The 60948-nt window shown below is 44.8% G+C and overlaps 2 long non-coding RNA genes across 2 annotated transcripts; both read left to right on the forward strand.

Moving 5' to 3' along the window:
- The first annotated feature begins 3913 nt into the window (after positions 1–3913).
- On the forward strand, positions 3914–16400 carry LOC142574034 (uncharacterized). The gene is made up of 3 exons (XR_012826399.1): positions 3914–4132; positions 6772–6823; positions 16120–16400. It is a non-coding gene; the product is annotated as an uncharacterized LOC142574034 (long non-coding RNA).
- A 17720-nt stretch (positions 16401–34120) lies between these two features.
- On the forward strand, positions 34121–60619 carry LOC142574035 (uncharacterized). Its single transcript, XR_012826400.1, has 3 exons — positions 34121–34200; positions 36758–36944; positions 60352–60619. It is a non-coding gene; the product is annotated as an uncharacterized LOC142574035 (long non-coding RNA).
- The last annotated feature ends 329 nt before the right edge of the window (positions 60620–60948 follow it).

The following is a 60948-nucleotide window of genomic DNA, read 5'->3' on the forward strand; positions in this document are numbered from 1 at the left end:
TGCGAGCATTTCAGCACGTTTACTACCTCGTTCTGCCAACTCTTCTTTGCTGAGGATTCGGTTTTGCAACATTCTTAATCTTCTGTTGCACGCCATAGCAATTTTCAACCAGCCACCACAAGCTAAGAGAAAGCGGACCAATCACAGACACCGGCTCCACCCTCTTCATCGGGTTATCGATTCTCAGTGCACCGGCTCGGCCCCATCGAATGCACCTCCACTTCAGCGTGCGCCTCGCCTCTGGCCCGCCAACTAGATAAGATAAGCCGCTCAGTGTAGGCAATCTTATTCGCTTTTAAATGAAAGAAAAGTGAGCTCCTATAAACGAGGAAAGCGTTCGATTGGTCTGTTCACACAACCCTGCGGCTTATCATCCCATGCTTGCGTAAGCGATTACACAAATTTCACGTCAGGGGATTGGAATAAACAGATATCGAAATAGCTTTACGATATAGGGCCCCAAATATGTGTCATCAGAAGACTAAGAGATAGATGTTTCTTTAGCAATGATTCCGGTAGTGCGAATTTAGCGTATCAGCTGATAGCCTGCATGCATATATGTTCTATTGGAAAGAACCAAAGAAAGATAGGTGAACAATTGTTCTGGAATAAGCTTCTGTACTTTACGTTTGCGCGGAACGCACGCGGCACAGGCTCATGAACAATGTTCTCTTCGCCGAAGCACAAGTGTTTACCGAACCAGCTTGCCTGCACTGACAATAGACGGCGTTGAGACAGTCCTACGAGGTCTTCAATGAGAAAGAAGTGCTTGCGGCAGCTATATTGTTCTGGTTTTAAAGTAAGCAAATGTACTGTACTCTCAGCTGATTTAATCGTCATCGCTTGAAGGACTGCTTGAACATGACACGCATGTCACCGTGAAGGCACATTGTTGTTGCTGAGAGAGTCCAGGCGAACAGCATAGCCGAGCTTTGTTAGGAGCGATCCCGTTAGTGTACGCAAGGACGAGTCGTGCCAGCAAAAAGGTTATCAAACCAGCAGTTCAAACCGAAGGTAACCACAGGGAACGTGCTTACAAGGGCATTCAGAATCCAGCCACAAGTAGAAATAAAGCACTAACTGCTCGTAGTAGGGCGCAGATGGCAGTGCTGGAAACTGAGAGCAGAAACAATCGGCGATTAGCACTCACCTCGCCTATATTGTTGTCTCGCTTTTAAATTTTTTTCAAACTACACTGTCGACAGTAGATAGATACATTTAAATAACAAGTCGTATTAGTGGTTCACAAAGTCCATTCGCTTGACTGTGGCACGGCCATCCCCAATTCTTCACTTTGAAATAGAGCCATCTTTATATTAACATAAATACTCTTACTTAAGGCACATGTGTGACGCTACGTGAGGCGAAGTTTTAGTGAAGCGGCAATAAAGTTTCAAACAACTAAATGCGGTCCGTGGAATTATGTTCATGTTCATCCGGTGCAGCGTGTAACTGCTTGCAATGCTTCTGTTTACACCCTACACAAGTCAAAAGGAAGGGTAAAAATTAAAAAAAAAGAATACATGAAGATCCAGCGCACATATTGCAATTTATTTGAAGCTTTCGTGAGGCAGTTAACATCACACAAACCCTACGCGGGGTTGGCTATAATTTTAAGCATTTTGCAGGTCTAGCCGGGCACCCGGTGTCGTCAGGCGTTCTTCTAGGCATTATCAGGTGTGCCAAAGTGCGAGCAATGCCAACACTGGTGTGTTCTGTGACGCAAGCATGTTTGTACAACTGCAGCAAGATGGCGCCGGCGTACGATGACTACATTTTGCCCTAAAAAAAAACCTTACAAGCTGTTCTGTGGCGGCCTCAAACAATTCCGAGTGCAGTACACCGATCACTAAGGCGTGTGGAGTGGTAGCTGCTATGAAGGAAGGGCTGGGTAACGTGGGTCAACCTTGAACACGCCCCCCCCCCCACGTCCTTACAATGCAGGGTACAACCCTTATCCTACGGGCTAATTTATTGTCACTTTGAGCTAGTATACTTCCTTGGTAAAGTCACTCGCAGGCTGCCACACGGAAACGCTTAGGGGCTCTCGATGTGTGGAACCCAGAATCCTCGATACAGCGCCTCGAAAATGATTTAGTCAGTGCAGCTTGGCACTCACTTTTAAAACACCCTTTTGTCACTTCCAGTGTTGCACCCTACCATGTTTGTGGAGCGTGACGATATTCATCCGGCTACAAGAACCAACTTGTTTTATAGGCGCTGATGTTTCGACATGATATTCACTTTCAAATGAGCACTGCGTCGCGCGTGCGCTTGTCTTTGCCAGTACTCAATAATCATGCAATATATAATAAAATGACAAATATTGGCTAAAACGACAAACAATTCGCTGGCTCATCTGGTGATGACGCTTCCACAAATTCTAAATAGCACTTTACTGTGCTATCTAGTTACGCCACAAAAGTGACACTCGATGTGCCAAAGCAAACTAGTTCAAAGTGTTGTTGATTTCATCCCAACATTCGGGTACACCATGACGCCTCAAAGCCTGTACTGCAAGGTAAGAAGCCCACAGGTTCACACGCCCTCATTTCCTACATTCCAACATTGCGGCATTACAAGGGTCACCTAAATTGTTGCTATGTGACGTGACGCATGTGAAATACGGAAGTAACTTTGTCTGCCATTCGCGCATTTTATTGATGCATTTGTAGCCTTTTAATGCTTTGGGTGCATACACGTGCTTTCAGTCGTGCTTTGCGACCTCGCGAAAATGCGAATCGTTTGGCGTCGGAAAGAGAAAAGTAGGCCAGCGATTGTGGCAATCGAGCCGAATGGTTTGAGCATTGGGCAGTTCAGCAGATATATGAAGGTTACGAGCATTGACTGTATAATTACTTCCACAACTGTTCTCACGCCCCGATGTGGTCAGTATAAACAATCAATCAATGAAGTGTCCAAAACGCAGCCTGAACCGGAGCACCTATGCGGCCATAAAGCTGGGGCATCTCTGAGAACGCGCACACCGAATAGAAGGTAAAACAGAAGCGAACAGAAACTCACACATTAGTAATAGTGAAGCTGTATGATCGAGTTCCGACTGCCTTTGGTTGTACTATGGATCTGTTTTACCACAGCCCAATATCTTCCCAATATTTTGCAATGGCCTTTCCTTTATTCGCTGCAGTTCATTCGCCAAACCAGACTCTTTGCAAATACTACGCTCTATATGAGCGTACTACACTCTCTGTATAATATTCAATACAATTTCCTGCATTCTGCGCTGGCTCTACCGACGCCGTCTTCGGGCAGCGTACTTGGACGCCGTCGAAAGACTGCCTTACTGGCTTTTCCTTGTAATGATTCATCACCTACGCCGGCTGCGTGGTCTCACTGATGCCGTCACTTCAGGCTTCCCGCGCAGGCTTCATTGCTGGCTTCTCTTTGTTTGACATTCCTGCTTTTAGAAATGTAACGGCCTCTAAGCAGTAAGTTCATTTTGTAAATAAATAATCACAGGCAGGTACAAGTGCATCTATGACTTGTTTAGAAGCAATGCGTATACTACAACTTTTGGATGCCAGCTTGTCTGTTGTGAGGTCTCAGTGGGAAATATTCATATAAGAACACCTGGAAGTGACAAAGAAGCACAATATCAACTTGGACGCTTGCCCATATCGCCTACATATAAAGCCCCAAAGCTCAACGACGCGACTTGCTCATTGTTCACGTGTTTCCACATTAGCAGAAATTCTCTTGTAAACTCCTGCTTCTTTTTTGGAGTCTGTTGCAGCGAATATATAATAACAGACTAGCAGGTACTATCTATGTGCCTTCGCATTGCTGTCCCTGTAATTTTCCGCCCAAATACATCGGGCCCATTGTGTTAGGCTAGCGAAGGCTACTTTCGACGAGCGTCAACTGGATGGGAACTTATTGTAGGACAGAACAATGTGTATTTCATGTATCTCTGCTAAAGCGGCTCCTAGTTTTAAAATAAGCGCCGTTGAATGCCGTGTAAGGCTAGCGTCAGGAATGCCTCAATAGAACATCAAGATTCTAGAGGAACCCAGTGTGCACATCAGAAGAAACGACAACTGGCAGGTCGATCCTATCTTGCGATGTCTGAACTGAATTCTTCCGTCTTACTGGCACTCTTTATATTTTCGGTGTAAGTATCGCACAGTACACATATGTTTGATTTGTTCGTTGACATTATTGAGCTTCATATTCCTATCCTTGTCATTTCTTTTTACTGCTTCAGCGGCATATCCGCAAATTTCGTCGATGCTTGGAAATATTGCCCGTAGTATCTGTTTTGTTTCGATATCTGTTAACGGTGTGCTTTGTGAAACTTGGATCGTTGTCTTTTGCTTACGTAGCTTTCGGGTAAGGAAATAATTCGATTGCGATGGGGCGTGCGAAGCCCTTATTCTCCTTATCCCTTAATATTCACCTCATTAATCCCTGTGCTGCTGCTCATAACTTGAGGGTGATTAGACATAAGCGCTTCAACCTACCCTTGTTTTAGAGTGCATCTATTAGGTGCCCGTTCCTTCGGCGAGCGTCGGTATCGTCGTTCTCTCGGCGTCCTTGTAACCGAGCGTACGAAAAGCGTAGTGCCGCGCACGATTGGCTTTGTGGCGACGGTAGCTAACGAGATGGCGCCAGTGTAGCGCACGTCCTCTCTATGGAAACAAAGCGCTGCATGAGCGTAGTTCCCTCATCGGCAGCTGCGCTAATGGCACCCACGCGTCACGATTTACGAGGCAGTCACATCACTCTTCGCTCCATTTGCAATGGGCCGCACCCCACAGATTGTCCGCATGTTCATCGCGAAGTGAAAACACGTATACAGCTGCGCTCAAATTTCGCATTAGGAAATATTGTACTCGTCGGGAAAATTGTTATATCCTAAACATTCGGCTGTTAAAAAAGTCATTCCTCGTCAATGCCACCAAAGATTTCACCCGTGCCATTGTGTACAGGAGTAGCTAAAAGACAGGCGCGCTAAGTGACGCGTGCTGAAAAGCCTACAGCCAGCCACGAAGCGTGCTTGAAATAATCTTTCAAGTTGCTCACTCGAAATACTCGCAGGAAACCAGCAATGCAGGCCTGTTCTGTTATTATATACAGAAGGTATGACATATAAGGAAAAAAAAAGCATCAAACTGTATGCATTTGCTACTAGGCCTACCTGGGCGCCACTGTGGCAAACGTTGGACTGTTGCTAGGGCACTCGAGCACGTGCTCAATATCATGAGCTATGTTAGAAAACCGGCGTGCTGCGCCTTTTCAACAGCGTACAACGCAAGTTTTGTGTTCAGAACATACAACAGTACTGTCTAAAACGCGACTCAAACAGGGGGACAATCGGAGCCTTCAGAAATGCATACTGCACTAAACAATCTTATTTTTGAATGCATTATGGGTTAACTCTGTTGGTCAACTATTCATCGAGCCTTTCGTAGCTAATTTTGCTAAGTTAAACGTTTCAATTCTCTACGGCCTGTAGTACACCGCATTTTCATCTGTTATTCACACCGATGATCTTCAACCCGTCTTAGCGGAGCAAGCACTCTTCTTTACTGAGCCTTAGTATAGGTCTAAAAAAGTTTTTTTTTCCTTTCTTCCTTCCTTCCTCCCTTTCGTATGTCTTGTCGCGCTCTTCCGAAAACTCCTGCCCACATTTGAATAACCCAGCCAGAATGTGGCAGGTGGCAGTCAGGAAAGCTATCGCTGACGTTTCAGGCTCTAATATAATGCATATAGATCAAAATTTAACTGTTCCAATAACACGCTGTGCAATGTAATACCTAGAGATGAAATTGATGCAGTGAAGGATGTGGTAACGTATATCAGCGTCGGTTATCATATGACGTTAAAGACCAACTCTAATGAAATTTTCGACCGCATAAAAAAGCCCAGTTTCAGATAATTCGGGCATGCAGTAGCCTCTGGGCAAATTTTTAGGCTTGAAATAGCGGTAAATTCATGACAAAGGACCCGCAAAAATCGACGTTTTTCAAGCCAAAACTGGGTTGCCGTCAAATTCGATATATTGCCCATAAATTCAGTGTCAATATTAGTCCTTTCCCTTCGGGACATACCTGCGCATTTTCGCAATACTATTGATGCTTTCATTAGAGAATGCTTGAAATTTCAAATTCTTTTCCAGCAGATGATTGCAGCACCATTATGATGTGCACCTTGGCTTGCTCAAATAATTCCAGTGCGTGTTTCCGGTTCACTACCAATGTGTTTTTTGTTTGTTTTGTTTTGCTACAATATAAAAATATCAGGTTATGGCATATAATGTGCTTTTGTTCCCAACTCGTGGTTGTTGGGAAGCTAGTTGCTGTTTCCCGTTCCTTCTAGTTTGTTAAAATATGCATGATCGCGCTCTCCCTCCAGTCTTGTAAACAAAAGCAAGAGTTCCACAGCATCTTTGACGCACCGCTCATTAGCTCTCTTTGATAGCTTACTTGTTATTTTAGCCTTCTTTTTCTTCCATTCATTTTGCATACCCTCCACTGAGGCCAGCTATCAGGGGCCATATGGAAAACTCCGTTAACTGTACCAGCGCCTCGCAAAAACTAATGCTGCATAAAATCATGTGTTGATCAAGAGAGGCAAATAAAGTATGTTGCAGAATCAGTGAAATGTGCTTTTGTACGTTGAGCTCCAGGTCAGAGAAGAGGCGCCTTTCTGTTACGTACACACAGATTGTGATGAATTGTTATGTGCTTGGGGTTTTGCTGGTGTGGATGTCTTATATGATTATATAACCAGCGCACTGTACCCTTTCAGAACACAGATTTCCTATTCCCACAGTTATTGCGCTTTGGAGTACATTGGAATGGTAAGAGGTTTCCTACTTCGAATATAAGTAGCTAAACCATATTTTTCGTTTCGTTCAAACTCCACAACGCAGTATTCTTCCATTTATTCCTTTTTAGCGCTCAATATTCTTGAAAGCAGGACAGAATTGCTTCCGACTTAGCAGCGTGACATGCGAAGAATTTCGCGGTAGAAATGTCCGGTCAGATTTTTGTAGAAAGGTCGACACCCCGGCTAGGTGATTATGACTCATACTCGTTAGTGCACATACCGAAGAAAACGAAAACATAGGGTAATGAATTGAAAAACGCTGACTAAGAAGGAAAGCTCTAAGGAAAAAGAGGAAATGCTAAAAGGTCAAAAAGGTGAGACAGAATCACATTTGAAAAAAGAAATGCTAGCCAACACCCGATAGTTGCAATTCAAAATGTAATCACATTGTCTTTCCGAATACCTTCGTCGTTTATAGGATGCGTCCCTTTTTGTGAAAGAGCTTATATTAGGCATACTGACTGTTGCATGGGTGAACAGTTGCGGCAGCCTATGAGTAAAATAAAAGGTCCGCCTTGCTCATATCTGCCCATTCTATCTCATGTCGCTTTCCACTAACGTGTGTTAAACCCTGAAAAGTATGTTAATGAAGTATTGGGATACGAAAACGCCTGTACGTGTCACAGCATTGTATTTTCAAAAAGTACTGCGTAATATTAATTTTCTTACAAATGCCGTGTTGTGGTTGGGCGCTCAAAGTTGGCTCTAGTTTTTATTTATTCTAACATCAACAACACTTACTGTTAGTATTCATAAGCTGTCCTGGGGCTCTATAATGTAAAACTATTCCAATATGTTTTTATTCCGTTCTCGCGACGTCAACTTTGCGTAACAGCCGACGCAAGCATCGGGCAGTCACCCGCAGGGTTGTTTGAACAGACCAATCAAACGCTCTCCTCGTTCATAGGAGGTCACTTTTGTTCGCTTGAAAAACGAATAAAATTGTCTACACTGAGTGCCTTGTCTTATCTAATTGGTTGACAAGAGGCGAGGAGCAAGCTGAAGTGGAGAGGGATTCGACGGGGCCGAGCCAGTGCACAGAAAATCGATAAGTAGATGAAGAGGGTGGTGCCGGCGTCTGCGATTGGTCCGCTTTCCCTTACTTAGCTGGCCGTGGCTGGTGGAAAATCGCGGCGGCATGCAACGGAAGCTTAGGAATGACGCTAAAACAGATTATCAGCAAAGGAGAGTTGGCAGAACGAGGTCGTAAACGTGTCGAAAGTGCTGAAAAACGTTACGCGGCCCCGCCAAGAGTTTTATTATCTCAAAATATATCCATGCTCTCTCGCAGGTGCAAGTAGCCAGTGCCTGAATGATCGAGGGCAGCTACCTCTTATTCCTTTCAGAACAGGGTAGCCTGCGGCTATTCAGAAAAACATTCAATTCTGTTCGGCATATCAATGCATCTTTAACGCGCACACGTCGCTTTGACGGGGTGTGTTTTTGCGGTTTGGTGACGTCGCGTGATAGGCTGGTGAAGTGGGTGTAGCCCGAAAACTTTTGACCAATAGCCGAGAGCTAATGGCAAAAAGACGTCGAATCAGAAAAAACAGTTTTAACGCGATAGCGTTAAGGAGATCGTGTCGCAGAAATGCCAGCGTCGTCGGCGTCGGCGTCGGCCGTGAGCGAAAAATCCCGGAAGGCAATTCATAAATAAAAACAACTTGCAAGATGGGCTGGGTGGGAATCGAATCAGGGACCCTGGAGTGTGAGACGGAGACGCTACCACTCAGCCATGAGTTCGATTCGTCAAAGCGGGACAAAAGCGCCTCTAGTGAATGCAGTGTTGCCTTAGAAACTTGCGTAGAAAGTTATACTGCGGTGTATATCGCTAATTATGAGCATGTAAATTACAGAAGTCGCAATTAAACCGCGGAGCGAAGTACATTTCCGCTACATTTCTTCTGCGCTTCCTGCACACGCACAGCCATCTTGCGGCAAACACAGAAGACCCCCTCCTCGCAATATGCGGCGCTGCCTCGACAGGTGGTGCGCCACTCGCCCGCTAATCGCCTTCGTCTCGTTTGAGCGCATTGGGGCCGTGCGGGGACCGGTTCAAGGCCCGTCGCGGCCTGGCTGTCCGTGCCGATCACGATGTTTGGCTCGCGTAGATCGTTTCCCCCTCCGAGATACGGAGTTCTTTGGTTCGTTCCGCTTGCTCAGGCGCACGTTTCAATGCCGCGCCGAACGCTGCGTTGCTCGGCGCTCACCGCGTGATTGACGGGTGCAAAGTCTAATGCGGGGCGCCTCGTAAGTGATCGCTGCGGCGTAGCGCATTGTCTTACACCCCTTGGCGCGTCGACGGGAACGCTCTCGCGTTCCACTCCTGAAGGCGAAGCTTAAGCGTCCTCAAATTTTTTTCTTTTGTTCAGTCCAATCATGCATAATCAGTGTCTACATGTCATATCAGATGAGCAGCTGTCGCAGTTTTTGTGACGTCGTGTGACAGACAGGTGAAGTGGGAGTTGTCTAAAAAAGATTTTGACCAATCGCGAAAGGTTTAATGCAGAATTGGAATAGAAAAGTTTGGAATAGTTTTACGTTATAGCGCCCCTGATCTGTTCTCTACGTGTATTTCTGTTGCAGTTTCATGTTCATGTTAATAAACATTACGGTTCAACTGTCGACCTCAGATCATTGTTACCAGCAACGAGATAAATAAAAGGGCCCTATACCAGCTATTTTGATCCTTCGAAAAATCCTTAGAACTAGTATGGTGCCTCGTAGGAATTTAACATAAGAAGCAATGTTTCAAACCGCTTGCATGAGCGTAGATACCCCTGACGTTCAATATATACATTTCTCGTTACCCCTCAACGTCCTCCGTTCCGAGAAAGTGGAGCAGCGCTGCTTGGCGGTGCCCCACCTACGGCGCCTGGCTGCTTTTCTTCAAATTTGCATTTCCTATTTTTGCGAAAATTGACGAGTGTGGTTACTAACATATACTTCCAGTCGTTGACACTATAGGTATGTTGGTCTCATCACTTTGTAATACTACAGCGTATTAGATAACAGCCCGAGGGTGTTTTTTGCCGCGCCGAGTGGCATGAGTGCCACTATTTTCTTGTTGTGCTTATCTCTATCGCAATTGCAGAATTTCAGCGGCCCGCAAGATACGCCGTTTACACAGGGTGCCCGAACTATCATGCATCAAGATTGAAAAATATGCAAATGACGCGTATCTGGGCGCAACCAAGTTAATGTTGTTTGCCGTCGCTTGGAGATAAATTACTTTTACTGCACTCCGCTTAATTCCATAATTGATCCTAGTTAATTATTCAACTTCTCAGGTATTGTAATTAGATTTGAAATGTCAATTAGAAAATTGTAGAGCAACATGAAAAACTCCCGATACAGCTTTCTGTTGCTCTATACGCGCTAGATAATTCTGTTTGTCCAAGTGTGAAAGCAGCCCGCGAATACACGGAAAATTGCCGTGCGACTGGCCGGTCGAGACACTGAATACAAGGAGATGTCTGCCAAGGCGTCTAGCAAGCAGCAGCTAGGAGTAAGAGCGCGCTAGAGCACGCCCCTTGCACATTCTACCCGCCGTTTCTCGCGACGCACTGCGTGTATAGCGTACGCGTGACACCGTCTTAAGTTTCGCGTTGTTTGACGACTCCTCAATGTTCAATATTTTCGAAATTAGTGAGACCTGGCATCTACGGCATTAATAAAGAGGGTGGCAAAACTTTCATTCTGATGAAGGCGGGCGCGCCAGAGCGCAAGAAGACGATCGTCTACATCGTCTGAAAGCGAATATTTCTTACCGCAATTAAAAACGCAGAATTTCGCTTACTTGAGCCTGTTTAGTTATCTGAGACAATAATACACCGTTAATAGTAGGAAGAGTTGCACTGATCAAAACATCCTGTAGCTGCAGCGTGCATCGTATGCGGAAGTTTTGGGGCGAGCCTTTGGCCACACTCCGACGCCTTTCGTTTCCGCAACCGCAGCCACGTCATACGTCTAGCTCCCATCACTGCAACTGATCCAACTTGTGGTCGGTTTAAGATCGGCGTCCGTTCCAGAGGAAATCTGACGTCTGACGTATCCCGAACAGATGTTCAGCTCTGCTATTACTAATGTGGCGAAGCCGGTCATGCATGCCGCGAGTCCGCTGACCACCGCCTTGGCCTGCAAGGTTTGCCACAGATTCATGAAGCCCGTGATATGACTAAATTTAAGGCCTAGAGCGATTCAGAAATACTTCAACCAACAGAGTATGTCAACAATGTCGCAGTTCCCGTTGCGACAGTCGCGCTCACCGTCTCCCAGGCTATCTTTCCCTGCTCCTCGAAGCGCTCCAAGCGCAGCGCAGGGACGATCGCGAAGTCCTCTCCGGTAAATTTGGGAACAGCGACCTTTGGGGGCGAGGGCGCTGAAAATCGCCCTTCCGAAGAACTCCCACGGACGTGAGTACGTTCTGTTCTGCGCGATTCAGTGACGACAGCAGCTGAACACAGTGACAGACTCTCGTTAGACATACCTGTTCTGCTAGATGGTCGCCCCGTTAGTGCGTTATTATACACAGCTGCCGAATACTCATTCTTCTGCGGGAAACCAGCGGCCTAACTTATAAAAGTTCTCACGTCTTGGTCTAGAACGCAGAAAGTTGAATAACGTCAGGAAAGAGACGTCTACCCCTTCAGCGGATCGATGACTCATTAGATCGACCCTGGCGAGCCAGGTATTTTTCATCCATGCATCTGAAGAGTGGATAGTGGAAAATCGAATTTGAGGAATGAAATCATGAAAAAACAGCCATTGTCACCCCGCGTCGAGTGTACGAGTTTATTCTGTGCTCCCATTCGCTCGGTGTTCTGCACCGTCCACGTTCCACAGAATGATGCACACTGTCTTGACCAGTGTAAAGTGGCATAATTGTTTAAGTGTACCTAGATCATGTCGCCGTGACCACAGTGACCTTCGAAGAACATGTGAAGCGTTCAGAGGCGGCAATTGAGGCACTCCGCTCCGCTAATCTCACGCTAAAGCCAGTAAAGTGTCACTTCGGTTACGAAGAGCTAAAGTTTCTCGGGTATGTCGTGAGCACCGATGGCTTTGACGCCGACAAAATATCCGCTGTTACTGCTTTTCCTTTCTGTCGTACAAAGAAAGCGGCATGCTGCTTTCTCAATGTGTGTGCGTGCTATCGACGCTTCATCGCCAATTTCACCCTGATCGCTGAAGCGCTCATTCGCCTCGCGCGAGATGACACACCCTTGGTTTGGACTGATGACCAAGAGGCAGCTTTGACCGAGTTGCGGCAGTGCCTACAGAAACCACCCGTCCTTGGTCAATATTAAGAGGACGCTGACATCGAGGTGCATACCGACGCAAGTAACATCGGTCTTGGCGCTCTACTCGTTCAACCCCAGGAAAGCGTTGCGCGAGTGATCCCTTACGCCATCCGCACTCTTTCACGCGTCGAAATAAGCGACCCAGCACCACCACCAGTTTTGTTAAATTATGGAGTTTTTACGTGCCAAAACCACTTTCTGATTAAGACGCACGCCGTAGTGGAGGACTCCAGAAATTTCGACCAACTGGGGTTCTTTAACGAGCACCTAAATCTAAGTACACGGGTGTTTTCGCATTCCGCCCCCGGCGCGGCGCCGTCTTCCCATCAACTTTCCGGGGTATTTATATGTTACTACTAAAACTAACCCTGGAAGGAATAGACGCCGCGGTAAAGACGGTGTCCCGTAAGGTGCCACAGCAGCTCAATTGGTATATAGAGCATCGCACGCGCAATGCGAACACGTAGGATCGTTCCCCACTTGCGGCAAGTTGTTCATCATCCAGTTTCATTTTCGTTATCGTTATCATTTCTTTATTTCATTTAGTAAGTACAAGTTATTTCCCCTGTGTTTTCCCTGGTGTTTTTGTTTATTCGCTTGTTATGCTATAAATAGGACCACTTTAACTTGAATCACTTTAGCGTGGTCAGGCCGTGACCTATTTACTGATGCAGTTTCTGCACGAGCGCTATTTTGTAGCTGTGCCTTTCGTCTTCCTAACCAAAGTGAAGCGAGGAACCTTCTGCGACATGTTTGTTACTTCTTAACGCCATGAAAATATGTAGCTACTGACTCGTTGATGCTCAACACCTTACTAAACACCATCAATAAATGAAAAAACCTGGATTGCTTTAGAGAACATAAAATATAAAAATTCCGGTGTCTGGAAAAAATCTATCGCCATTTGGAAAGAGACTAGAGGTGTTGCTTCTGATCAACACTAGGCACTTGCGGTCGTGCTACGTGGAACATCCTGGAGCATTTCTGGCTTGGCGAAATACAAAAATGCACCTTGTAATAGGCGCATTGAACAAAGGCGTGTTCAGTTGTGCAGTATCTTAGATCACGGTGAATTCAGGCCAATCGTTTACACCATCTTATCTCATGTATACGGTCTCGGGGCTAAAGGATGAACGATTTTCTGCAGCGGAAAAACTAGAAAGTTCATGAAGATTTCAATCGAAGGCGTCTTGTCGCCCATAGTTTCTTTCAAGCGTGCGGGCAAGGCTGTGTGCATCAAAAAGGAACACGGAAAACCATCCTCCCAATATTCACGCACATGGCATATCAATTAAAGAGTAGCACTTAACGCATACCGTTGGACGATAGCACTACCTGGCATGCATACAAGTCTTCCCAGAGTGCACACAGTGGAGCCACACAGCAAGCACTACAACGTTAGCAGAATTTATATCCTATTACGCTACCGCAAACACCGAGTGAGCGAGCCACCCACTGAGTACACAAAAACGCACACAATGCCACCTATGCCATCATGTTCCAGCCCAACAGGCTCCCTATGTCAACGAGGCGGTCACACTCAGCAGACCGTTGAGTTAGGCCCACGGTAGTCGTAATTCATGTCACAGCAACACCAACGGCTGCAATGGGCATGTCCAATCTGAGAACGGCGGCCTCCGCGGTACCATGGAGTATTACGTATACTTAATATCTGAGGGTTGACTATTCTGGGATACTTCTCAGCAGTGTTAATGATCTGCGCCAGTGTGTTAGAGTGCGTCGGCGGTGCCAGTGCAGGTCAGCCAAAGTGCCTGCTTACAACGTCAGCACCTGTCATGCAACCCACGGAAAAAAGAGACTGACTGAACTTTGTGAGCGTGGCAATCACATACTTTTGGTCTTGTTTATGAACATATGGAGAACTTTCTACCTTGATTCAACTTCAACATTTACGTCGGGCGGCACCTGGGGACGCCCCATTATTATTATAAAACATCAGTTTAGATGCATCGTTCCAGCAGAAAGGCCATACCTAAAGTTAAGCAATATAAATGCATCGGAGTATATATAAACAAAGACGTAATGATGCATCAATCACAAAAGTATAAGAATGAAAGGCAAGTTGAATGTGGCAAACTGGTAGCATAGAGAATTTTTGGTCTACAATAAATACGAGGTGCGAGGAATTGGTAAAGGAGTAACGGCGCTGGCATTAGCGTTGGCAAATGACAATCTGTGCTTACAGTCAGGCATGTTGTCGGGGTTAGAAGAAAGCCAACGATCGGAAGGCTGTTTTGTTCAGAGGGTCCACGGTAAAGACGAAAATGATACATTGCACCGTGACATGTGTGGGGCATCATTTGGAGACAGAGAAGTGGACAACAAAATTAGTTATGAAGAAAGACTCCGAAACACGGGTGTGTCTAATATACACAAATATTTGGACCTCAAAAGCGTGGACACGGCACGCAGGAATAAGTCGATAAAGTTAGATACCAAGTACAGTTTAATCGGCAGCAGCTTAAACGAAACAAAACTTGAGTAAACTTAAATCCACGTTTTAAATGTATTTGCTGCGGCAGTGATTTCCTAACTATTAGAATAATAAAATAAATCTTTAATTTCCTGAAATAAGCGAAAGTGCTTGCCCTATCCTTCAGTTCAGTTTGAAAGCCTATCGATTTCGTCTGAGACGGCTGACACTGGCTCAGCCTAGCTGCCTTGGCCGCTACTGCTTGTTGTGGGTATTGTAGAAAATAGAGCACATTGTCCTCGCCCTATGCGACAATTTCCGCTTTTACTGAATGAAAGGCCATGAGCAACTTCGGAACCATCGGAGTTTGCGAGGTGTCAAGGAACGACAGAGGCAGACAGGCTCAGATCTGAAGACGAGTGCATAAGTGCGCTTTCTCTGTAGTTGTTTATTTGCGCAGTTAAAAATGTTTGCGAATATGCACCAACTCACTCAACAGTGAGGTGTTCGAAACTACATAAGGAGAAAATCTTCATGGAAAGTTAGAGCGCATAACAGATGGGGAAAAGGATGGAGGAAGGCAAACGGAAGTGCATTGACGTCATCACCACATTTGTTCTGCTTGTGACACACTTTTACGCCGTCCACCGCCCAGGGGCTGTTTGTGGGCAGGATGTAATTGTGACGTGATTTTACCGAGTAAATCGGAGCCATACGGAGCTTCAATTCTCTGACGGGAGCTTTACCCCGACAGCGGCGGCCAGATTTGCATGGGGGCGAAATGCAAGAAACGCCCACGTACGCTAATTATTGCGGGAATTAACGAACCCCAGCTAGTCAAAATGAATCGTGCTTGCCCCCTAGGATGTGTCCCACAGATATCATGAATATTTCACTCCAAGATGTGCAATAAGAATGTGAATATTGGAAAGTTTCATTTAAATTCTTGACGACACACAGGGGCAAGAGGAACATTTGTTTCAGTTGTTCCTATACAAATGTATACGAACTCAATAACCAATTCCATCGAATGATACAGTACCAACCTTGATGAAGATAATTCGTTTTAAAAGAAGCAGTGAAAACCTGCCAGGAGTTTCGACACCATCTGTAACTTAGGCCATCATCCATTTATTTTGGCTGACCACAACGGACCTTGAAAAAGACTGAAATAAGGACATAAAATATCGTGGATTAGATTAAACAGTGCCACATCTTGCAAGGTTCGTAAAATTGTAACTCTGTGTGTCCAACTGAGCACGGCTAGTCTCCATATTCTGCCGCATAATTATTTGTTAGCGTTGGTGAGAGATCCTTGCACAATACATTTGAAATATTTTGAATATATTGCAGAATAGCGGCTAGAACATTAACAATGGGATTTATCAAGAAATGAATATACAGAATGCTATATTTGTGTGTGTAAAATAATAAATAAAACCTGAGTAATGATTGGGTCGCACACAGTTTTGGTGCGTTGTTCTATTCTTCTGCCGTACCTGAAATTTTTATTTTCATGCATCTTTCTAGGATTGCAGTCCTCGCAATCACACCTGCCCACCAGGTTGCGAATGTGGCCTTCACACACCCGTCGTAGGGAATGGCGCAAAATGGATGTGTGGTCCACATAAGGTTAACAGGTTGATATAGACTGCCATGTATGCTTCATAGCACATGACGAAAACGACATGCAGGCGTCATCGTTCAACTACGATTAATTATAAACAACAACGTTGCTGATACTGCGTATGTGTTGGAGTCCACAGAAAGAGAACTTTGAGGAAAGAGGAGAAATAAATACTTTACCAATCACGGCGATGCGTAAAATTATGTTTACTGCCATCGCGCGCAACGTATAATCTTCTGCAGCACTTCGGTTTATGCACAGTGAAGGTCGCTGCTAATATCTACCCTGTGTCCCATTGGCATATACATGTTGATATATTTATGGCTTCTATACCTATTGTGTAACAGTTGGACGTACCTATTCCGGAGCGGTAGATGCTTATTCTGTAGGATTAACACGGAATGAGCACACACCTATTGCTGCACACCGAATTGTTAATTCATAAATGGCAGAGTAAAGAACAGAAGTCAACGATGGTAATGAACTATCGGATGATAAGGTCGACGCGCATTATAGAAGCCGATGAGCCGATGGTATCGGTTCATAAATATAGTAAAAATTTGATTTTAATGCGAAGAATTCCCCGGATAGGGCCACTTTCTTGCGAACGAGCCTATATCGCTAGTTTCGTGCGCCGATCCCAATTATAGCGGAGGCTATCTCGCCGGTTTCGTCGGCCGGTCACCGTAGTAGTGAGGTCTAAAATTACTTGGCACAGGGCCAACCATGTATGTGCCATTGAGTGACATGGTAAGTGCACTGGGTTCCAAATCAAGAAATTTGCCATTAGTGGGTAAGCTGGGTTGGCATTACGTGACTGAGCCTTTAAAAGTGAGCTACATGCTCGGGCTTGACTATTTCGAACGCTTCCTCCCACTCCTATTTTTTGACGAAATACAGAGGGACTCATCCGTAAGAAAGCCTCGTCGAAAGCGGATCCTAGTCGCTGAAAGCGGAAGAATAGGCGCCATCACATCAGAAGATACGAAGAACTAGCAACTTCTTAGCACCCTTAGCACATTGTTATCGTGCCTATTTTATTATTATAGGAATAATTTCTGAGGTTTAGCGTGCGAAAACCATGATCTCATTATAAGGCACACCGCACTGTGGGACTCCGGAATCATTTTGACTAACTGGTGGTCTTTAATGTGCACCAAATGCACGTTACACGGGCGTTTCCGCTCTCCTTCGAAAAGCGACTGCCGCAGCCGGGATTTCATCCCGCGACCTCGTCCTTAGCAGCGCAACGCCAAAGCCATTCAGACACCACGGCGGGCGTGTCTATTTTGATGCGGCTTTCTTGTGCAATGCTGTCTAACACATTAGGCCATGAAAACATTTTACTAGAGAAAAGGAATGAGATAAAGCAGCTTTTTGTGCGCACATTTCCAGTCCTCTCCGCTATTCATTCGTGTCCCCATAAGTTTACTCATGGCTGTAAAAAAAGTTGCTGTTTTTGTTGTTAGAAAGAAGAAATAGAGCGGACCGCTGGGAGTTAGTTCGGAACCTGTCCAGCAGTGAAAATGGGCACAAAGTGGACGGCATATCAGAAAGTAGAGTGGCCGAAAGAATATCGGAAAGACGGAAAGCGGCGCTATTTGCAATATCAACACTATCGACAGCAACTACTATTATTATGCCTTCTGCGCATGAGAAATCAGTTAACCCGAGCTAACGGACACAAGGTGGCTGAGCACACAACCAGCGATGCTATTTCAGCAGACACAAGCTTATTGGCCACCGTGGATGTAGTAGTTACGACTCCAAGAAGTTTCGGGTACGACGGCTTTGTTCACAGGCCCGTGTCGAGGGGTTATCGAAATGCACGCTCAAATTGCCCATCAGAAGGGCGTACACCGATGCCTAGCATGTACAGATATGCACGAATTCCCCGTGTATCACCCCGCGAGACTAGTATGACCAGCGCGGGGCGGTTGCAAGAAGAGAGAGATCGAAACACTTTATTGAATGAAGCGGTTCGTTTCTTGGAGGCTGTTAGTTCAGAGCATTGAATTCTGACAGGCACCAAGGCGATCTCTATGGGCGAAAATCTAGCCCGTCTCTGTGCTGGAAAACATACCGTAGTGGGTGGCCATGCCTCTTGGATGCAGCACTAAAAATGCTTTCCTTATTTGTAGGTTATGTCAAGCTGCAGCACAGCTTTCCCAAACGCGAATGATGAGGAGAAAAGAGCGTTTGCAGCTCTGCGAACAGAATCGTTTTATGCATTGGACATCTGTTTTAGGAATTTCAAATATCTTGTCACACTACCATTGTTAAAAAAGAGCTTTCCTGTTCTCTTGTTTTTTTTTTCTCAAGATATATGCACGCGACATGTTTTGGAACGGCCAGGGTTGAAACTGTCGTCACAACGAAAATGAACCCTATATATTTATACAGGGTGTCCCAACTATCATGTACCGAAATTTAGAAATATAAAAAATGTCACCTAGCTCGACAGAACCAAGGTAATGTAGTGTGTCGTTGCTCGGGGATGCTCAGATTATTTTTCGCATAGCACCTAATTACATAACTAGTGCTAATTATTTATTCAACTTCTCAAATATCATAGTTGAGAAGTGTCAATAACAAAATTGTAGAGCACGGTGACAAACTCCCAGTACAACTTTTTGTTTCTCAATAGGTGCGACATACATTTTGTTGTAAAACTGGTTTACCGCTCGTGAAACAAACACACGATAAATTTCCGCGTGACGGGCCGCTCATGGCGCTTTGCGTGTAATCGCGGGCTCCGTTCACGCTCGGAAAGCTTATTGAGCAACAGACAGCTGTACCGGGAGTTTTTGATCTTGCTGTACAATTTTCTCATTGACACATTTCAACTAATTGTAATACTTTAGGATTTCATTAAGTGATTAAGAATTGATATGAAATTAGGCGAAATGCGCAAAATAGTCTTAGTATCTCCAAGCGACGACCAACAACATTCCCTTGGATCTGTCGAGTTACGTGACATTTACATATGTTTCAATCTTTGTGCATGGTAGCCGGGGCACCCATATAAAGAAAACGACGTAGCTGGAAACACTTTCTTTACTGTCCAAACGTTTCGCCTGGTGGGTCTGCCTTAGCCAGAGTGACTAGTAACAGGCCGTATACAGCCGCTTTAAGCTCTTTCTTAAATGTTGCTGCAAACGCGCAAAATACTTTGGCAGTAATATTAAATCCTTATGGATGCCGAAGATAACACAAACTGCAAGTTTTCACTATCTGCGAAATAATGACAAGCACAACGTGCCACATGAATCAGCATAAAAGCCTCCACCTGTATCAAGTAGATGTGCAGTAGAATCGACACAACAAAAAATACTAAACGCTTACTGCAAGGTAGACACAGGTGAATAAAGCTATAGCAAGGGCACCAAATACGAATGCCGGTACAATACGTTGCGTGAAAAGGGTGCCACTGTCAATGAATGTGGGTGTGTGTGAGCGTGTGTGCGTGCGTGCGTGCGTGCGTGTGTGTGTGTGTGTGTGTGTGTGTGTGTGTGTGTGTGTGTGTGTGTGTGTGTGTGTGTGTGTGTGTGTGTGTGTGTGTGTGTGTGTGTGTGTGTGTGTGTGTGTGTGTGTGTGTGTGTGTGTGTGTGTGTGTGTGTTGTGTGTGTGTGTGTGTGTGTGTGTGTGTGTGTGTGTGTGTGTGTGTGTGTGTGAGTGTCACGACCATACAAAGCCATCAGGCACTGTCACCAAAGTAAGCATAGGTGCAATTATCTGAGGTTGACATTGAAATGTACAAACTAATTAAGGGGGAATGGAGAACAAATTAAAGTGGATCAAAATATAACCTGTTGCCAGTGGAGACGGAACCATTATGCGCGCGTTGCCCAACCAATTTTGCTACAGCAATGCCATCAGTGCGTCGACTAGCTTAGGTATTTATGTGTACGAGACCTAGCCCTACAAATGTTATCGAGCGCCACTTGGAGCCAGGCGGCTGGATATGAAACACCTTTCTCTTGCCCGATGGAGTCACGTAACGCGTGAACTTAGGAGCGCAGGCACACGGCTAATAAACACTGGTGCCCTGCCCAACGCAAACATAGGCTACTTGAACAAAAATTGAGCCCATCTGTTTCCCTCGACTCTCCTTCAAGTACACACACTCACAAACACACACATACACACACACGCATATATATATATATATATATATATACGTATATATTGTAATGAGAAAGAAGAGCACTAGAACAAGGCCAGCCAGATCGTCTACTCTATGCCTTCAGCGCAACCAGTGGGCCAGCCGGATCGCCAGTGCTTAGCACGAGTGTGAGCCGTTCGGGCAACCAGCTGTTCCTGCTTTGCGTCACCTGCCTTCCCGGTTGCGAACAGACGTTACCATGAGAACTGTTCAGTAAACCCATTACAATTAATGGAACGTGCGGGGTATTCAAGAACATCTACAACCTGGAACTCCGGTCTCGGACTCTGCCTCCCGTCATGCCTGACTCTCCCCAGCCGACGTCGGAGCCACCCCCCGTTGCCGGCTCTGGCGCTGTCCCGCAACGCCATCCAGCGCTTTTCAGCGGTATGGATGAACAGGACGTCAATGACTGGTTGTCTACTACGGTACGCGTTAGCTTGCACAATCGATGGGATGATACCGCCAAGTTAAATGCCGTCATATTCTACCTTGCGGGAGTAGCTCACCTGTGGTTTAAAAATCACGAAGCCGACTTTCAGTCCTGGTCCTCGTTCAAGACTAGTTTCCCTGCAGTTTTCGGCCGCTCTGCCATCCACAAGTTGCGCGCCGAGCAGCGGTGACGAGAGCGAGCGCAACAACCCGGCGAAACATTCACCTGTTATATCGAAGAGGTTCTCGATCTATGCAAACGTGCGGGTGCTTCTATGCCCGAAAATAAGAAATTGAAGCACATTTTGAAGGGCATCGCTGATGACATTTTCCAAATGTTGATCGCCAAGAGACCGCGCACCGTAGCAGAGTTCATAAACTTGTGCCAAAGCTACGACGAGTTGAGGAAGCAGCGCGAGTTGACAAGGCGCCCCTCAGTGGCTGACGAGGCCCTCTCTTCCATCACAGCCTTCTCTGATCTCCCCCCGCCCCCCTTGCTCACACAAATCCAAGCTTTCCTGCGGGAGGAAGTTGCATGTCAGCTTTCTCTGCTACCCTTCGCTGAGCTACCGCAACAGCAGCCACTGCCGCAACAGCCTCCTACACAGCTCGCTCCTACGCTTCGGCGGGTTATTCAAGATCAAGTTGCTGAGGCTCTACCAATGCAGCATCAGCGGTACCCTGTCGCCGCGTCACTTACTTGCGCATCCGTCGCCGCGCCGCCTCCTCGTCAACCACTCGTTGCGCTACATCCTCGGCCGCTACCACCCGTTCATCATCCCGTTCATCGACCTGCACCTGCCCTTACTAATCCTTGGAGCACTCAAGACTGTCTGCGGTATTCGCGGCCATGTTGCACGACTCTGCTGCCGCCGCATGCTGCACGCTGAGGAGTTTGTGCAGTCGCCTCCCTACGCCGACGTGCAGCCGTTCCACGACACTTATTTTAGTCGGCAGTCGAACAGGCCACCAACCAAGCGCCCGGTCCTTACACGTCGTTCACCTTCGCCGCGTCGCCACTCCTGGTCCCCCATGCGCTGGCGCCCTTCACCCACGCAAGAGGAAAACTAAACGCCGCAGTTCAGGAGGCAGGAACTGCATCGCCATCGATCTGTACAGTCGCGATGAATTTGAAGGTGATCGCTCGAGCTGCGACCGGCGGACCTTCCAAGAAGCATAGCGGCCGATTTCGGAACAGCGAAGATAAAAATTGCGCTGCCTTCTTCCCCTTTTACGCTCGTCCAGGCTGCAACCGTCACCCCCAAGACTAACTCGCCACATTTTTGTGCTTGTTACCCTTTCATGACAATGACGTGTGTGCGTCCCTGCCTCATTTCACACATTGGCTAAAAATGGCGCTTCTGTGCAATAGCTGATAAGGCAGTCGAAATGAATTCGCAGGTTATCTCGTGGAGGGTGACGAAAAGCTGCGAGTTGCCAGACGGGAGTGACAGCTGCTCAGCGAACAGCAAAACAGAGAGAGGGAAGCTGTCTGATGTCTTCCTCTTGACTGACGGTGATTACGTGACGTGGCGCTGCTCCTAGTTTTGGTCACCGCTCGAGCGATCACCTTCAAATTGATCGCGACTGTACAAATCCTCCATTGTCGCCTTTGCACGTTCTCTACCTTACTGTTGACGGCGTCCCTACCGTTGCGCTAATTGATACTGGAGCAGCCGTGTCTGTCCTAAACGAACGCCTCTCGCGCTTTACGAAAAGTTACGACGCCACTTTCTGGGTTTTCTCTTCGCACAGCAAGCGCCCAGCCAGTTCAGCCTTCAGCAGCATGCACAGCTAGAGTTGTTATTCGGGGCGTTCTCTATATTGTGGAGTTTGGGGTTCTGCAGTCCTGTTCTCACGACGTGATACTTGGGTGGCACTTTCTTTCGCGAAATAACGCCGTCACCAATTGTGCACGTGCTGAAGTCGAAATATCGCTTCTGTGTGACGTGCCCCTTGTCGGCGCCACTTCTCCTCCCGCTAAGCTAGTTCTTCGAGAAGACATCGTCCTACCGCCGCACTCGTCTGCGGTTGTTCCCGTCTTCTGTGGCGCTGTCTCTGAAGGCGCTGTCCTCTTCACTCCTTCGGAACTCTTCATGGCCCGCAAAGACGTTCCCCTCCATTTCGCCACGCTTGACATTTCAGCTGGTTTCAGCGCCATCGTTGTCTGCAATCCGCTTCCTACAGGCCTGATGGCTCTTTGCGGCGAAGCACTTGGCCATGTTCAGCCTCTTGATGACATGTTTATAACCGACGTGCCGGATTCTTCGCATGCAGAGCTCACTGACTTCTGTGCACTTTCCCCTTCTGCTTCGCCTTCACCTGACTTATTCACACCTTTCATTGCCGATGACCTTACTTCCGAACAGCGCTCCCAGCTTCTTCACCTGACTGCCCAGTTCCCCTCTTCTTTTAATGTCGCTCAGCCTACTCTGGGTCACACGTCAACCGTCTGCCACCACATCGGCACTGGCTCCAACGCGCCATTGCGCCAGCGCCCGTGCCACGTATCCGCCAAGGAGCGTCTGGTGACCGGTGAGCACGTGGACGACATGCTTCAGCACTGCGTCATTCGACCTTCTAATAGCCAGTGGGCATCACCGGTGGTTCTCGGCACAAAAAAAGATGGTTCCATTCGGTTCTGCGTCGATTATTGCTGTCTCAATAAGATAACGCGAAAAGACGTCTACGCTCTACCGCGCATTGACGACGCTCTGGACAGCTTGCAAGGTGCTAAATTCTTCTCTTCGTTGGATTCACGCTCGGGCTATTGGCAGGTCTCGACGTCAGCAGTTGATCGCCCTAAAACTGCATTCATTACTCCAGATGGTTTATACGAATTGAATGTGATGTCATTCGGCCTATGCAATGGGCCTGCAACGTTTGAACGAATGATGGACAATATCTTGCGCGGCCTAAAATGGAGCACGGGGTTGTGCTACCTCGACGACATCGTTGTGCTCGCCCCTGATTTCAGCACGCATCTTCTTCGCCTTAGGCAAGTGTTGCCGTCCTTGACCAACGCAGGCCTGCAACTGAATCTGAAGAAGTGCCAGTTCGCCGTGCGCAAGCTCATGATTCTAGGTCACGTCGTATCACAAGACGGCATTTGCCCCAACCCATCAAAACTTCGCGCCGTGGCACAATTTCCGAAACCTAAGACACTCAAAGAACTCCGCGCCTTCATCGGCTTCTGTTCTTACTTCAGACGCTTTGTTTGTAATTTTTCCTCGATAATAGCACCTCTGACACAACTCTTTTGTGACGCCCACGACCTATCCTCCTGGTCTCGTGCATGCGACACCGCGCTCGTGACCTTACGCCGTCTCCTGACGTCTCCGCCTATACTGCTACACTAGGACCCCACCGCCCCAACTGAAGTGCATACCGATGCCAGTGATATTGGCCTAGGCTCTGTCCTTGCGCATCGCAAGTCTGGCTACTCCGAGTACGTCGTTGCTTAAGCCAGTCGTGCGCTGACCAAGGCGGAATGCAATTGCAGCGTCACAGAAAAACAATGCCTGGCCATCGTTTGGGCATGCGGGACGTTTCGCCCTTATTTATACGGCAGGCCTTTCAATGTGGTTACTTACGATCACGACCTTTGTTGGTTATCCTCTTTAAAAGACCCGCCTGGTTTCCTTGCCCACTAGGCTCTGCGCATTCAAGAATACGACATACACGACATATACCGCTCAGGTAGCAAGCACACTGACGCTGACGCTCTGTCCCGTTCTCCGCTGCCAGCCGACACGGCCTCCCTCTCCACCATTAAGGCGGTAACCTCGGTTCACATCGACACCTTCGCTTCAGAACAGCGCAAGGTTCCATTGGTGGCCTCTGTTCTTGATCTCCTTTCTGGCTCGCCTGCATGTCCATCTCTCGCTCCCTGCGTCGCCAGGCTGTCCATTTTGCTGTCCGGGAAAACGTCCTGTATCGACGCAACTGCCAGCCCGATGGTCGCAAGTGGCTCCTGGTTATCCCTAGGACTTTGCGTTCCGACATGTGCGCGTCTTTCCATACTGACCCACAATGTGCACACGCAGGCGTTTTGAAGACGTATGAGCGCCTGCGGCAACGCTACTAACGGCGAGGAATGTTTACTTTAGTCCAAAAGTTTGTCCGCTCGTGCCTGCAATGCCAACGCCGCAAATCTCCGCCTCATCCGACCCACGGTTTACTACAGCAGCTTCCGTCCCCTGTTTGTGCCTTCGACCGTGTGGGAATTGACCTGTACGGGCCGCTACCACTAACACCCGCTGGAGAACGATGAATTATTGTCACAGTTGATCGCCTTACACGCTATGCTGAAACCGCTGCTCTACCTTCAGCGACCGCCAGTGACGTTGCATTCTTTCTGCTCCATCGTTTCATTCTTCGTCAGGGCCCACCTCGGGAGCTGCTGAGGGATAGAGGCCCTGTGTTTCTGTCGCAGGTGGTTGAAGCTCTGCTTGCTCAATGCCGCATAGTTCACCGGGCCACCACGGCGTACCATGCTCCAACTAACGGGCTCACTGAGCGTTTCAATAGCACCCTTGGTGATATGCTCGCCATCTACGTCTCATCGGAGCATACAAACTGGGACATATCCTCCCGTTTGTCACGTATGCATATATTACAGCTACACAAAGTACTACAGGATTCTCTCCATACTTTCTTCTCTACGGTCGCGATCCTTCCCATACTATCGATACGGCTTTGCCTTATACACCTGACTAGTCAGAGTGTGCTCCCGTTTCAGCCGTCGCCCGATACGCCGAGGAATGCTGCCAATTAGCCCGAAAGTTCACCTCCGCCGTCCAACAACGACAAAAAGCCAATCGTGATGGTGACGCAACGAATCCAAACTTCGCTCCCGGCACACTTGTCTTGTTGTCCGTGCCTTCTACCACGCCTTGACTTTCGACAAAACTTCTCTCGCAGTATGATGGCCCATACCGCATCGTCAAACGCACCTCTCCGGTCAACTATGTGATAGAGCCGCTTACATCGACATCCGACAAGCGCCTTCGTGGACGCGATGTTGTTCACGTTCGCCGCCTGAAACTATTCTATTACCTGCTCGTCTCCACGTCGTTAGTCGCCAGGATGGCTCGGCTTTTGCACCGGGGGCAATTGTAATGAAGAAGAAGAGCACAAGAACAAGGCCAGCCAGATCGTCTCTTCCATGACTGCTGTGCAACCAGTGGGCCAGCCGGATCGCCAGTGCTTATCACGAGTGTGAGCCGCTCGGGCAACCAGCTGTTCCTGCTCTGCGTCACCTGCCTCCTCGATTACGAAGAGACGTTACCCTCGGAACTGTAAGTACACCCATTTCAACATGGTCATGTTGTCCCTACAAACTTCTTAATGTCATCTGCCTACCTAACTTTCTGCCGCCCCCTGCTACGCTTCCCTTCCCTTCAAATCCAGTCCGTAACCCTTAATGACCATCCGTTATCTTCCCTCCTCATTACATGTCCTGCCCATGCCCATTTCTTTTTTCTTGATTTCAGCTAAGATGTCATTAACCCGCGGTTGTTCCCTCACCCAATCTGATCTTTTCTTATCCCTTAACGTTACACCCATCATTCTTCTTTCCATAGCTCGTTGCGTGGTCCTCAATTTAAGTAGAACCCTTTTCGTAAGCCGCCAGGTTTCTGCCCCATACGTGAGTACTGGTAAGACACAGCTGTTATACACTTTTCTCTTGAGGAATAGTGGGAACCTGCTGTTCATGATTTGACAATGCCTGCCAAACGCACCCCCGCCCATTCTTATTCTTCTGATTATTTCAGTCTGATGATCCGGGTCCGCGGTCACTGCCCGCCCTAAGTAGATGTATTCCTTTAGCGCTTCCAGTGCCTCGCTACCTATCGTAAACTGCTGTTCTCTTCCGAGGCTGTTAAGCATTATTTTAGTTTTCTGCAAATTAATTTTTAGACCCACTCTCATGCTTTGCCTCTACAGGTCAGTGAGCATGCATTGCAATTGGTTCCCTCAGTTACTAAGCAAGGCAATATCATCAGTGAATCGCAAGTTACTAAGGTATTCTCTATTAACTCTTATCCCCAATTCTTCCCAATCCAGGTCTCTGAATACATCATGTAAATACGCTGTGAATAGCATTGGAGAGATCCTATGTCCCTGCCTGACGCCTTACTTTATTGGAATTTTGTTGCTTTTTTTATGGAGGACTACGGTGGCTGTGGACCCGCTATACATATCTTTCAGTATTTTTACATACGGCTCGTCTACACCCTGATTCCGTAATGCCTCCATGACTGCGGAGGTTTCGACTGAATCAAACGCTTTTTGTAATCAATGAAAGCTATATATAAGAGTTGGTTATATTCCGCACATTTCTCTATCCCCTGATTGATAGTGTGAATATGGTCTATTGTTGAGTAGCATTTACAGAATCCTGCCTGGTCGTTTGGTTGACAGAAGTCTAAGGTGTTCCTTATTCTAGTAAATACTTTGTAGGCAACGGACAGTACGCTGATCGGTCTATAATTTTCCAAGTCTTTGGCGTACCCTTCCTTATGGATTAGGATTATGTTAGCGTTCTTCCAAGATCCCGGTACGCTCCAGGTCATGAGGCATTGTGTATATAGGGTGGACAGCCTTTCTATAAAATTGTTCCCACCATCCTTCAACAAATCTGCTGTTACCTGATCCTCCCCAGCTGCCTTCCCCCTTTGCATAGCTCCCAGGGCGTTCTTTACTCCTTCCGGCGTTACTTGTGGGATTTCAAATTCCTCTAGACTATTCTCTCTCTCACATTATCGTCGTGGGTGCTACTGGTACTGTGTAAATCTCTATAGAACTGCTCAGCCACTTGAACTATCTCATCCATATTAGTAACGATATTGCCGGCTTTATCTCTTAACGCATACATCTTATTCTTCCCTATTCCTAGTTTCTTCTTCACTGCTTTTAGGCCTCTTCCTTTCCTGAGAGCATGTTCAATTCTATCCATATTATAGTTCCTTATGTCAGCTGTCTTACGCTTGTTGATTAACGTAGAAAATTGTGCCAGTTGTATTCTTGCTGTAGGGTAAGAGGCTTTCATACATTGGCGTTTCTTGATCAGAACTTTCGTCTCCTGGGATACCTTACTGGTATCCTGTCTAACGGAGTCACCACCGACTTCTATTGCACACTCCTTAATGATGCCCATAAGATTGTCGTTCATTGCTTCAACACTAAGGTCCTCTTCCTGAGTTAAAACCGAATACCTGTTCTGTAGCTTGATCCGGAATTCCTCTAGTTTCCGTCTCACCACTAACTCATTGATTGGCTTCTTTTGTGCCAGTTTCTTCCGTTCCCTCCTCAAGTCTAGGCTAATTCGAGTCCTCACCATCCTATGGTCATTGCAGCGCACCTTGCCGAGCAAGTCCACATCTTGTATGACGACAGAGTTAGCGCAGAGTATGAAGTCTATTTCATTTCCTGTGTCACCATTTGGGCTCCTCCATGTCCACTTTCGGCTAACCCGCTTGCGGAAGAAGGTATTCATTATCCGCATATTATTCTGTTTTGCAAATTCTACTAGTAACTCTCCCCTGCTATTCCTAGACCCTATGCCATATGCATATATATATATATATATATATATATATATATATATATATATATATATATATATATATATATATATATATATATATATATATATATATATATATATATATATATATATATAGTGTTTCAGGACAGACTTTAAAAATTTATTAAAGGATGCATGTACCAGATAGCTCAATTCTAGGTTACGAGCCGGTCCATACTCGAAGCCGTGGAGACTACTTGCACGAAAAACTTAAATGCAAAATGGCGTATCTCACATGAATTCACTAATTAACTTTTTAGCTAATTATTTTATGACCCGTATTGCAATTTACAAATTCTAGCAGTGGACTTCGCAAGGCGGATCCAGTTGAAACGAATTCTCAGGACGACGCCAATTTCGATATATAAATTCCGGAACTGTGCGGAGAAATAGATTGCTGATCCCGCAACCTTGGCAATGCAAAGCTTGTTTTGCTTATCCACTTTCAGTTCCATAATGCATAGTTTCGTTATTTCGTTTGGTAAGCACAAGGAATTTCCCCTATGTTGTACTTGCTGTCAATGTTTGTTGGCTTCTTATAACACGAGTAGTAAAAATCGGGCCCCTGGTTAACCCCCTTTTCTTCTCGTATATATATATATATATATTTATATATATATATATATATTTATATATATCCAGTGGCCTGGTCTCCTACGTTCACATGTGCCATGACGCCATCGGGCAGAAGAAGATACTCCCCCCTAGCATACGCCCACTATGGCTCTGAATGGCGCCCGCCAACACTCCTGGGGCAAGGCTAGTACAAATAAATACCCTAGTTAGTAGACATATTGATAGGCGTTGCTATAGCGCATATGTAGCCACCACAATACGGACTACATATGCGCTATCCCGTCCCTGAATGGATTTCGCGTCTGGACGCTTGTGCTTGTTTGCCAGAATTTTTAACTGTCATTGGACTGTATACTATCTGAGAATTTGTTCCTCTTATTTGTTCATATGTAATGTAACTGCATTGGTTTGACAGTACCGATAATTCCATGCAATAAAGAAAAAAAAGAAGCGTTGCTATAGTGCATTTGGTACTGCAACACACGTAATTCGAAGGTTGTTGGTTCGGCTCGCACCGGCGACAAGTCATCTCTTGGTCCATTTTCGTCTCCCTTTTTTTTAGTAATTTCGGCATTTGAGTTTCAGCCACAGCTAATTTCCCCGATGATTCCCTTTGCTTGCTTGTCTGTTGGCATTTCGGTGCGTGATCTGCGTGACCCAGGGACACTCAGCGGCACCAGTGACGTGGATGTCGAAGACTTGCTGGCAATGTACGAGCGCGTATGTGACATTAATGATGCGATGCCAGATTTATGCTTGCCAATGTCATCTTTTATTTTGGACGCGCAGTACGCATGTGATTTGAGACGCATGTGGAGGACGTGACCGTTTGGGACATTTGCAAGCAGTAGCTTCACGATCTGCTGTAGAAACCTGTTTCAGGGCGGCTCGGCGCACAAAAAGAACTCGCCTCCCGCGCCGTATCATCGACAGACGCGCATGTCTTGCCCATTGTCAATGTGCTTTTACGTCCAGTCACTCTCGTCGTTGGCTGGCACTTTGCTGATGGTGACCTTGGCCTTGGCCACCTGACTTCACGATCTTGCCAATCTGCGCTACTAAATGTAATCTGCCCGCGACATTGTAAGGTGCCGCACCCTTAGGTGATTGTTAATATGATTTTGCTGGCTTAAAGTACTTGACGTTCGAGAGAAATTGTATTAGGTGGGTCTAAAACTGGGAGAGTCGGTGCGAATTCATGTTATTACTGCGCAAAGAAAAATACGAACATGAATTGAAGCAAACAAGTGCTGACTTGCAAATGGTGTGCTATCAAAGCACAGGCATCCGAAGAAGAGGGCGGGAACAGTTGAACTACGCTATAGCGGAAGCATTCTATTTTGTAAAAAAAACGAAAGAGAAAGCTACGTCAACCGTCAATAACGCTGAAAGATCAGAAGTTTTCATATCTGTTTAACACAGTACGTTGATGTCGACTCGTAGAACATACTACTTTGCCAAGTATATTAATTTTGTGCCATTCCGCCTTAGATATGACCCGGGTACTTTGGTGAACTATCCATTTGTAGCACCTTTCAGATTAAACAAGCTGCGAGTCTGCGCTTGTGTTGCGTGCCTTTTACTTTGTACCGTTTTTCTTCTTGCAGTGATCACATGGATAACTTCCAATTGAAAATAATGCAGTGGAGGTTCAGAAACACGTCCTATTGTTCATTCCGCGAAGTCGAGATTGACATGCTACGTCTTTCTAACTCTTAAAAATATCAGCGAAGTAAAAGGACAATGATGGGCACCATGTTTTTGCAACTGTATCGCAGTATTTTCAAGTGTATTCAAAGAATAATGTCCATGTGGCATACGTGGAGATTAATGTCCACGTGGCTGCGAGTGCCTAGACTATTGGAGCTGAATTGTTGCTTAGCAGTCGCGAACATAGCAGCTTTTCTTATTCTGAACAAAATTGGAACACGTCTTACTTACGCAAAATACCGAGGTCAATTGCATTTTTTGCTTACGCTTTATTATATTCCGTAGGATTGCGGTCGGCTCCATCGTTTAAAAAGAGTCCTTGAGAACAAACACCACACTTCCGGCGCGCAAAACGACTGGGTACACCGGCTTATACGGTATTTTGCAGGCGTTCCCAATCAAAGTCAGGTAGAAGAACATTACATAGTGTCTGGGTGTTAGCTGCAAAATAACTGGCAGGTTTTCGTGAACAAACTTTAAGAATCTATTAACGTTGGCTATTCAGTGAAACTAGTGTTTCCCAATTTATACTTCGGAAGCAAACGTCTACAAGCCAACTAAAGCTGGGGATTCCTCAAGGCCGCATTGAAAAGCGGGGCATTCTTTACTGGTTTCATGCATATGAGAAATTTTTCATAGCTTGCTTTTACTCGCGTGGTTGCTAAGTGGCTTTAGCGTTGCGCTGCTACGCATGAGGTCGCGGGATCAAACCCTTGCAGCGGAGGCCCCATGTTGATGGGGCCGAAATGCGAATAGGCCCATGTACCGTGAATTGGGGGCACGTTAAAAAACCCCACGTGGTTATAATAAATCCGGAGTCCCCCACTACGTCGTGCCGCATAATCAGATGGTGGTTTTTGCATGTAAAACTCCAGAATTTATTTATTTAACCACTTTGTTCTAACTGCGTGAAAAACCGTAGAACTTTTTTTATAGTTGAGTCATATATCAGTGAACGCGAAAATATGTTTTAAACTATGATTTAGAACTAATTTGCCCTTTAGGATCTAAACAAAAATATTACACAATTATAACACAAATCCATCAGTCAACTCGCTGGCGTCATCATTATTCCATCCTTGTATTTATCTTGGTTACAATATAAAAAATTTCAGTTATTATATGGAGGATCTCCGTCATTATAAAGAGGAATTTAATGTAAAAATACGAAAATATTTCCTATTTGAAAAATGAGACAAAAGCTGCCGTTAATTTACGGAATGCTTAGAACGACAGGAAGCTGAGCTAGTTGGTAAGGATTCATTATGCAAAAAAGAAGTGAGGCGTGCAGACAGGACACAAGAGTAGAGAAGTGGACAACACGAACGCCGACTATCAACTGAAGGGAGCACTGAGGCGAAAGAAGAAGAAGACACAAAATCAATCAGAGGCTAATGGAACATAAAAGGTCGTTAACTGGTGGGTCGCCTTCTAATCTTCCGCTGCATTGCCGAGATTGTAACTGCACGGCAGAGTTAGATGAAATCGCGATATTGTACAGGTATATGAATGAAGATACGCGTCTTATGGTAGACGCATGGCATATCTTTAATGGTGGAAGTGCGTGCGTGAGTCAGCCTTCGATTACTTTACATAAGGAAGAGATTAAGTGCCTTAAGAGTTATCTCTCACGTAGACCGGCACGTGTACCCGACTGACATGTGGTGTTACCATTCCTGAGCATGCGCAGATGAGTTTTGTGTCTTCTTTTTTCGCCTCAGTGCTCCCTTCAGTTGATAGTCGGCGTTTGTGTTGTCCACTTCTCTACTCTTGTGTCCTGTCTGCACGCCTCGCTTCTTTTTTGCATAATTACAGAATGCTCCCTGTTTTAATTTTTGCGGACATTTCCCTGTAATAGTACAGTGGCTACACTGTTGTGCACGAAACAGACAAAATTCCGTATTTTTGTTATGCGAACAGCTGTATTTTTGCGACGAAAATTATACAGGCTGTCTGAATGAGCGCTTGTACTCACAAATTTTCATCTAACAATATGAAAAACCTAGTACCGTCCAAGTACTGTGTGTACAGTAAAAAAGAAAAAAGAGGTAAGAAAGAATGCCCAGTGCCGAGTTCGCGCAATGTTTCCAGCTCTATTTAGTTTTGACCCAGCAAGCAACACCATTAGTTCCACGTGCTTTATCCATGGGTAAATGGTATGACATAACTGATTATTTTCCCGTTCATTACATACACAAACCAGCCCGAGTTAGCACTAAACTAGAACTTAATGATGCCTCACAGCGCACTGATTTGCACTGCATTGCAACACTTGGGTTTGCTGTCCCCAGTATCAAACCGTCTGGTTCATATCCCTGCCTGTCTTCTTTTTGCATTCTTGATCTATTTGTATGAAATGCACTACCTCTTGAGAAAGAGGAAGCATTCTCCTCTTTCAGAATTAAATTATTTTTCAAGCAACTATTTTTCTGTTCCAGCAACTAAAGCACCAATGCGAAAAGGAAACGATTCTGTTCTGTTGTCTGTGCTCAGGGTGCTGCACCAGGGGGCAGCACGCGCTGCGCTTCCGATCCAAGGAGCGGTAGACAAAGCTGCACATGTGTAGTCAGCAGGCTGTTATCATTTCATGCTGTAAAAATTGTTAGTTTACCGTAAATATGTCTTGATTTGTACTCAATAGTAGAGCAAGGCTCCAGGGAAGAGAGATTGACGCAACGGGAGCGAAGAGCAGAAGCGATGGATGGTCACGCTGCTTCAGTCTCGGCATGTTCGAATTAGCAAAGTTCCGGATTTGTCACTGCGTGGTGAACGCTTCTGGGCTCGTCATGTGCCATCATAGCGCGGGGATATTCACGCTGAATGTGTTTCACTTCGTCTACAAAACTGCACGCACCGAAGAAGTTGTCCTGGGTTCGGGTACCTCGTATGCGCTTGGACACACGATAGCCTGCTCTGAACTGATGTTCAACAGCATACGCGAGCTCGTAACTTGCTCATGAGGTAAGCCCATTTTAATTTTATTTGGTTTGCATAACGTAGGTGTTAACATGATTTGTGGTAAGCCGGCGTTGCGAGCAGAAATATTGTTTCAAAAGACCGCTAAGCAACGTCTTAAGGCAAAAATGACGCGTGAATGGGGAAAAGGGTCGCCTATCCTTTCAGATCGATTTCAATGGTAGCGCGATCGGCCCGATCGGCGCGATCGCAATTTTCCGTGTGACACTTCTAACCTCTTGCTCACTTGTGTGAAAAGCGCAGAATAAAACTGCATTCAGTTGCGAACTTCTATTGATGCTTGTACCGGAATGAGAGTATACTGTACGGCGAGAACTTCCGTTAGAATAAGGAACTAAATGTTCGAGATAATAGCAGTGGCTCACTTATGTGTAATCGTTGCTTTCTTTCTTGCATGCAAGTTTTTGTTGCAGCGACCAAAAATAGGTTCATCTCTCTGGCTGCTCTGCTGTGTGTTTCCTTGGTGCAACTGCTTGCGGTGCAGCAAGACGTTTTGCTTCGAATAATGTCTGGGCAGTCAAGGCATCCGTGTCAGTAAGGAAGCTGTAAATATATCAGTTTCAAAAATATTTGGACATAGAAAAGAAGCGGATGAAATCATCATAGACTGTATTTTACGAATAATTCCGTTGTATTACTAAATCGCGGAGTAGATATGCACTGATATCAGGTTGTATTGATACTTAGCTAGAACAAGGTTTCTTGTTCTCAACTTATCATTAGTAATGAATCATTTTTTTACCTAAAGACTAGTTGTTGTCGTCCTGCTGTAGCTGAGAAGAGGTCTGCTGCTTGCAATAGGTCCATCTCTCTCAAGTTGTGGCGGTATTGTTGCTCTCGAAGTGAGTGGATTTTCTTTCTCTGAGCATTTTGCTACCTAAATCATGACCACCTACTTAGGTGTTTAGGTGATCACTGTTAGTGGCATTAAAATGCTGGTAGACCAGCACCCCTTCATTATTGCAACAGATATGACAGAGTGCAGCTGTGGCAGAATTCGAAGGTGTAAATATATAACCGAAATTATGTTCGCTGATTTTATATGGTAATATATTGATGTCATTCGATTGTTGACTAGCAGGCAACAATGCTAAACAAGCAGACGTAATAATAATTTGCGCTTGTTAAGTTGTACAAGCGAATCAATTAAGATGTTACATATGAAATGGGACATTTGTAGGTGTGTTCTACAATGCTGCAGTCCTTAATAGCTTTAGAGTTACGTGATACCACTATAATTTCTCTGTAAAGTATGCAGCAAAGTTCAGCATTCTCGGAGACTGACATAAACAGACGTCTATTTGCAGCAAAGTTCGAATGAGGTGTTCCTGTTAGGGTGAATATATAAAATTTGTGTTTAGTACTACTGTTGTATGAGGTAAACCTAGATGGGAAAATTTATTTCTTTTAGACAATGGCAGAAAAGAATGCGCAATACTTGTACACATAGACATTACATCGTTATTGTTTAACCAAGTGGTGCTCCGGCATGCTAAAATTTACAGGGCTCTGATTGAATAATGTCAACTTTTCTTGTAACATTGGGGAAACCCGTTTTATATTGTGAGAGGTCACTTTATTGCGTACCATAATACTGTGATATGTGCACTAAATGTAGTGGACTTTGTCTATAACACCTTGCAGACTGGTGCATCGTGAAAATTTATCATGTGGAACATGTGATGCAGCTTACCAATTTGCATGAATATAATACAAACGTTTTTTTCTAATAATATTTGGGGTTTTACGTGCCAAAACCTATTTTTGATTATGAGGCATGCAGTAGTGGATGACTCCGGAAATTTTGACCACCTGGGGTTTTTTAACGTGCACCTAAATCTAAGCACACGGGTGTTTTCGCATTTCGCCTCATCGAAATGCGGCCGCCGTGGCCGGGATTCGATCCCGCGACCTCGTGCTCAGCAGCCCAACATCATAGCCACTGAGCAACCACGGCGGGTGTTTTTTTTCTCTATAATTTCTGGCCTCGAAATGCAGTTCACGTTATATTCTTGTTCGCGACAGGAATATAACGCAGTTTCTTGTGTCTATATTTTCTGGCATTTCAAACTGCGGCCAGCTAAACCACTGGGCAGCAGTACTCAAATCGCTACCTCGTGTGGAGCTGTGTTCAAATACACACGAGGAAACACGGCCTGTCTTGCTTGGCTGTGTCGCTGGAACTAATGAAGTACTGCCTGTCAAATACTTTGGTGGCATGGCAGCACCATACATATTTGTGCGTTGCTTTCTGTTTCATTGTGGCATCACATCACAATGTAATCGTAATATATATGTTCTTTATCTAAGAGGTCCATAGTCATCCTCTTGTTTTACATTTGCAATCTTATTAGTTATGTGCAGATGACCAGTGCCCCTCGTTCCATCTTATTGCGAAGTAAGCTACTAGTACCTAAATAATTATGTATAGCAGAAAACCAAAACCTAGTTGCCGAACAGTACCAAGCAGCAGCCTCAGCAGTATCAAGTAGACAGATTGGATTGGTTATGTGAAGGTGCACAGGGTGCCTCTTTATTACTTGCGGAGCAATTAGGCTGAGTGAAAACTGTACATTTATGCAGCTTCAACCACGTGCTGTTGGCAATTGCTCCTGCACTGAGCAGATGTGGAAGGTTATCACGGCATTTCTTTTCCTAACTAATTTTTCTTATGGCAATGGGATTACTCTATGTGTAAGTAGGAAATGAATCACATAGGCAATCAAAAGCCAACAAAGTGTTCCCTTGGAACATTGATTGTGCAGCTTGATGATTCAGAATAAGTAGGAGTACACCATAAATAATTGGCAATTATGTTTTATTTGACACAGGGCTAAAGCCTACAGTAACCTTACTGTATGTTCATACAGCGTCACGTAAACTTAAATTGTAGTGTAGCTTTCCAGTGTAGGCTTCTATAGTTACATTCTGTCAGAGGGCTGGTCACATGTTTCACACGTCTAGCAAAAGTAGTAAAATTCTGACAACTGTATTTTTTAATGATTTGATAGAATATGTAGGCAGTATGCATAGAAAAATAAAGCTATAGAATCAACGCAGAGTGATGCGACTTTTCTTGCATCTGTTTCAGGTTCAAAGAAAGTAAGGTGTCAGTTGTTGCCAAGGCTCCGACCAGAAAGGAAAGCCACTATGAAACGGTCCACGCTACCGATCTCTACTACAGGGGGTGGATAGCACATCGAGCGCCCTCAATTGAAGCCAATCTTGTCCCGGAAGTTGGGGCTTCAGGACTTTGCAGCAGCACTTTGTCTGCACGGGTGTGTGGCATTCTTTCGCCTAAAATACGTGCCTCTTGCACCGTATGCTACCCAAGCAGGCAATAGCAGTGTTTCGAGAAGATCTCCAGAATTTTTTTATTGCGGCGCCTACAGCATCGCTAACATAATTGGCGCACACTGGAAACATTATCGTATACGGGTTCAGATTGTCATAAAAGCGTTCACGAGACACGTAGATACTGCATCTCCTACGATGTGGAAAACCACGAGGAATCATTTTTTATGGTAGCTATATTATTTGATCCCACACTACAGTTAGTGTGCCATACGTACTGCTTCCAATAGAAGCCACTGCACGACACCGCTTTGCCAAAGGCTTCACCTGCCCCCGGCGGCAGCGAGCGGCATCCAGCAAAACATGTTAGAAATCAGTGGTGCACATTATTTTGTGCCCCCTTTCCTGATGCCAACTGAACATATGGTAAACTGTTTAAAAAAGCAGAAAAACAAAAGGCAACGGCTTTGAACGCATTGCATCCTAATGCGGCGGATACTGGGCAAAGCAAGTACTGTGGCATAGTAAATTTGCACGTGGCAAGCTCGGAGCTAAAAAGATTGCTTGTTTCTTGCAAATGGCCAACGTACGGTTAGAATGTTGAAGTTCTTTTTTAACTGTTTATTTGGGTAGCGGAGACAGCTTTCACAACTTGAGAGGAAGCCTTGGAAGTATGTAACACTTCACGAAACCACTTTCAATATATCATTTGTCTGCATCACATAATTTCATAACTGCGCGAGTGGCCCCTCTGGTTAACATGTAAACGTGTTCATGATTGCCATGCATTATCCACTATATCTGCAGCTAAACCCTATCTTGAGACTTCAGCTAATGGTGCCTTTAAAGAAATTGCGACTGCGAGCTTGCGTTTTTGGGAGCCGACTTTTTGAGCACACAGAATCAGCTCAATACGTTGAACGCCAGAAAAAATTTGTTGAGGATTTCAGATTGAGAATCTTCAAAGCCCAATTCATTTAGTGGCGTTAATATTCTGGTGAAAGTTGGTAATTGTTATGTTCATATGGTGCCCAAGCATTACGGTAACAACTACTTCACTTCGAGCACATTTTAAGGGTTTACTCCACAGAGCCTGGTGGCTTTCTGCTGCAATGTGAAACACTGCTTTCTCGTTCAATTGAGATTTTCGAATTTTAGATAGTTTATTAGGTGTTGTGCCCTGTTTTCTTGTTATACAGATTCTTAGCTAAACATCTGGATAGCGAAAAGAACTTGACCTTTTGCTTGATTTTCTAGATTGCCTGCCCTTGCTGGAAAACAGTTTAACTTTAATACTGCTTTGACCTTACAGAAAAATTATATTGAAGCAGCCATAGTCGCCAATAACAGGCACGACCTGATTGTAAAGGTTTTAATATTGTTTTTTTTTATCTAGAGAGTGTCCCAACTATCATGCACCAAGATTAAAAATACATAAATGTCATGTAACTATACAGAACCAAGGTAATGTTGATTGCCGTCGCTTGGAGATACTCAGATTATTTTTTGCATTCTGCCTAATTACATAAATATTCTTAATTAAATAACAAACTTCTCAAATGATTAGATGAAAAGTATCAACGAGAAAAATTGTAGAACAACATGAAAGCCTCCTTATACAGCTTTCTGTTGCTCATTGTGTGCTATATAAAAAACGTTTTTTTCAAGAAACAAGTACGTGAACACACGCAACGTGCCTTGAGTGGCCAGTCACACGGCAATTTTTTGGTCGCAAAGCTACGAATGCAACTTAAATGAGTTCTTTTAGGGAAAAGACTTAGCTCAAAAAATTATCCTTTTATATGCAGCCTGTAGAAACAAGGTTATCATTCTTGAGGGCCATGGCCCTCAAGAATGATAACCGACGCCACAGCAGTTGACTGCAGAAGCCAAGCCCACAAGCAGTTCCTCCAGTGGCCATGAAGAGGCCCTTGGGGCTGAAGTCCAATTCGATGCCACCACCATTTTCCTGCAGCTTTTCTACCTACTTAGCTAAGCAGGTGGATTAGCTAAGTAGATAGTTAGTAGGTTCTTCCCTTCGCATTTATCAAAAATACGAGAAATACGTAGACGGTATGGTTTTCACGCGGACGCAACTTTCCCGCAGATAATCACCAGTGAAAAAAGCAGCTTATGAAGGCTTTTTATCGGCCAGGATGATTTCGCGTAGTTAGGATAGTGATTGTGAACAATAATTGGTTAAGGCAATGGTTGTAGACTGAATAATGAAAGAGTTGAGATATTGATTAGAGAAAAAAATTTCCTTCCACTGCCAGAATTTCAAACCAGCCCAATTATTCATGTTTGATAGTCTATGTGTCGAGCAACAGTGCTTTCTGATCGCTTGCTGATGCTTGCTTCTTGCTGACATCATTCTTACGCTGCATAATTCACCTGCTTAAATTCCCTGTTTCTCCCGTACAACAAATTTACATACATCATAAGAAACCTTTCAGATGATTTCCAGGAAATTGCTGATGAGACTAGAGGGCGGCATGCACTCCAGGATTAGATATGCATTCCAGAGCCCCCTATCTTGCAAATGCTAACGACATACTCATGCTAAGCAAGTTCTTGTAATCATCCACAAGGGGATTTGTAAATACTAATTTATGTAAATTGCAAAAATATGCCAAGCGATATCGTTGACAATGCATACGCATTCTACCTGAAATAAAAGAAATATATATAGCACGAAATGCAAGAATCATTGGCATGATGCCATTCCTTCGGTGGAATAAAGTCTGTCTTCCGACCTGAATCTGGAATCCTTTATAATTCAGACTACTAAATACCTCATAAGGGTTGCGACGTGAAATATGCATGTATTTATTCCTCAATTTTTTTTACTGTAAGACCTGATGATGTCTAAACGGCAGTGAAAGAACTGAGATCACAGTGCTTCATACTTTATATTGCTCCAGAAGTCAGTTTGTCTGCCGATCACAGCATCCCACACTAACAATTTTTACAGCGAATTTGACAGAGAAGGCGCATAACACTAACGGTTGTGCTATTCGCTTTGATTATTGGGACAGAAGATCATAGTATGCATGTTATGGCCCTACGTGTCATTACCTTTAAACAGCAGAAAGGGGGGTTTTGCGTTTTGCAAAACTGCACGGAGGTTTTTAATGTGCGCGGTTTAAATTAGAAACATTCGCAACTGATACTGAATGCACTCTCCCCAGCTTTAGGCTCTACAGGTGCACTAGTTTACGCAGAACACATTCTTCCCCTCGTCACCGCCCAGATTGCGATTCAGGTTCTTCAAAGGTGTTTCATACTTTGGGATCGCACATAGCTCTTCACTCATTTGCAGATATTGCATTCCAATTTTGTCGTATGAGATGAATTCATTAGAGAGTGTTAACTTGCCCTAAACGTATTACACCTGTGTACCGGTAAACTGGCAGCAGCCTACAGTAACTACAGCTTGTTGAAAAACAATTGTAACTGCTATATTATATGCAAATACTAGTGCACAGCCATCGGCAAAAGCTGGTTAGGGTACACTAGTTTCTTCTACTCTGGAGTATGCGTCCTACACCACAAAATAAAGTTTTTTCCTCCTCCTCCTCTACCAAAGTGGAATGTGAAGCGAGGTATTATCTATAGGGCATACTGTTGCACCAACTTTATAAGAATTTCTCCTTGTCTGCGTCACAGGTCATTGTTGCTGCGACTGTAAAAGCAACGTGCCTGTTTACAGCACCCATCTATAGAGAACAGTCTGTGAATATTTAACGAGAAGTAAACATAATGAATATTTGGATATTTTTTGCATCTTCAACAAATTTAGCACTCTGTTTTCCACGGAGGTCTTCTTAAAACTCGAAGGTTGGCATGTCTCTACAAGGTTTGGCTGCAGGATGTAATTTTGCATAAAAAAGTGCTCTTGTGCGCATAACATCTCATCGGCAACGTTCTACATCTCAAAAACCGGCTGCTCCTTTGTTAGTTTGAACGTAGCATTAATGCAAGGACATTTGATGTTCTAACAAAAAGAATTGTGCCCTCTTATGTCCTTATTCTCCTCAAGGATGCCTAGTGTTATAATAGCGTGATTGACACCATGAGAGTCAATCTGGTGCATAATTGTGTGTACGGTGGGATGGGGAAGGTCAATAATTTTAGCAAGTTTTCCGGATGACTTCAATCAGTACTGTGGAATGCTGTATTTTTCACTAATTGTTATCAAACTTCATTTTGGTTGTGGTAACAAGTAAAATATAGTTTGCTCGCGCTCCTGCCAACATATGTAATGTGTATGCGTCTGTGTTTAAAAAAAAGACCAGCTAATGGTTTCCCAGAAACTAACATTCATTTCGACCATTCAAATTTTGAGGTTACACCTGTGGCTATTACCGCAGAATGAATGCCCACCCAGGAGAACGGCCCATAATATTTTCTTCAGTTATAAAAAGCTAAAGCTTTCAACAGCATTTGACCTTAGACTTGTTTAAAAAATGGCCCATTTCATCGTTAAAATCAGGCAAATGTTCCACAGGAAGACAGAAACTTGAACCAGTCAACAGTGGCATGAATATAAACAGCCCTCAATGTATCGCACTCTTTCATCTGGTTATCATATTGCCCATCCCATTTTTTTCACAGGCTGTTTTTTACTGTTTTATGGTTATACCCAGTTTAATTTTTATGTCCTTATTATTTATTATTTGGTCAATACATTTTTTTCTTTATTGGCTTCCAACAACATGTGTATTCATAATGCGCCTTCATCTACCATATACACTGATCTTAACCAGATGTATCTTTATACATAATTTATTTTCCTTAATTCTTCGTTGCCTTTTTCCAAATGTGCAAACAGCTTACCTTAATTCCTACTTAGACTTATGAGAGGACCAAGTGTGCTGGTATAATAATTGCTTATATGTGTGCATTGTTTTTAGTTTTGGTCAACCCTACTCTTTGCAAGAACCGACAGCAGTGCCCCTACCCGCTCCATCACAATCACGACTGCTAAGCACACCCTTCCTGTCTTAATTTTAACACTTTGGCTTCACTTGACCTATTATATGCTCCAGCTTCTCCTCCAATCAGGGTAGGGGCCAGTGAGCTGGGCACAAAAGAAAACGCTGCAAAGAAAAGATATTCTACCCTGATACAGGCGCCTTTTTTCGAATGTCGGCTACACCAACAACCTTTGTTCCAACAATGGTTGTCTATGTACATATTTTTCTAGCACAGATGTAACTGCTTTGTTGCATTCTGTGATTATCCATTTTCTGCCGCTTTGTTTAGGATGAAAATTCACGAATACTATTTGTTTCTCCTAACAGTAGCAAGTTTCTCCTTGCAACGCGTTTCGCGTCAAGAACAACTTTCACCATAAAAATGTCCAAGACGAGTGATTGAAGAAAATAAAGTTGCTTCTGTGATCTAAAGAACTTGAGGATGGAAATCTTACACCTTTAAGCATATATGCCATGCAATAAGTTAATATCACAAAGTGCAGAGTATTTCATATTTTCATCTATGTCAGTGTGCTGGCAAGACAATTTTCTCAATGGTGACCTGCTGCTTTGGCTATGAGCTGCCTTCATGACATTTGTATTAGAGGGTAGGTAATATCGTGGGCGAAAGTGCCCTGGAAGTGCGAGCGTCGACCAAATTGCATCTCTGTGTACAAGACCACTTGAAACTGTGGATTACGTATTCACATTCCGAACGCTGATGTTTGCGCGGCTGATCCCAGCAGATAGCACATCAATAAAATTCGGTCGATGCTTGTGCATCCTGGGCAATTTTTGTTCCCGATGGTACATTCTATAAACAATGGATATGCTCTGTAATACGAAATACGGGAAGCACCTGCACTCTAACGGATATAGTACAGACTCAGCATACAGTGTGTTCCATTTTATGAATACGAGAAGCACTCGTATTTTGTATTACGGTCTCTTTTACGGCTGTCACTTCAACTGAAATAAGCCTTCTTTATTCACGAAAAAACGTTCGTTCACACAGCGGGTTTGCCGTAAAATTAGGAAATGTTTTTACAGTTTAGTAAGCGTGTAATTTAGACATGTTGAGAGGTTCCTGAGCGCTTATCCGCCGGTATTTCCGTCAAAAATCACTCATTAGATTTTTCAGGAGTCTCTGCCTTCTTCGATTCCGAGCAGCCCTTGTTGTCGAAATAAATGAATTGAAAACTTTTATTTCAACAACGTAGGTTGGAAGAGTAAGAGCGGCTGCCTACACTGCGCATGTTCCTTCTTAGTAGTGGCGAGCCAATTAAGAGGAATGGTCATATTGGTGTTCTTGTTGATGCCTCGAAACATGGCTCGAACCCATGAGGGCTTTTGGCCACACATTGGACTGATTAAGCAGAACACCCAATAATATACCGAAAGGGATAAAGGCAAACATTCAAAACGAAGCATTAGGCAAATAAGTGATAGCTCAGATTTCGAGAGTGCGTGCTCATGAATATAGAAAAATAAGTAAAAATAATATAAAGTGCCGCATATTCGCTGCCTCAGACTGTACGTTTCGTTTTCTTTTACTAGTAGCCCACACCCATTGTGTCGAATTGGAAAAGACGCGCAAGGTAGCTTAAATGTAATTTGCATGTTACAGAAAACAACTGAGATGCTGAGAAGGTACAAAGCAATGAAGAATGTCATCATGTAATAGGAATTCATCAAGATAATTTGAATAACTGTGTCTATAGTGAACTTCTCTTTTTGGCTTTTGTAAAGTGTTGGTCAACGAGGTGCGTTATGCATGATTATCTTTCTAACTTTCTCTCGTCACCTCAACTAATATTTTTGGTTAAACCTAACTATGTCCTACTTAGTCTGCAACTAATCCAAGGATGTTGTGTTCCTGTCTGTACTACATCTGTGCGTAGCACTCGCCGTGCATTTTACCTAAATTTAACCGAGATTGAGAGCTGTAGTGGTGTAGCTTATCCGAACAAGAGCAATGACATATTATTTGCACTTGCTCTACGTTACTATTGTAAAGCTACACTTTGCCTCTTCCCACTTCTTCGGTGCTGGCTGTTGGCTGCTAACTGCTTTGTTGTTCGGTTGAGCGGTACGGAAGGTAATGCGAACATGTACCAGATATAGAGCAAGCCTATGTGGCCCGCTGTGGCAGGTGGTGCACGGAAGTGCAGGCATAAGCTTCGTTGTCGGACATTAAATCGTTGACATGCCATCATAATCATTTCCCCGACTTCATTCTGTAGTGGTCACTGTCTTGTGAGGCTGTCGTCATGAAACCACCATCGTCGTCATTACGTCGTCGTCACTGAGTTGACCTCATAATGTCGTCATCGTGCCACCGCATTATTCTGTCGTCGACACTCACCTGTATTTATTTCAATATCTTTGTTTCATTGTCGCCGTACCTTTTTCGTCATGCCATCGTCATCATTCTATAGTCGTCTGTGATGAGGGAAGTGTGCGAGACCGAGGTTACTAGTAGTTGACAATGAACAAGAAGCTCACAATGGATAGCACACGTGCAAAGGTAAATACTGCGCTTCTGAAGAGACGGCGACGATGATGAGCAAAGTACGGGAATACGCGCAGCAGGGAAGAAGTGAAAGAGAAGCCAATCTCACAGCAATCCACGCACTTCCATTCGGCTGGTGCGGTCTTAAGTTACCAGAATGATTAAAAGAATCGCCACTCGTTGGATAGGACAGCGGCAACAGGACACTTTCAAACTAGCATGAAGCGTAGTCATCAGCAGAACCTTGTATGGCCTGCCCTACCAATGGCTGAATCTTCATAAAGAGAAACAAGTGGAGGTAACCATGTGGAAAACGTAAAAGACGGTACTGAAACTCCCTATCAGTACGCCTACGTAGAAACTGCTTGCCTTGGTGGCACACAATACCTTCCAAGAACATCAGAAAGCTTAGCTCCAGGAACAAGAAGACTCCTGCAAACACCAACAGACCGTGCACTCCTCAAACGCCATGATGATGATGATGATCGTGGCAATACACGTAGATCAAAAAACTTATTGCTTCGAAGAGCACCAATGCTGTGGGACAGTGAAGTGACGGATAAGAAAAAATAGGGCAGACTGAGCCCTCTGGGGAATGGTCAATTACTGTGCATCATTATTTCTAATCACTGCCTATGAATCCTACTCTACTCTAAATTGATCTACTTCATCATCATCGTGACTGCATGTTGGGGCGTAGGCTTGTACTGCCTTCAATTCATACCTCTTATTAAGTTTGATTCGACTACTGCCACGTTCCCTTTAATGCGGTAGAATTCCTCGACGTTACCCGCTATGTCCTTATGTAATAGGAATCCTACCCCGTATTGCTTCTTATCTGGGAGGCTTCTATAGCAGAGGAAATGTCCTTTAGTCAGCACTGTATAAGCTTCAGCAGTTCTTCTAATCTCACTAAGGCCAACGATGTCCCAATAAATGCCTGATATTTTCTAAAGGGGCCTGCTAAGCTAGCTTCGCTCGAAAGACTTCGGGTGTTAAATGCTTCCAGGATTAATTTTCATTGGCGGCCTGTCCGAGTATAGATTTTCTTAGCACCCCCTGCTGCGTTAGAGATCTGACCGCCGCGTTGCTCAGATGCTCCGCAGCAGCTGGGGACTGAGGGCCATTGGATGATCGAAAGAGTCATTTGGGACTCTTTCGATCGGATGATCGAGAGTCATTTGGACGCGAGCCCGGCCCGGGCCCAAGTTAACAATTGCTTACACGGCCGGATCCCGGCCTCGTGCGGTGCTCTGAAGCCCCGAATTTGCAGTAAAGTCCCTCATTTGTTTCCTCACGTAAGGAACAACAGCTCAAGCTTGGAACACAGCTTTTCTGTACTCATAATTTAGTGCGATTAGCATTTTTTCCCTATTTCAGGCTTTCTAAGCCTATCCATCTATTGTATCTACGCGTCTAAAATTTTGCCTAGGGATTTCAGGGCTGATAGGTAGCTAGCGCGAGTCTGGCTACCACTTTCGGACGGTGTGGTCCAGGTTGGCGTTCGCCCACGCCAAAGGGGTTTGGTATTGGTCGGCCAATGATTCTAAAGCAGTTTTTCGCCGACACAATGACACAAGTTGCCAACCAGCTTGGGTCACTAGGTATATGATCATAGTCGAGATGCCGTCATGGTCATTAAATAGTCGTCATTCATGTTTTGTCATGTCGCTCTCGTCATGCAGTCGTCGTCACGCCTTTAACGCCGACCCAGTGGGCCAAGTTGTCTAGTAGCTCGTGCCATTAAGTATGTCGTTGAAAGGTATACCGATAGCGCCGCATACCAAGGACATAAGAAGGAATGAAGACGTCTTCGTTTCTTGTGTTGCCACGCTATGCAAATACCTTTCCATGATGACTGAACAAAAAGCCGATATCGCCACCCTCGTCACTAGGTATGTGCCGGTCGTGGTGGTGCGGTCCTGGTTGTTGCAACATCATTCCAGCTTCGCCAAACGCCTCTCATCATGCCGTCGTCGTGACCCCATCGTTGTCAGGCCATCGTCGTCATACTGGTTTCGTGATGAAATCGCCGTTATGCCATTTTGCCGTTATACCTTTTCACACCATCGTCGTCGTTGTGTCTCTGTCATACAGTCGTCTTTATGCATTCGTCCTGGTACTGTCGTTGTGATGGCGTCGTCGTCATTCTATCGTCGTCATTCTTACATCGCCATGTAACTCTCGTCATGCTGCGGTGTCACACAGTTGTCATCATACATTTGTTGCCATGTCGTCGTCGTCACGCTGTCATTTTACCATTGCCATAACTTCAGAAACGTCATACCCATTGTCGCCCTGCCACCGTTATCATACTACCTTCGTCGTTCCGTTCACGTCAATCGGTTCTCATAATTGTTTCGTAAATATGCTCTCATCCTTAAATCGTGATTTCGCCACCACTGTCATGCCGTCGTTCTCATGGCGTCGTCGTCAGACAGTGGCCATCATGCATCCGTTGTGAAATTGTCGTTGCCATGCCGCCTTCTTTATGCTATCATTATCATTACAGCTTCATCATCCGGCTGTCTCCATCCTTTGTCGTACACTTATAGTCATCCAACTGTCCGCTTAGTGGAGTGATCATACTGTCGCCGTTATGCTGACGTCAAATTTAATAATTTGGTCATACGACTGTCATCATCTCATTGTCGTCATACTGCCATTGTGATTTTATCAACGGCATTGCTTCTCTCGTTCCATAGTCGTTATTGCGTCGGTGCCATGCAGCCGTGCCCACACCACCATGTCCGAGCCTTATTATGGCAAGCGAATGCCATAGCAACATCGGAGGTTACCGGCTTAGGCCACACCAACAGAAATATCAGCATTACAACTACAGATATTTCAAAAACGGGACTTCAGAAATCTGCTGCCTTTTTACACGCTCGACCGCTAACCAATACTATCGACAGTGATCATGAGATGGGTTCTGCAGTAATGCTCCTAAATATTTTTTCCAATAACAATTCTCGCTCGGAGTCCACTACCTGCGGATACATATCCACTACACTACATGAGTCCGCTACATGCATATCACGTGTGAAAGAAGAATAAAGAACGAAGTTAGAGCAATCTGGTGCTCTAACATTATACATCACATAAATTTACATTTATTAGCTTTTGTTTCTGTGAGCCATTCGTTATACCTATTAGTTAAGGCATGGTGAAAGTGACGTCTCTACTGACATCTAAACCATGTTTTATATATATATAGACAACTTAATATTCAGTGAACAAATGAACCCTGAAGTATTTCACTTAATCACGCTATGGTGTCGTGTTTACAAAATTCAAGGCTAGATTGCTTGAGTCGTGGGTAAACGAATCAAAATAGACAGATACATAATAATTCAAAAGATTTAAGATATCAAATTTTCGGTCGGCACTTACCACGGTTCACCTTTTCTCATATTACGACCGTGTTCCTTTGTTTCTCAAACAAGAAAGTTTGACAGATACTTTAAATACTGGATAATTTCCGGTGCAAAATACCCACTGAATCGATAGCCGTTTGATTGGTGGATGCTGATGACACCACCATAGCGAACAAAATCAACAATTGCTTCCCTGCAGCAACAAATTAGCAGTGTCTGGGGTAATGATAAGCTTTTCGAGAAATTTGTGAATACTGCTTTTTTTTCAGTATTTTCATACGTAATACAAGACACGTGGTAGGCATCTTTATTGTTGCGGGTGATCTGGACTAGGCGATGACTTAGTATTTTTTATAAATGATGCACAACGCGTCCGACATACGTGCAAAGTTTAATTCCTGGCGGTTAGTTACAGCATTAAGCGAGTGTTATACTCATGTTTTTAGATGTCTTGGGAGAACGATACGTGTCACAGGCTTTCAATGGCGAGGAAATAGGTTTCAAGCGTGCATTCTTGGAAAAATTAAAGTAGGCAAAGTTTGAAGCTGTGTGTTAATATCACTAGCAATTCAGATTCCTACTGTAACTGCTCGGCAGTAACAGATTCGCTGCAAATATCGCTGAATTTTGTAAGGTCGCACACAGGCTGTGCATTTCTTTATTGTCAGGGCTTATCTCTTTAATGCTTTAGTCGTATATTAAGAATAATTAGAGAAGAACAAAACGTCTGTTATGCGACTTGTAGCGTGCCGTTTTGCAGTATTGTGGTACACACGGAAGTAACATGTAAATTAATGCAATTTAGCAGTTATATATTTGCAGAAGTAGGAACTCAGTAATTTTTAGCCAACCAAATGCTCTTCCGCATAACATTCTTTCCTTCTCCCTTTAACGCTCGGACGTTGGCTGCCGGCGCGGTGAAACAGGTGAACCAGCGCGCGCGCACTGATCACGCACGGCGATCATGCTTGTAAAGGTACGATGGATAGACTTTCTCGCGCGTGAGGCGCTGGTGCTGAGGCAGTCATGCCGAATTATAAATTTCTCAGGCCTTACGCACTCTACATTCAAAAAATGAAACAAAAACAATGATTGCCCCGGGGGAGCAATAGGGGTCTAGTAGAGGCCAGGCCTGCTCTCCTGGATTTTCAGGACCATTTTGAGTGGCCCCCTTTGAGTGAAATAAACGCACAGCGCCTTAGCAACCACAGTTGAACGCAATTGCCTGATTTCACGCCGTGAGGATTCCTGGCTTTGCGTCTCATCCACGTTAGCTTACGCAAGATTATGTTTAGGCTAGGTTTACGTTAGCTAAGATTATGTTAGGTTAGCGTATAAAGCATTCGGGTGCCACGGCATCACAGCGGTTGTACCGCACGGATTATTGTGTGTGCGTCTCGGCCACCTTATGTTACGTTTGGGTAGGTTAACGTAACCTTAGCTTGTGTTAGCGCTAGGTTACCGTAAAAGCCGGCGTGGCGTGGCGTGTTCTCACAACGGTTACGTCGTGAGCATTGTTGTTTTTCTGTGTCGGCCTCGTTAGGTTGCGGTAACGTTAGGTTAGGTTAGCGTAAAGCGCGTTAGGGGGGCGAAGCGTATTCTTATAGCGGTTGCAGGGCTGTCGACTCGCGTATTTACAATTGCTAGTAGGTACAGCGCCGCGTGGCACTTGCGCAGGTGCCAGACATTTGCGCGTATGTGAGAGTAAGAGCGGGTTAGAGAGAGAAAATGGGGTGGCTTTTGCTCCTTGAATGTATGACTGTGCCTAGGCATTACGGAGGAGTTTCTTAGCGCATGTTGGATGCATTTCTCTCTAGGCGTGCCGGCATTGGGAAGTGTGCTCGAGTTCCCTTGCGCTCGGACGCTAGCTGCCGGTGGGGGGAAACAGGGGATAACATCGCAGATGCTTCCCCGGGAGCAGTAGGGGACCGCCTATCCGCATATACTGAAGATGTAGAAGGCACAGCACCTTAGCCACGGCAGTTGAACGCGAGTGGCTGAAAGGGTGAAGATGCGTAAAAAATGGACCAGCCTGAAATCAGTCACAAGGAAACTTGGCATAGAACAAACCAAGATGTATGCACTGAAAGATAAGCAAGGTAACATCATCAACAATCTGGCAGATAAACTACAAGCAGCGGAAGAATTCTGTGCTGACCTGTCAGAATACAGAAACTCCTCCTATATCTAACGATGTGGTCAGAATGGCCTTGCAGGACATGAAACGACGAAGAGCGACAGGAGAAGATGGAATAACAGTCGATTTAATCAAGGATAGAGGAGACCTAATGCTTGGAAAACTGGCGGCTCTTTATAGGCACTGTCTATCGACTGCAAGGGTCCCGGAAAACTGGAAGAATGCAAACATTATACTAATTCACAAAAAGAGAGGCGTTGAAGAATTGAAAAATATGGACCCATTAGCTTACTCCCAGTATTATATATAATATTTAGCACAATAATTTCCAATAGGATAAGGGCAACACTGGGCTTTAATCAACCAAGGGGACAGGCTGCCTTTACGAAGGGACACTCTACAATGGATGGCATCCGTGTCATTAATCAGGTTATCGAGAAATCCACAAAGTACAATGAGCCTTTCTATATCGCTTTCATAGGTTAAGAAATGGCATTTGATTCAGTAGAGATACCAGCAATCATAGACACATTAGGTAATCAAGGAGTACAGACCGCTTACGTAAATACCTTGGAAAATATCTACAGAGGTTTTACAGCAATGTTAATTCTACACGAGAAAATCAGGAAAATACCTATACATAAAGGAGTCAGACAGGGAGACACAATCTCTCCAATATTATCCACTGCGTGCTTGGAAAGTATTCAAGCTATTAAACTGGCAAGGCTTAGGAGTAAGGATCGTCGGCGAATATGTCAGAAACCTTCGGTTTGCCGATGACATTGTTCTATTCAGCAACAATTCAGACTAATTACAACAAATTATTTAGGATGTTAACACAGGGAGTGTGAGAGTGGGGCTGAAGATTAATAAGCAGAAGACAAAGATGATGTAGAATAGCCAGGCAAGGGAACAAGAGTTTAAGATCACCAGTCAGCCTTATGAGTCTGTGAAGGAGTACGGTTACCTAAGTCAATTAATCACAGCGAACGCTGAGCATGAGATGGAAATCCATAGAATAAAAATGGGTTGGATAGCCTACGGCAGACATTATCAGCTCGTGACTGGAAGCTTACCATTATCATTGAAAAGGAAGGTGAACAAACACTGCATTTTACCAGTGCTGCCATATGGGGCATGGACTACGATACTGACAAAGAAGCTTGAGAACAAGGTAAGGACTGCGCAAAGAGCGATGGAACGAAGATTGCTGCCATAATGTTCAGATAGAAAGAGATCGGTTTGGATCAGAGAGCAACCGGATATAGCCGATATTCTAATTGACATGAAAGGAAAAAATAAGCTAGGCAGGGCATGTAATGCACCGGTTAGATAACCGTTGGACCATTAGCGTTACAGAAGTGTACAAAGAGGAGGGAAACGCAGTCGAAGCCGGCAGAAGACAAGGTGGAGCGAGGAAATTAGGAAGTTCGCAGGCGATAGGACTGGGGTAATTGGAGATCGCAGGGAGAGGTCTTCTTCCTGCAGTGGACAGGCTGAATAATAATAATAATAATAATAATAATAATAATAATAATAATAATAATAATAATAATAATAATAATAGCTATATATGCATAGATGTGTCCATTGAGGTAAAACACCAGAGCTTCGCTGCTTGTCTTTCTTCACAGAATGAAAGGGCTGATGAATTTTTTCCAGTAGACGAACGGGCAGCTTGTTTATACAAGCGCGCTATTCTGTTCCGTGCCATTAGAAAAAAAAATTGCTGGCACTTTCGTATTCCAGACTACATGGAAGCAAGAAATGAATACCAGCAAAGCATATTGGTTTGAGATAGTACTAGCCACAATCTTAAAATTGGTTTAGTGCATGTTCTCAACGGCACTCACAAGCACACTACACCGCATCACGATATACTGTGCACTATATTGGCGGCGAGCTCCACCACTGGAAAAGATACGAGCAAGTTCACTGGAACGGAAAGGGAGCGGTAAGACACAGATTAAAAAAAAGGCACTGCATATAGTCATGTTTGTGTTATGAATTAGTGCACTGGATTACGAAAGACAAGCAGAGGGAAATCGCAGGCTGAGCAGACCGATAAATATACAGTGCAACGCAACTTGATAAATAATATTGAAACGTCCAAGAATTAAGAAAACAAAAGAAGATTGAATCGTCGCGACGGCACTACACAGTCGGAGTAGCTATAGCGTCGAGGTCACTATAACGGAATTATTTTTGAGCAGTTCTGATAGCGCCCACGCAACAATGGTTGCTAGTGTACTGTTAAATGCTCATGTGCTGGGACCTAAAGCTCACGGCACGGTGCGAAAACGCGCTCACAGCGAAAGCAAACATTGTGCGCGGACATGCATGCAGACGCGCAGTCGATCACTGCGGAATCGTGCGATCGCTGGATTGAGGCTCCATTCTGTTATTCCCCATCTGATTATACAGACAGCCCATTATAAGAACATGTTTCACGTAGTTCACTCTCGGCGTTTGGCTACCTCAATTTAAAAACAAAGAGAATTCCGGGCACTCTCTTTGAGGGAGTAGCGGCTTGTCCCATATTTGACTCTCTTTTCGAGAGCAGATCGACCCTCTTTGAGAGAGAGTAGGTCAACTCCTGTTGACAGAGTTTTGTTACTCCACCGCGAGGGATTGCTAGTACTCTTCCGCAGAGTGATAATACTCTTCCCACAGGGAGTGCTAGTACTCTTCCGCATAGTGCTAATACTCTCACCGCAGGGGTAATGGCACTCCACAAGACCGAGTACTTTTACTCCCCCAAACAGAGTGCTAGTACTCTTCCCAATACCCTCTTAGCGAAGTCCTGGCCACGCATGCAGGCAGGAAATCCGATTAAATTAGGGCCGCTGATATACCGTTCCCTAGGCGGCTCCTCAGAGTCAGTGGCCGAATTCCAAACGGCCTTCAGAATAGGCGTGAGCAAAGATATGCAGGATTTTAAAGTCATTTTTCCTGGCTATTTGCTGCCCACCATGAGTCGTGACTGCTCGGAATCGGCCTATGCGTCCCGAACGCCACTGCGTAGAAAAAAAAGCTAATTAACATTTAATCCGCAATTATCTTGCAAATTTCACGATCAGGAGTCATATAATCTAATTAGAACACAATAGTCAAGGGAATCACACACTTACGAAAAACCACATTGCTCTATACAATGGATTCTATACGTGGATTCGAACCCGCGTACACTCGCATCTATACAATTCAAAGCACACACTCTAACCATTACACCACAGAGCCACCACACCCGGTCGTGTTCTTTTAGAGGTTATATATATATAACATATGTATTTGAAGTATCGGCTGTGGTGGGTGGAGTTTCTCTGCAGTGTGCTGTCCTGTTGTGTACTAGAATACGTTTGCGTTTGCATCATTTCCATTCCTTGCTACGACTAACGAAGGAATACAACGTAGACGACAACGTGAGAACTATTCACGGCTTGTCGTCACCCCAGTAAAATAACAACTGTGCCGTTCAGCTCACGATCGAGTGCTTTTCCAGTCCATGCATTATATGTTCTCCGAAAATACGCGGATACAAAGTATCGTGCCAACCATCCACGTATGTGAATTTAATTCGCGCGTATACTGCGGAGCATTTCTGTTTATTTTTTCCGCCAGTTCCATTCGTATGTGGTCAACTGCGACGCCAGTACCAGGCATTTCGACGTGCCTCACGCTGCCGTGTAGGCGTTCTTTTCAAGTGCATTAGTTTAGAGTTTGGTTCAGTCCGCTGTGAGCTGTTGTCCTGCATTAGCAGCGGATCGTTAGCGTTTTGAAGAGCATGCATTCCAGCATTTGGAGACTGCTTACGCCGATAGCCGCGTCACATGCATTGGCATGCATGTTTAAATGACTAATGTGTCCACTTGTTACGCGTGCACTGCTCGTATCCTGTGGCAGTGCTCGTTCTAAAAGCTTCGAAGACCATCTGCACTCATACGTGTGTTGAATATATATGCACAGGATGGACTTGCCGGCTAGTTGGTTGAGCATTTTAGAAGAAGAAACAGCGCAACACAAGGACGACGCAAAAACATGGACCACACCACGAAGCGCTGGTGTGGTTGATGCTTTTTTTCGTCCTGGTGTTTGCGCTGTTTCTTCTTCCACGATACGCGCACACCACAGGTACGCGAATGTTTAGGAGCATAGGGCGTTAACTTTGTTTTCCCCGTTTCCTCTCAGTGTCAATGGCACAATGCGTTGCCCAGAATCGCGCAAGCTTACCCCCATATTCAGAAATGCATCATAACCTGAAGCCCATGCTTGACTTGATCTAAATCACGCAAGTCGTGAACGCACAAAAAGAAAGGCAGTGAGCGTCTGGGGGATGTTCACACGAGGCGTCGTTTATATAAAGTCAAGCATGAGCTTTGTATTAAGATGCATTTCTGAATACGGGGGTTAGTCATCTGCTTCTTACAAAAAATTTCGAAGAAACGCCCACCAAAACCAGGCACATTCGTAAACTAGGCAATACGAAGCTCCATAGAAAAAGAGTGGTATTAAAAGCTTTCAGTATTTTTCTTTACTCCGAAATGGTTGCGCTCTCGTGGCTTCAATGTACAGAGATAGTTCAGCGTTAGCTAAAAAGCATGAATTTCTGAACTCCATGCCAAAATAAGCTTGTAAAATTATTTAGGTGCTAGAATCCAGGGTTTGTAGCAATCCTTGAAAACCCTATATTTCTGAAATGCCATTTTCAAGGCATTGAAAACCCTGGAATTTTTAGAAGTACTGGAAAGTCCTTAAATTTGTACGCTTGGCTAGACTTAGCAGACATTGCCAAGCATTTTTTTCCCTTCTGTGACACTCTTCGCATGTCACAGAGAATTGTCTGTGGAGGTAATATAAGGAAAGCGACATCCTTAAAGCTAAAATTACAAAGGAGCTGCAGATACCAGTTTTAGGCACAAGGAACCGGCGACAAATATACTTGGAGGAGCAGAAGCAGGAAGCTCAGCAGTTGAGGCATTCAAATAAAAGCCGTGATGAGTAAATCGAGAGCTACAGACACAATAAAAGGAAATTACAAATGACTATTGCTTATTTGATGGTGACAAGCTGAGGCAGCAGATGACATGACATACACTGTCAAACCAAACAGTATTCAAAAACTGCAAATGTTGCAGGTGCAAGTAGTTAATTGTGCTATTGCAGAAAAACTTTGAGCGCTTTCTTGAAATGCTTCCTTGTGTGCATTTACTGATGGGTGGTGAAAGGCAAATTAGCAGTCTTTCAAATGTTTGAAATCAGTGAAATGCGATTTGTTTTTTCTTTTGTTTGCATTAAAGTTAACGATGTTGTTGAACAAGTTATTGCCTGTCCAAACTACTAAAAAAATCGCACGAGGTCCTTGAAGTTACTGTGTCGGGGCCTCGAAAGTTCTTGAAAACCATTGAATTTTTTTCTTCAATATTGCTATGAATCCAGTAGAACAACTGTCATGGAGTAAACACCTTGGCTGAACAGGGGCTTATACGAAGAGCACAGGAAGACTAGAAATGCAGTAGTAGGCATGGAGAGCTCTGAAAAAAATGTGCCACATCTGCTCGTCTTCCTTACGTTTCTGCAGTGACTGTCACATTTTTAGTAGAAGTGCACTTCCTGTTCTACTCCAATAAACGCAACATTACCAACTCCAGTGTGGGGCAGTCCTTCAGCCAGTGCAGAACTCTTTCTGTACATCCCTGTCAGCTCTGTCATTTTTCCAGCATTGTAGTAAAAGATTTGTCAAACTGGTTTCGCAGAATATGAGCAGTATACTCTTAAATTAGCTGTTTATCTGTATGCACAAGATCAGGTCCTCAGTTTGGTTGCATGACAAATTGCCATACCTCAATAGATACAAGAAACAATTTTATTAGAGTTTAACAAAATCTAAACAGTAATAATCACAACAATATAGTGACATACATTTCTTTTGGTACCTATACAGCCCATGTCTTGGCAGTGTATAAATTCAACTATACATCGCAAGTACTGTGTCCTGACCACTATTATTCACATGTGTAAAACCATCACAGCAATTCTTCAACAAATATCACAGTGGTTAGAGATATACACTTTGTAACTGCTTTACATAAGCATAATGTATACAAATGGTCCCTGTGTACCTACACATGACTAGTGCCACCCGAGTACTATTACTCACAGGTGTAAAACCAACAAAGCAGTTCTTTAAAAATATCACAGCGCTTAGTGATGTACATGCTGTAACTCCCTTGTAAAAGCTTAATACAAACACGTGAGCACACAGAAAGCTAGCAGTAGGCCTACATGGAAATACCACCGCCTCAATACTTATTCACAAGTGTAAAATCAACCAAGCAGTTCTTTAAAGAATATCACAATGCTTAGTGACATACATTTTGTAACTAGCTTATATTACCTTTATACAAACATGAGAACATACACAAAGCTATCGGTGCACCTACATAGAAGTGCGGCCATCTGAACACTATTATTTGCAAGTGTAAGCTCAACAGAACAGTTCGTTATAGTGACGCACATTTTGTAACTGCCTTATACAAGCTTAGTGCAAGCACAAGAATGCGGAAAAAAAAATAAAAACTTGCTCTATGAATACACAAACAGATCAACACAAATGGTAAACACCGCTTTGAAGACACGTGACCGTGACAAAGCGCAGTGCTCTGCTGGTTGAAACTGCCATCCACAAAAGTATTGAGCAATGCTTAAACCACACGCAATAAAGTGCTGAAAGACTGCGTCTCTAACGTACCTATTTTATATCAAATTTCTTGAATATAGGGCTCTCTTGCAGATAAGGCGTCTGATCCAACTCACCTAATTTTACACCTGCTAAATGCATAAAATGCACTCATATATAACTGGTAATAATTATAAAAGGAATTTAAAAACTTGATAGAATGATGAAGATGCATGACTAGAAAAGTTCTGTCCCCCTCGTACTTGTTAAAGGGGTGTAAGTACGAGACATGTTCTTTTTTTCCGCAATTTTTGCATTAATGGACACCCGGGAACCTCGAACCCACAAAAAAATAAGATACTGGTGTGTTAATAGTGTTATGAATAATTTTTTGTGAAAGCTTTTTATAGACAAGTTGCAGTCTCGTTTCTGGAGGTTGAGCTGTATCATGCAAAATAACATGGAAAGTGGTCACATGGGAGCATGACACTATGCCATAATGCTCGTTTCAGTTGACTCTCTTGCCCTACAAGTCACTGCTTACTGTGACCAGTGATGGAACAGTAGTGTCTGTGTGATTTTCATCACACTTCTGTCCTATGACATCCTTACCAGAGTCGGCGGCACATAGACACCCAAATTTCGAAAGTGTTGGTGTCTCAGGTGGTTGTTTTTGATTTGCTCAATATCAGTTGGTACGTCAGCTGTATCAAACTTCTTTTTTACCTCTTCAAAAACAACATCAACAGCAATCTTATGACACCTGTGTTGTCCTTCTAGTTGCCTACAAAGACCAGTTAATCTAGTAGCAACACTGACAGTCTCTACTATCTTCTAATGGGGAAGAGGTGTGTCCCACCATGTGTTCCACATTGTTCTCGCTATGTGGGCTGGCTGGGGAGGCAACAACTGTAATATGTTTGCATATCTTAATGTGATGCTTGTACTGTGTTATAACACCTAACTTAGTCTTACACTTGCTGCACAAGAACACTGGCTCACAGTCATGGTGAAAAGCTTTTGTATGTTGAGCAAATGAGTTGTATGCACTACAAAATAGTCACAGTGATAGCACACATGTTGCTCTACCAGGCCTGGTGCGGTTCCTTCTGACACTGCTGCTGATGCTGACACACTGCTGCTTGCCTCGTACACTGTTGCAGCTGCAGTAGACATGACCGTCTCTGTATCTATTGCTGCTGTGTCACCTGTCATGGTAACTTAAGGTGATATCGGGCTCACTTCTGCAACGGAGATGTCGTTTGCCCCTTGAGGGCTCTCATCATCAGGGCCAATAATTTCGTAGGCATTGTCTCCTGCATCTAAGAACCAATAAGAACAGCCTGAATTAATAAACATAGCTCTAAAAAGTAGAGACATCAAAACTTAACCACAAGCTTTGCACATCAGCGACCAGGCTTAATGAATAATACTTGCAGGAGGAGTTACACAATTGTGTGTCTACATTACAGTTAAGCCTCATTACAAGAGATACTCAAGAGGCACGGGAAACATGTCTCTTGAAACCAAAAATTTTAAAACACTGAGGAGCCAGACTAGATCACCTTATTATGCATCATAGCTAAAGTATGTTTAGATATATCTGAAGGAATAATTGCTCAGGGTGGCTTAAAGTGCCCCTGAAGCACTTCTCAACATTTTTTGAACAAGTAAACACGCGCATCAAAGTCAGAATGCCGTCACAATTGACGACGCCAAACGCCACAGTGTGTAGCACTGTGGAAACACCACAATATGAAGAAAGCGACCCCATGCGCCTCTCTGGACCTATCCTGCACCCCCCCCCCCCCCAGTTTGTCCTGACATCACCAGGCTGTCTCTGATGATGTCACCAGTTTCCGGTGCTGTCGATTGGTCGAACGAAAGTGTACGACTGCCGGCAAGGCCTTCGTTGCTGCTCCGCTGCTCTGCTCGCTGGACGGATCACCTTTCTCCGGTGCTGTGTTGTTGCGCGATCTTGAGCGCGCGCGCGCGCGGTGGAGCAACTTCGAGTGAAAAAGTAAAGCGCTCGCTACGCGTTCCTTTGAACTGAGGCGGCCTGTTCTCTTAGAAGCAAAACGATGTGTTCTTTGCTCAGCGTGCATGATTGATACATTGCAATGTTCGGGGCCAGCCACCTACACTTGAAGCAGAAGATTACGCTACGTTTTGTTCTCTATTGCCGCAAGAGTAGAACGGGCATTCTACTCTCTCTCTGAAGGGGAGAGTGAAAAGCACGTTTCACTCTCTCCTTGGTGACAGAGTGAACAATGCATTTCACTCTCTTCGACATTTTGAGAGAGTAAAACAACGCTTTGAAGAGCGAACCGGCGGCTTCACTCCTGCGATACCCTTCCTAGTTTTTAGAGTGCTTTCGCGTAAGAAGCCTATTCGCGAGACTCTATCGCGGCGACCGCGCGCAGTGGCGTTCACTCTAAGTATTCGGTAAAGAGATAGCGTCGGTAAACGAGTCTGTGCTTTCAGTTTGCCCAAGATTATTATATCGACAGCCAAAAACATCCCTTGTTTTTAGAGTACCTACATTAATGTGCAGGAGGGCTGCCGCGTTATGTTTTTATTGAGTGCCGTAAGCGAAACCTATGAGGAACGCGCCGCATGATCCTTTATACTATGCAAGGGAGGCGCTTCCGACAGATGGCGACTCCGTAACTCCTCGCCGCCAATACTCCATATGGACGCTACCAAGCTAGAAGAAGAAAACAGGCTTAGGAAGACACCACAGGCAGCATAAGACGCCAGGTAGACAGAGCGCACTGCCCAGCTAGAAGAAAAGCGTCTAAAGGAGGCGCGACCAAATGTCTCAGCAAATCTCTATTCTTACTCCGTGATCTTGACGCAAGAGGTCACGTGTTGGCCGTCGCTGAGGGAAAGGCTGCCTTCAAGGAGCGTTCGCTTGCCAAGGCTGGCTGCGTGACGTAATGCTATCGCCTAATTTTCAGAGCGAAAGTTTTACTAAACGCGTTGAGGTGAGTTTCGCCGTCCGTCAGCAATTTGACATTAATTTGACCGTTGCTGCGCCGTAGTCTTGGCAATGCATCAGGTAACTCGCCGCGCTGATCTCTCACGGGCCGCCAGCTCGGCGCATGCGCTCTCCGCAGCTGGGTCGCCGCCTCACCACATGACTCGCCGCACGCCTGGCTAAGAGGGCGGCACTCGCCTAGATAGTGCGGAATAAAGCGTTTTTCTTTTGTCTAGATCGCTATTCCTAGATAGTGCGAGCTTGGCAATGGATGAGAAGGAGGCCGGGCCGTCTTTGAGCGTCGGGCCGGAGCAGGAGGCTTTGAGCCGTCGTCGCCAAGCGGCGTCAGACCACCCGCGGATATCGCCCGCCGAACTGCTTCATTGGAGGGGGTCCGGACGCAACAGGTGTCGCACCGTTGCGATCGATGTAGGGACCGCGGTCGCACTCTGTTCGATTGCGCGTCGATGCTGCGTTTGTTCGCGGCTTCTGTTTGCATGTCTGGCACTTGCGCTTGCCTTGTGGCACAAGACGCGTCGCACCGTCGAAGGATGCGGGTCTACCCAAGCCTAATCACAGTCGTGTCTAGCGAGCGACCTAGGCGCAGCCGTCTTATCTTGCTTAAGAATGATTGTACACATAAGTATAATACTTACAGCTAAATCAAACGTCAATCAAGTGAAACTAAGACTTAATCAGGCTATACCAAACTTTCGCTTTCCATATCCAGGGTTAGCTGAGCCAAGCCGCAGCCATTTTGCCTCCTCCATGAAGTGAAAGCACCACATCGCATGCTTACAGTGCCACGCCATGCCGCAGCTCGGCAAGTGTCGCACATCGAAGGCAAACCAGTGCTACCCTGTCCAGCGCCACGCCACACAGCAGCTCGGCGAACGCTGCAGATCCGCAGCATATTCCATTTCGAAGAATTCAAATACATGGTGGGTCCTCTATGTGCTTTTTGAACACCGCTATAGGAAATGTCAAATAAAGCTTCAGCGTGCTAGATGTTACAGCTTGAGTGATATCGTGAACATATCGTGAAGGCAGGTAGAACAACACGGACATAGAAGGCACGTCAGACAACACGCAGCGCTGAACAATGACTTGAGAACAGCTCTTGTTTACGTACGGCGTGTCTCTAGGCACTGAACTTCAGAAACCACTGTGGCGCACTCCAGCACTAATATAAACTTCAAAACCTCCTTACATTACAAAAGGCGCGTATTATTTGCTTTTAATAAAGGCAGGTCAATTATAACGTGGACGTTTTCTCATCACATTAAAGAATTATGCGGCATGCACCACAGAACCGTCGGCCCAGTTG

Source organism: Dermacentor variabilis, chromosome 3 (assembly GCF_050947875.1).
Source record: "Dermacentor variabilis isolate Ectoservices chromosome 3, ASM5094787v1, whole genome shotgun sequence".
Taxonomy (NCBI): Eukaryota; Metazoa; Arthropoda; class Arachnida; order Ixodida; family Ixodidae; genus Dermacentor; species Dermacentor variabilis.